The sequence below is a fragment of the Echiichthys vipera genome (assembly GCF_963691815.1).
Source record: "Echiichthys vipera genome assembly, chromosome: 6".
NCBI lineage: Eukaryota > Metazoa > Chordata > Actinopteri > Perciformes > Trachinidae > Echiichthys > Echiichthys vipera.
In genome coordinates this window covers 13,285,419-13,355,328 of record NC_139831.1, presented here as the reverse complement: position 1 = coordinate 13,355,328, position 69,910 = coordinate 13,285,419, and the positions used below count along the sequence as shown (strand labels likewise).

Here is a 69,910-nt window from a genome sequence, read left to right as displayed (position 1 = left end):
GGACTGCAGTTCGATACAAGGTTCTAGTAGGGATATTGTCACATAATTTCTATCTAACATTCACCTCTTAAATGCTTAATGATTTACTTTTTGAAAGTGGCTTCATCATGTGTCAGTTTTTTTACCTGAAGAACAATATGTGGGCGCCGATGCTGAGCACCATAGTGAGTACGCAGTAGCCCACCAGGCGGAAGTTCCTCCTCCTCCTCTTCTGCCACTCCTCTGCTGTCATCTCCTGTGCTTGAGCCTGACGAAACTGTTCCCAGTAACGAATATTCTCCTGGGTATGTGTGCTAAAAAACATGAGGTGGACATGGTACAAATGTTAAAAACAGTCTTAACTGAAGCGTTAATTTGTCAAGTCTGAAGGACTATTAAGGAGTCAATTTTCAGTAAATTGTGATGAGCAAGAAACTTTTTATGATTCTGATTCTTCCATTCGGCTGTTGGAAGACAGTAAACGCACTGATTTACTGCCTTTTCTGTAAAACTAAGAAAACTATCAGGATTTAAAATAACTAACAAGTTACAAAACAAACAACCCAAAAACATGTATTTAATGTAATATTATACTTTGCACAAAAGTAACGTTGAAAGCACAGTTTCTAGACTTGTGCACAATGGTGAAGTTTTAATTTCTTCCCAATAATTTCAGGTGTCATTGTCCTTCTGTGGGAAAGTAGAGATTAACGCTTCAGTCAACATTGCTGCAGTGCTTGAGATTTCAGTTGTTCAGTCTTCACAAGAATAGCATGTCCATTGAGAGTGTTCCCACAAGGCCATAGTTTTACAATTATCTTGTCTTTTTGTCGCAGAAGAACATTGTCTTTGTTTCCCCCCACATGAAAAGTGTTAAAGAGTGAGGGGGGGGAGGTCAGGGTATGCGAGCACAGACAGATTGTGTGTATATCACCTGGCTCTGTAGCTGGTGTGATTGGAGGCAGATCTGAAGGCTTGGTCCCTCCTGTATGGATGTCTGATTTTGAAGTCATATTCCTTCCTGCTCGGCTCTTTGCTCAGCACTCGGTAGGCCTCGTTCAGCTCTACGAACTGGCTGTGCAGCGCCGGGTTGGATGGGTTGCTGTCTGGGTGCATCTGCATGATGAATGGGGCAGTTACAGTAATGAGGTTGAAACCAAGCCAACAAATAAACTAGGAGATATATTTTGATGCAGACATGTACTAATCTGGACAAAAAGGTTTCTCTTTCAAACAAATGCATTCAAATGTATAGTTTGCCCTTACAACCTCGTTTTTTTTTCTACATGGTGAGTTGTCTCACCCCTAAATTATGCCAGAACCACAAGGTAAATACACACGCACATCCTTATTTACACTGGGAGATGCAATGTGAAAACAAACAATCAGGAAGCCAACTGTGGGAACAGTTCATAAGTAGAAACTAGTCTGTGAAATGCTGCCCTCATGTGGCGAGACATCATCTCTAAATACACAGCTTATAAACAAATGATGACACTACCTTCTTAGATTTGTCGAAAAATGCATTTTTAATTTCCTCCACGGACGCATCAGATTTGACTCCCAGCAGATCGTAGTAGTTCACAGCTTTGCTGTGGTGACAAAGTGACAAAAAAACAATACTGACAAGCACCAAAACACAAGTTGATTTCAGTAATAATGACTCAATTCAACACACACAAACATATATACAGGGTGTCCCAAATATATATATATATACACAGTATATATATTTAATAATTGTTTCGTAGGTGTTTATTAAAATGCATTTAATTTTCAAAATGTAATAGAATTTACAAACATTTTATTGTTTTGTTACCGCCTGTTCTCAAACTGGTGCAGACACTGCTGAAAACGCGAAGCAATGGAATCAAACACATCATGAAACAATTCACTTGGTGTTAACAGCTGCCCCCAATTCAGTGACTGTTGCAGGTATCATAGCGTACACTTTGTCTTTTGGGTATACTATATATAAATTGAGTTTTCAGCTGCTAAAGTGTGTGTAAATGTTTTGGGACACCCTGTATATAAACACAAAGTTTACCTGTGTGCAGAGCTCCGGGAGAGCAGACGAAGCCCGCTCTTGCAGCACCAAAGACAATTCCGACATAGACGCAGCTGAGCCTCCACCTGCATGATGGAAAATGTCTGAGGTTCCACACAGAGGACCTGTCCAAAGAGGGCAGATGTCGACAACATCAATAATAAAAACTACATTACAGGAGAAGCAGAGAGATATTTTAAACCGATATAATAACTACTAAATGGGCAGACCCGCGCCTCACAGCATTTTAAATGTCTATGCTGCACTTTGAGTATTCAAGTCTCATAAATCAAGCCTCCATCTGAAGGCGTTTGACTTCACTTCAAAAGAAATCTGTTAAAAACCACTGTGGTTGCTAGAAACATAACCACGACACAGAAATGGCTGCGGGCATATCACTAACCATGGACAACCAGATTTAAATTATTAATTAAACAAAATGTATCTGGCCTTTCCCTTAAGACTACCATACAAGCAATATATTAAATTATAGTAAAAATGCACTATTTAGTGTGCACATAAGATATCATCTAAAGCAGTGGTTCTCAAACTTTGTACATGACGCACCACCTCAGAAAATATCAGGCTCTCTCAAGTACCACCACTGTGACCAATGTTAAAATACAGCAGCAAAGGCGTACACTAGTCAGCTACGGACAGGAAGGTTTATTCCTAATCAGAAGAGTATTTATTGTTGGCGGTCTTCATCCACAGCCACGCTGTAGGAAGGGTAGCATCAGAACTGACACGTCGGTGACCAATCATTTTACCTCTGCTTATTATCCTACCATCACAGTTAAGCTCGTAAATCATTACCATGACCATGTAACAGGCTGATAAAACATTACAGGACATGCTAAACTTAATTTAAATTACATTTCACAGATCTTCAAAGTTCAAGTATTTTCTTAGCATTATATTCATTGAGCAATTAATGTTTCCTTCTTTATTATTTTGGAGATTCCTTCGCGTACCACCACAGAGAGCTTGAGTACCACAGTTTGATAACCAGTGATCTATTGCCCTGTGTCCCTTTCCGCACCCTTGTATCCTCGGATGCATCATTGTTGGTTGTTCAAAGGTCCAGGTTCATATTGAAAGGTGGTCGAGCATTTGCAGTAAGGGCACCAAGACTTGGGAATGACCTGCTCGAGGAGATCATGGTTGCAAACTCTGTCTCGTCTTTTAAAAACCTAGTTTTTTAAAATGGCCTTTCTGTGATTTATTGATTTCATATGACATTTATTCTGTGTGTTATTCTGTCTTATGTCTACTTTTAATTTTGTTTTTTAATGTTTCTAAAACACTTTGTAACTGTTTTTTGAAAGGTGCTATATAAATAAAGTTTGTTATCATTATTATATGTCAGAGAAAGACCCTGATCCTGTATAATAATTGTGTTGTGCATGTCAACAGATTAAAAAGTTTAAAATAAAATGATAAACTGCTGCTGTAAAAAAAGAAAAGTGGTTGACGTAGGTTTTAGATAGTTTCCTGACTTAATCTCTCAGTTTCTGTTGAAAATGCTGCTGTCAGCACTTTTTGTCTCATCTGCTGACACGAGGACAACAACAACAGAGGACGAGGTGAGTGTAAGGACTTTCATCAAACATCCCCAGCAGCTCTCCTATTATTAATATTATTATTATTATTATTATTATTATTCTGCAGAAACTTAAAACGTGTCATTTACTTTGCCACCGTGCAGCTTCGTTGACTCAAAACACTGTCATCTTAAATTGGTGCAACTGTGTAAACCGTTACACACTTTGAATTAAAAATGACAACTCACTTTCATTAGCGACACATTGCTGCTTGTGAGTCATTGTATGAAATAAAGTGTTTAGTAAAAAGCAAACTGGGGTCAGGGAGTTCCCAGTGGAGACACTTTGTTCTGAGCTGCAGATGCTAACGTTAGCCGGGGTTAGCTTTGAGGACCTGGCAGCTTTTCTGTGCTAATGACTAATAACTGCTCTAATTTATCAAGCACGTGCTGTGAAACAATCAGGAGAACAAATGTTGAATAATAAGACAAAACTGGAGCAAGTTTAAAGTCAGAACTTAACAAAGAAAAGCGACATACCTGCAGGACTCAGTTTCATAACAGTTATTGTCCTGATGTTAGCGGCAGTTAAACCGGAACAAGGGAGATGTACCCTTCAAAATAAAGCGCCCAATTTTTCCCTTCCTCACAACTATAATAATAATAATAATAAACTTTATTTATAGAGCACCCTTCATACAAAAAAATGCAGCTCAAAGTGCTTTACATTAAAAGCATATAAGTTAGAAAACCATGAAGAACAGCGCTTATAGCATTAAAAAGTAAAATAATAGTTAAATGATAATATCCCTGATAACTGTATTAAGTGCAATGAATTGAGAGGGATCGACTGATTTCTTTTTACATCAGCCCAAGCCATTGACCGATACGGACTGCCGGTTTTCTTGAGGCTGATACGACTTTTGCTTCCTCAATTTACATCATAAAAATTACACAATGATGATAACAAATGTTACAAGTCTCCATTTTTTTTTTAAAAAAGGAACATTTATTGAACTTAAAAAAGGTGTCTACAGCAACACAGAGCTGCCCGTGGACGCCTGTCCGTAAATAATGCTGAGAAAAAACGAAGGCAGCAGCCTGCATTGGCCGATACCAATACACCTAAAAAACACAGATTATATCATCTGGCCGATGTATCGGTCTATAGAACGTTGTACCACTGCATATGGGGAATGTGTGGAAGTGAAACCCTTCTGGCAAGATATTATTAATTTGATTTACCAGTTGTAACTTATATTATATTATAAGTTACAACTGGACCCCAACCTTTTTCTTCTGGGTATATATCCAACTATCCCACAATTAAAAAGTAAATAATCTACATTTGTAGACGTGTGTATACTGCAATATAAAAGTATCATTTCCTTTAACTGGAAAAAAGTTGATGGATCAAGAACTTGAAGGTGGATTCAAGAGATCGCATCAAACATGAGAACAGAAAAAATAACACACATTATTAGATGGAAGCAACATGTTTTTGATGACATTTGGAGACCTTTTTTTTATCTTTTTAAAAACATGACACCAATGTTGGTAACGTGCTACAGCAGGAGGAAGCTCTGAGAGAGGAGAAAGTCCATGTGGGCATATATATGAGAAACGCCCTCAAAATGCATCAGTGTTATATATATTTTCAATACTTGTTTGTTTAATCAATATGCAATGTGCATTTATATGTGTACATGTATGTGTATCTGTGTCCATGTGGGCATATATGTACTGTATAGACCTTCTCAGCAGAATTACAGTACATTGCTAGGCAACAGCCTTGGTCCTTCTTAACTTCCGTCATTCACATGAACTGCAACAGGAAATACACTAGGACACATTAAGAATGTTTATGTCAGCATCTTTGATAAGGTATATACCATATCCAGGGTTCTATTGTTATCAACATTATTTTTAATTAATTAATTTACTTTTTGTTCAGTTTTTATTTTATTTTGTTTTTATTGCTTTAACACAGTTTTCTTATTCTTCTTTTGTGAGGGGAGGAGGCGATGGGAGGGAGAACAGGGAGAAAAGTTTGCTTTGTTGCATGAAATAGTGACTTGTTTGATTTCTCGACAAAAAACGAATAAATACATTAATAAAAAAGTAAAAGTAAAATAATTAAAACAGAAGAACGAACAAGTTAATAGTTAAAAAAAAATAAAAAGGGATAAAGGTGAGCGACCAACGGTAGAGGCAGAACTTCTACATTTTAATTTGCAAAAAGACATTTCTTACACACAATATTTACTTTGTAGTCTCATTGTCCGGGAGTTTTATTTTGGTTATGATCGGAAGTTGTTGATTCCAGGCACGACACAAACACGCCCCCTGCTGCACGTGTCACCAGGAAATTAACCCTGTTGTTGCCGTGCTCACATCCAGAGGTGAAATACATGTTGTTTTATTCCACCAGTATAACCTGGATATAATATAACATGTCCCGTTGTTAAGAATACGTGCAATAATTTGGATTTCACACAGCTGTCAGTAAAACCTCTCTGATGATGTGAATATATAATAATCAAATATCTCCAGAGAGCTGCAGTTCGGACTCTTGGTCACTGGATGGTGATAATGAACACATGTTGCCTCTGTCTAAAAAAAGAGGAAGAAACTACACTTCTGTTCATGTGCACACGCTTCCTCCTTGGAAGGTAAGAGAAAGGAGACTATTATGGGTTCCCAGGCTACTTTAGTAGCATCATGCTTTATAAAATACAGGAGGCAGTATCGTGTTACATGAGAACTTGTGGTTGGTCTTTGTCCTTGTGTCTGAAATTGTCAGTTATCAGTCTGAACAGTTTACAACATTGAGACTAACTGATGTAAATCTAACAAATAGAAAAAGCACAGTCACATCTGTGTGATCCGTGGGGAGCTGGACACTTGCTCACAAACAAATAAAAATGTGATGTTTCGTCTATTTGCCTGTTTTTTTTTAAGGGGTGAACACTTCCAGTTTACATTTAGTAAAAAAACAACAACCAAAAAAAAACAGCTTAAATGAAGGAAAAGGGTCAAATAAACTGCTGCTGTATGTGTTAACACCACGAACAGGCCGCTGCAGTTACAACTTATTATAAAGAGAGGAGCAGCAGAACCAGTTTTCTGCCCCTTGTGAGAAAAGTGTTCACTGTATTATTTAACTAATTCACTTAATTAGAGCAGCAGTAGCTCAGTGCGTGGGGATTTACTTGGCTTGGATATTTTAGGGTCACAGCTGGAAAGGTACAAGCCTACCTCCTGGACTCTGCAGAGGTGCAGATCATGCTGTGCAGAAATAAACAAACAGATTTCTTATAAATGAATCAACAAAGGGACGTGTGCTGCCCAGCTCTCATCTCAGAATGTGTCAACGTGTGAATGTGTGTGTTTGTTCTTGGTGTGTCTGTTTGTGCACCGAGGAGTGCAGGGAGACACGTCTACTTCCTGATACTGCTATTAACTGCAGATTTAATCTTTACAATACGTTTACATCGTCTGTTTCCTTGCTGTGCTTTTTGTTCCCTCAACAGAAACATTAACCGTTAAAACGCTGACAGAGCTGCAGCGGCGTGAGTGAAGCCTTCAGTGATAATCCACACTGAGAGGTGATGGACCCGGAGGTGTCTGTGCTGCTGCACTGTGCAGCCTGGAGGGGCCTGAACGAGTCTCAAGTACAAGTGGAGCTCTCTGACAGGTAGGAACTAAATAACATCAGGCATTTTGAAATGTTTGGAAAACCACACAGTTGTATATTTGTAAAGTAGTTTTACTTAACAACGGAATGGCTCAAACGTCAGGACATTGGATTAATTTTTTAAAGAATCAAGTTTTCAGCTCCAGGGGGTCAAAGACATGGAAGTAATGTGTTTTTATGGGATTTGTTGACAATAAGAAAGATCTGGAATAACACCAACCCTCTCCTTGAAAGGTCCCATATTGTAAGAAGTAAGATTTCCATGTCTCTATTATTATAAAACAGGTTCAGGTGCTTTATAAATACTGTGAAAGTATCAAAACACTCAGAGCACAGAGAAACTCACACAACCAGTATTCAGCAACTGTGTCTTTAAACGAGCCAACAGGACTTCTGTACGGTTGTGATGTCACAACTACAGTATAGGTATAAAGTGCTGTTACAGTCATCCCCCGGCTGCAATGACGACGCAGAGACTCAGAGGGCACAGATGCATAAGACCCAGAAATGTTGTCAGAGCACACTGGGCTCTTTCAGGAGGGGGTCTTAAAGAGACAGGAGCTAAATCAGAATCATAAATACTTTTATAATAATAATCCGAGGGGGAAATTATTTTCGTTGCAAACTCCAGTTATACAAACATTAATATTATACAAAAAACATATCTGTAAAAACAGAAATATGATAGATAACTTAATTTATCCCAGAGGGGAAATTAGGTAGGTAGGTAAGTATAAAACATATATATAAAACAGTTTATATATATATATATATAAAAGAAAATATCAAATTTACAATATAAATATATTCAGATCAAAAGTACTGTAATAATGTGCAAATGTAAAATGGAGTGTTATATGAGGAATCCAGGTATATTCAGACAAAGTAAGACACAAATTATGTGTTTTTTTTTAACATTAAATCATACAAATGTGTTCTAGTAGAAACCCAAAATAGAGTATGATAATGTCCCATTTTAATATAGTAGTTGCATAATGGGCAGAATGTTACTGTGGTAACCTGAAGAGTTTGTTTTGCTTCCTCTCCCCAGATTCAACAGGCAGACGGATCCAGCTCTAGAGCGTCAAATAGACGAGGTGTGGACAGGGCGGGTGTCCACGGAGCCTTGGCTTTTCAACGGGTCCAAATTCAGACTTCACTCTTTCTGCTTGGCTGACCCACCCCAACAGGAAGGGGAATTACAACAAAGACGACACAGGATGGAGGAGAATTTGCGTATTACTGATTCCCTGCACGCTGATCAGAGCAGTTTGGACAAAAGAAACAGTCCTGTGAATCAGAGAGAGAGCTGCGATAGTGTCGGGGCGTCGTCACAAGCGTCAACCACTTACAGTGAATCTACGAGCACAGATGATCAAGAGCCCGGGCCCCGCCTCACTCTGAGACTTGGCCTCACCTGCTACAAAGATTACCTGGGAACAAACTGGTCGTGCAGAGTGACAGAGCTGCGTCGTCGCGGAGAGGCGGAGTACGGCGATCCTCTGGCGCTGCTGGCTCAGCCTCTGGGCGTGGGTGGCGTCTTGTGCACAGATGACGGTCAAGTGGTGTTGATCAGGAGGAGCCAGAGGGTGGCAGAGGCAGGGGGGCTCCTGGACATCCCTGGAGGTCACCCAGAGCCAAAGGTGGATTGAGACCTTTATTTAAACAGGGAGGGCCATTCAGAATTTCACAGTACATATAAAACAAAACAAGAGCACGAAAGTTACAATATGCATGAGCCAGTTAAACACAATTATAACAGAATAATTCAAAGAAAGCATATGCGTCCTTCAGAAGGAATTTAAATTGATAAAAAGGGATAAGCTTGTCTAATTTTACAAACTTCTGCAGATTTTTCCAGTGTTTGATCTAATATGCTTGATGTGCTAAATGTCCCATCATGCACCTCCTCAGGCGGTGTGCGAGCGTCTGGGCCAGGCAGTGAGCGAGGAGCAGATCAGAGTGGACATGATGCAGCAGAGGCCCGTCGTCTCAGAGCTGTTCTCGTCTGTGTGCGCCGAAATCAGAGACGAGGTGGGAAAAAAGTCCACTGTAAACTTCTTATTTCATCAAGATGATTATTAGTTGCAGTTATTACATTGATATGATTTAAAAGGATCTCTGATGAAGGGCTGGGGCCCGAAACGTTGCATGTTGCGGACTCACCGTCTGTTCATGATTTATTGGATAAAAACAAAAGGCGGCAATTTAATATCGGCATACAAAATAAGTGCAGAGCTTTATATTCTTTTATTTCCTGATGGTTTGTCAGTGAATAAATTAGTCTCTGTTTTTCAATCCCATTCTAAACTATTGCTGATATAAATTATACTTTTTGTAATCATGTTATATTGCTGATTTGATCTTTAATAATTTAGTCAGAAAATAGTGAAAACGCATGGGGGACGGCAAGAGTCACCGACACCAAATAAAGCATTTAATTAATAAATGAATATGATGGAATAGCAGCAGTGAAGTGCAAATGGGAAAGGAAACAACCTAAAATATTCAGTTTATTATCACGTAAGACAAAGACAAGTGTCAAATCCTTACATTTGTGAAGCTGGAAACAGCAAATATTTAGATTTTTTGGTGGATTAGACGATTTGTTTATTATCTGAATTGTTTTTGATGATGGATGAACTGTTACGTCAGCAGTGTGAGCAGGTCAAAGGTCAGAAAACTTCTGTCTTTCAGTGATGAACGAAGACAAAGACCAGCTCAAAAGACTCATGAAAAGATCAATGAAACAACAAAGAATAACGACTGATTTGAAAAAGATTTTCAAAGATGAGCTGTGTGGAATATAAAGTGATTTATAAAATCTTTCAAATTAATCAGGAAGCGTTTTGAGTCTTTCCTGGTGAAAACTGACTTAATTGTTGATATTTTTATTGATGGTTGAACCATTTAAAAATAATAATTCAAAATATAAAATAAAAATCAGTAACCATTTGAACATTAAGAGAAAATCTCCGATATTGAGTTTAGAAATTCCTTGGAAACTAAAAGTATGTTGATATTTCATCTCGTACTTCCTTCATCCCGTCTTCCGTCCGTCCGTCCGCAGGTGAATATTCCTCTGAGCTCCCTTGGAGAGCCGGTCCTGATGGGGGTCGCTTTGAATCGCACCAGCGCCGACAGACCAAGTGCTGAGTTCTTTGTCAGGTACTCATTTCTTCAGTTTCAATTTGATATGATGGAAGTTGGCTTTACAAAGATATACAAAGTCTGTGTCATTGGTGTGACCTCAGTTGCTCGTTGACATCTGATGAAGTCAGAAAATTGTACTGGAAAGGAGGAGCAGAGGCCCATGAGTCCATAGATATAATCTTCCTCAGCAGAACGGTGAGTAATCTCTAGTTACAGATGTGTAATTGTCTGAACAGCAGCTCAAGAGTGAGTGTTCTTGTTTTGGCGGTTGCGTTAGAAGGAAAGTACGGTGTAAAAACAAGGTGTAAATTCGCACAACTGCTTTTCGTTGTCCCCGAAATGTTGTAGGAGGTTCTGCAGCTGGACAGAAGCAGCCCTCTGTGGTCGGAGCTGTGTCCTTCAGCTAAAGGAGCCGTGCTGCTTTATCAGACAGTGAAGCCAGACGGCGAGCGGGGCCAGAGCAGACATGACGCTCAGCTGATCGCATCAGAAAATGGATCCAGATGATCAAATGTACATTCAAAAACCTTTCCATTAAAGTTCAGGGATTGATTACTCTTCGACTTTAAGCACTTATGACCAATACTGGTGTTAAGCCTAATATTTGGTTTGTGTGCTCCACCAACTATTGGTCCAGGAACAGCCAGAAATGGCTCATTAACACACAATATTTTAACTTGTTTAAACCAACCTTTTGATGTCCGTAAACGTCTCACCGTGCCTATAAATTCAGCTGAGTCCTTGTTCACATTGTGTTAAAAAAACAGCATCAAAGTAAACTGTAGTTTGTACATCCTCGATTCCTTTCCTTGCCTCCTCTCCTTGCTACTTATAGAGGAGGTGAAGAGAAGACACGAGGAGAGAGGATTCAGGGCAACAGGCGCTTAACAAAATGAGACAGTCGGGTCTCTGTAGCCTTCATTTTAAAGCAACGTCAGTTAAATGACGTGTGCGTGTGTATTGTAGGAGAGAGATTTGAGAAAAGCAGCAGTTTGCATGAAAATTTCGGTTCAATGTGGTGCCCTGGTTGTGTTAAAAATCGTACTACGCCTGGTGTTGAAACATGATTTTATCCATTTGTCTCTCCTGCCCACTATAGTACCGTAACTTATAACAGTGGACACTAAATAATAACTAAATGTGTCGTGCTGTGCTGCCTTATCATGCCGTTAAGCCTGACAGCATTGAGGCCAGAGCATCAGAAAATGGATCCAGTTAGTCACATGTAGCCACATTCACAAAGAGAAATCGTTAAAGTTCAGGGATTAATTATATTTTTTACTTGAAGTACTCTCTGATCAATGCTAGTGTTAAAACTGCAAAAATACAGTACTGTTTCATAATTTGTACACTGTACAATAAAAAATTTAGAAAAGTCCTAAAAGTGACCTGGTTGTCTCTGGTACAATTATTAAATGCACTGCACACTGATAATTAGTTAATGGTCAAAGCAGTGCAACATACTGTAGTCTGTTGTTCTCTGTATAATATAAATTCCTGATGTAGTTGGCTCTTTTATCGTAGAATAATTGTCCTTGTGAACACAGAGAGTGCAGCAGCAGTTCGCTCCTCTTTCTCCAGGTTTCTTCAACAGTAATCTTCATAGCTGCTGTAACCAACATCTCTGTAGTAGCCCTGGCCCTGATAAGGCACACCCCACTGAAACGTTACAAAAAACAACATTAAAGGACAATGAGATTTGGTTTACTTTGTGAAATCAAGTTAAAGTGGCTGTTGGCTGCGTGTCTAAGCATATTTTAAAAGCAGTTACGTGTTAAATTAGAGCTCAGTTTCAGCTGAACCACAAGAAGAAGGGACAATAACCCCAAATTATGTGACACTGACTACGTTTACATGCCCAAAATATTCCGCTTTCTAACCATTCCTTCAACCACCTTCTCGAAAAGGTCGGCATTGTGATGTTTGCGTGCATCCATAAACCTACTGATATCCAAGTCTTTCATAATCTTCAAAAGTAGGCGTTTCTCTTTCTGATCAGAAGTGTGAGCTTTTCTTTTGGGCATGCATCTCTACCAAAGCCCTGGAAAATGTCAGCTAGTTGGTTTGTGTACAACAGCCATAGCAACGCACAGAGCTGTGAACAGGCAAGAAGCTATAAACTGTTGCAAAGTGTGGTAAAAACCCAAAATGCATACTCCGAACTGCTACATTTGGAATAAGGCCTGCTTTTGTATCAAGTATCAGAATATTGTCCTATTGGGAATAACAGTGGAAAATTAGTGTCCATGTGAACGTAGTCACTGAGGTTTGTAATGTAGGATTTCACAGCTGCGTAACACTCACATATCTTGGCTTCTGCCTCCACGGCTGCGTGTAAGGTCTTGTGTCGTTCCATCCTACAAAGATCGCAAAGAAATCAATTTAACATCTAAAAATATCAAGTCTCCCAACACGCTGCCCATCATTTCTCATGCTGACCGTTATTTCCACTCCACTGGAACCTATGCGAGGGTGGAGGGCCATGAGGGTGGGGTCTTTTGTTTTGAAATCGGGGTTTCTTCTTCTCCTGTTTGGAGATGGGGGGCAGCAGTCTGCGAGCCTCATCTTTGTACTCCTGCAGGAGCGTCTGTGCTTGTTCCTGAGGCAGCTCGACGTACTGCAGCTCCTCCAGCAGGTCGCTCTGCTGCTCTGGAAGACTACAGCTCACTGGAGACGACAAGGAAAGTTAAGTCATAGAAGCATGAAGGAAATGACGTGCATGTGATGCGTCACTATTGATATGACTATTCATTATCAGCAGCTCCAGTGTGTAGAGTAATTCCATACCCTTCCAACACCACTTAACAGCTGCCCGCATCTCTTATGTTAAGCTTCTAATAAAATGTGCACAAGTTGGACCTTGGAGTTTGAGCAGGGCGGTCTCGGGGATCTGCTCCCTGTTGCTCGTCTGGTGCTGGAACAGTCGTCTTTTCCACTCGTCTGCTGAGGGGAAGACCACCACAACTTGGCGCCTGAAGCCAGTGAACAGCTGCAGCTTGTAACGGCGTGCAGAGAAGAGGACGTTGCTCTGGGAACAGAGATGACACAAGATAGCTGAGGAGGTGTACTACAACGTCCAAGTACTGTAACGCTCAAGCATCTAATTAATTCCATATGCTTATGACTAAAATGTTCACTAATGTCGAGCATAATGAACCCTTTACAATATCAGTCTCTTGGTTGTTTTAACAAAATTTTCAAACACTACCAAACTGGAAAAAAAGTATATGAGAATATGTTAATGTGAGTGTAAAGTGAAGAGTTACCTGGTCGAGGATATAGTTGCCAGGAGTCTGAGCAGCCATCTTAATCAGCTCAGTTAGACACTGAGAGGCCTGCTGCAGCCTGCTGTCGCTCTGTCCACCACTCTGCGCACACAGGTCGAACATTTATTGGATCAGTTGGTCAGTAATTGAACATCATCTTTGAATGTGAATACAAAACATGAGAGTGAAGACTGGAGGTCTGACTGACAATCATACATGCGAGCAGCTCCTCTGTGCCCAGCAGCTTGTACTGTTTCTCGGGGTGCTGCTTCATGTGAGTCCTGGCCCAGTGGCTCTTCCCAGAACCAGGGAGACCGACCATCAACAACACCTGGAGGGACAGAGCGCAAGATTTCAAATGTAACAACTTGTAATGTCTATATTTATATCCCATCTGAAAATAACCAACAGATGTTCTTTTTAGCTGCACTGGCAGGATGGCTCCAGGGGATGGAAATGGCAGTCTGTCAATTGGTCCATCACTTTGATCCATCATCAACACGAGACAACTATCCTTTTAAACACTGATCTAAAAAAATGAGTGACTCGACTGACGAATTGACTGCAGTTTAGTACAGTTTTTCTTCTAACCGTAACATTACATTTGGCAACAGCCCATAAGTAATAGTTCATAGACACTTCTTCTGATTTGATGTAATCTATTAAAAGAAGAAGTAAAAAGTGAATTACGTGGACAATTAACATCAATGTTAATCTGTTTTTTGGGCTTTTTCGAACCTTTATTAGATAGCAGACAGACGTGAGAGAGGATGACATGTAACAAAGAGGCAACAATCAAGGACTCTACATGGGGCGTACGGGCTACCAGTTGAGCTATAGGTAGCTCCAAGTTTGAACATTAAATAGGCTGTAGACCTCTTTAAATGCTACAGTTTTTATACAGCAATTATTTTGGCCAGGATAATTTTGACATGAAATGTCCACATCGTCCCATGCCAAGTGAGGAAAAACTAAAAACACCATGTGATAATGTGCATTCAACCTCTCCATTATACACAGAGTTTGGATGGAAACGCACCTCACACTGTGCTCTGAAGGTGCGAGGCAATGCGGCGCGCACCCTCTGTCCAGCGGAAACAGCTGCCAGCGGTGTGAACCCTGCAGGGCCGGGGTACCAGGGAGGAGCTGCGGGGTCCAGGAGGAATCTGACCGAACAACTCTTACAGAGGACGTGAGGGAACAGCGGACGACCAAGCAGCACGGAGGCGTCCAGGAAAAAGGCAGCCCCCATGAAACGTCCGTTGTTATGGAAAGAGAGCTCAACAGCACCGTCTGTGGAGAAAGACTGTGTAAACATGACACACACAGTTGGGATTAGAATAAAGAAATATCCTCTAACTCTACCAAAACACATCTTGGAGTGACAAGACAACAGCAAGACAGTAAAGTCTCAGAGAATGTGAAAAGAGGAAGACTTGATGAAAAACACGTCACTCACAGCATAACAGCCAATGATATCCCCCTCTGAGAAGCGTTCTCCAAACTCCTCCTCCTTCCCACTTGACACCTTTTTACCGCGCCCGTCATAAGCAAAAGATAATTCCTCTTCTCCTGGTATGAGACAGATAGAAAAGCCAGATGAAGAACTACAATAAACATCCACAGAAAAAGTGCCTCAGTTCAAATGAATGAACCTAGTCCTCACCCAGCAGTAGAGAGGTGTGTGCCACAGACCAGCCTATTCTCAGGCCGCAAGGATCCACGCCTGCTTGCTCCTCCTGTTGTGCGGTCAGCAACTTTTTCTCTAGCCTCACCTCAAAGCCCACCCTGCCCTGCAACACCCCATGGGTGAGCCTGCAGCCTGACCACAGCGAGGGGAATCGATCCCAGAACCGCGGCTGGCCACATGCACCATCAGGACCCGCCTCAAAGTGGAGGTGACCGTCATCTGTGCAGACAACAAGGAGAGTTAGGGATTCAGAATGACTCGGCTCTGCTCTCGTGACTTGTAACAACATTCACAAATTATAGTTTTAAACATAAATGAGGTGAAATTCACTTACATGGATCTAGTCTGACTTTATCCTCATCTTCTTCCTCTGTCTCCTCTCTGTCCACTGGAGGTTGTAGTGACTTGGCTCTGGTTGAGAAGAGACGGAGACGCATGCTGCTTTATAACACGCTTTCCATAAAAGAAATCCAGAAATAGATTTATAAAGACCAAGTTTAGGACAGTTTTGCTATATATTCATCCCCAACACTGTAGAATTGTTGTTTCCCATCATGCCTTGTGGCATATTCAGACAGGCCTGCCTTTTGAGGCAACTGAAAGATATAAAGTCAATGAAACCTAAGAGGAAGTGTGGTTTGCAACCTGCAGTCAGTGAATAATAAGAAAATTCTTTCCTACCACACCTGCACAAAATCAACATTTATGACAATAGTATAAAATAGAAGTACTCATGTCCTAGTACTTCAGAAATCAAAACTTAAAGAATTGTACAACCTCTGACCCTCACAGAGCTCTTTTTTCTTAGCCCCCTTACTGACAAACTAGCATAGTTGGTACCAATTGATGCCTCAAGTCTTTTTAGTTACATATGATAGCTTTAACTGGAACCCCCCACAGACAGTGCCCGGTAACATTAAGCCTGGACCCCCCTCTGGTCCCCTTATTAGACTCGATGCTTTAAGAGGCTCTATGCAGGTTTTTGTCAAACAACATTATTATAAATGTGCTATTTTAGCCTATTATACAATGGTGTATTTGATTATTTCTGCAGACTGGGGTCCCTAAATTGGGTCTGACTGGAAAAACCTGGGACTCTTGTGGATTCAATGAGCACAGCTTAATTCATATGCGATGATGTTAGTCCCCATATCTGATACCCTGACAATGCCCTGCAGCTTTTAAATGCTTCTTTGCCAAACGTTACCTTTTGTATCGTATCTCCTCTTTGAACTCGTAGAAAGCTCTTCCTCTGCCCATCTCCTCTGCTGACAGAGCTCCCTCCTCTCTGTTCACCGGCACACTCTCTGAAACACACCCGGGGGGCTGCTGCAGTGACAGCAGACCTTCACCGGTGTCTGCATCTGTCTGTGCGGAGGTGTCCGTGTACTCTCGGGTGTAGTCCGGTTTACATCGCGCAGTAACACCAGCTCCTGTCGGGGGTGATGAGTCCAGTGTCTCCGCCGGTGCTGGAGGCGTCTGTGAGCGGTCGATTAGCAGTTTTCCCCCTTCTTCATCGCCGTCTTTCCCACCGTGTCCTGCCTCTAACGCGGACCACAGCCTGCCCAGCAGCTCCGCCTTCAGTCCCTTACTGTCCAGCCCGAGGTCTTTGAGTCTGGACCGCAGCTCGGCCACCTTCAGCTTCTTCATGTCCGTTAACGTGAGCGCCATGGTTACCGTGTGAGTTATTAATTTCACTTGTGGCAAAAAAATAAAAAACAAAAACAGGACTCAAAGTAAAGTTATGAGCAGCAGTTTGGATCAAAACATCGGTTCAATATGGTGCCCTGGTTTGTGATTGGCGCTTTACTTCTTCTTCTTTCTAATTTTTGGCAGATTAGACTCGTTTCTGACACCAACTGGTTAGATACGGTACTACACCTGGTGTTGACACGTGATCCAGATGGCTTTAGCAGAGAGGGCTTCAACAGGGGGTCCTCAGAGTTACTGCAGGGGGTCATCTTTCTAACGTTTTTAAATATATATATATATATATGTCAGAATATATACATTAAAGGTTGAATATGGAGAATGAGCAGAACAACAACATCTAGTGTCTCAAGATCGTACTCGCAACAACAAAAATAATTCGAGCACTCAGGTTGCCAGGTTGGTTTAGACTCGGCCCAGTAGCTTACAAGAGACCGGAGTCTGTTTGAGCCCGTTTTAACCCGTCCCCTCCGGCAAATTGCACCATAAAAACAAGTATTAAAGGAGTTTAACTGACATTTACTGTTAGTAAACATGAAAGCTTACCGCTCAAGGAGGAAAATAGCCATTTCGGCGTGCCTTTTTTTTTTTTAAAGATTATTTTTAAAGGTTTTTCAAGCCTTTATTATATAGGACAGACAGGAAATGTGCTGATAGAGGGGGAGACATGCAGACATGACATGCAGCAAAGGGCCGCACCCTTCGCTGCATGTCGGAGTCAAACCCTCGTCCGCTGCCTCAAGGACCTTCAGCCACATTACATGGGGCGACAGCTCTACTGTGCCACCGGCCGCCCTTTCGGCGTGCTTTTTAATGCCGTTGAACTCCTTTATCTCAGTCCATGGAGTGAATGCGTGGCCTATATTGACTCTATTTTTTTGCCCCTCTCAGGTCACTCAGCTGCTGGATTGGCAAACTCCATTTCACCCAGTGCCAGCCTACAGTAGCTGCACCAAACAACAGACAATCCCGGAAACCCGCAATTCTGGCCGCCCTTTGGCTGGTACAATGTAAACAGAACTTGACAGAAAGTCATTGTCAAACCCGTCAAAAAAAATTAAAAATATGAATTCAGACTAAATATATATTTTAATTTTTTTAAATGTATTTATACTTTTATTCTGTACCCCTCAAACGCCTGTGGATGTATTAATGAAGATTCTACATATTCAACCTTTAACATAAATGCAACGTATTTTAAGCAAAGATAAAACTGTGAAAAAATAAATAAATACATTCACACAACCTTGATGATAGGCTTACAGGCTTAGAGGAAAGGTAGCCATGCAGATACAATTGAGCTGAAGGATTCAATGTGTCTTCCAAATGTATGTTTAACGTTAACAAATGATGTTTAAATATATGAATAGGTTAATAATGATCACTGTAATATCTTAGTATTTTATGCACCATATAAAGATGTGTATACAGGCTTTAGGCCGCCCTAGATTTTTAGGACACATTAATATGCAACTCAGCGTAATAATATAATTGTAGTAGGGGGTCCTTCTCTTTCAGCTAAGGGGTCCTTGGCCTAAAACACGTTGAAGACCCCTGTTTTAGCCTTTTTTACCTTTTTTTTTGCTATCCATTGTAGGACATGGTGCATAGACTTAGTAAATCTAATTTACAGGCCCAGAAGGGGACAATGTCACGGTAGGTTTAGCTTCAATATAACATATGAAAATGTAGCCCAGAGAAAAAGGATAATATAGGATCCAAGTACTTCGTTATAAATAAATTCAAACTTCACTGTTTCGTGTCGTGTCTCACATGATATTGAATGTATGATCAATGCTGACTGCTGTTCCTGTAACTTGTTGGTTATATTAAATATTTCTTATGTCTTTTACTGAGAAATGTCAGACAACTATAATTCTCCTCAGGTGCAGTGCAATATTTGTCTCCAATGGGCACATCATGTATCATATATATATATATATATATATATATACTACCTGACAGAATGAGCTACTTTATTTCTACCACATTTATAGAAGGGTTTCAAAAAGATAATCTGCATCTGTGACCAACATTTCACAGCAGGAATATGGCAATAACTGTCAAAGTAAACACTTTTAAAGTGTAACGATCTAAGTAGCTCACAGCTGCTGCTGACACTTACGTTAGCGAGCAGATTTTTATATGAGATCAGTAATTCTACTCCACGCAAAGTGCTGCCTTAAAGCTCAGTGCACTGCTTCCGCTGGAAACATTAATGTGTGGTAATGTCCTATTAATGACATGTTATTATCTATTCATAATTGTTTATATCTCAGTAATATCCTATTTTTAAAGGCAATGGAAATAAAGTGTCAAAGCTTGCCTCTAATTCAATTACATTCTCAACTCATAAGTCAGTATTGATGTACACAGATGTAATTTTTTTCAGTATGCACGAGTTGAGACAACATTCTTTCATAATGGGACGCTTTTTATTCCACAAACAAGACAAATGCAAAAAAAGACAGGAATGTGAATGAGCACAAACAGGTATAAGAGGTTAAAGGAAGACCGTTACCAATTAAAATACACAAAACAGCTCATATATTACAATTCATTTCATGTGACATTACTGTCTCATCTCTCTCTACTTCAGATTTCTGGCTCCGCTGTCTGTGTGTCATTATAGCCGCTTGGGTCGATGATAACAGGAGAGAAGTTTAGAAAACGACCTTGAATCATTTGTTTTATAAACTCAGAAAGGTTAGTAACTTCTTTCCTCTTCACTGACCCTTCTGGGCTCCGCAGACATCTCTCAATATGAAAACTGTCACATAATTTCTAGTCTCATTCGAGAAGATTTGACTGCTTCATTAACGCCCTGAGAGCGGCTGCATCCAGACAAACAGCATCATGGCAAACATCGTCACAAGAAGAGAGAAGGCCAGCGGGATTTTTCCGTTACACAACAGAACATTCGGGTCATGCTCACACAGTGAGCCTGGTACTCTGTGGCTCAGTCACACTCTCACCACATGCTTCACAATAAAAGCGCCTCAGTGCTACATCTGAATATTACACTCAGAACTGTCAACAACATGTATTCTCCCTGATGAGGACACAACTGTGCAAAAATGTCAGACTCCAGCAGAAATGTAAACAACCATGCATATTAAATATATTCGAAACAGACTGTAGGAGAAACACAATTTGGTTGCGTGTTGCGACATCAGTAACGTGAATAAATAGAAAGCATTAATTCACAAAGTCACAGTGACGAGGATACTTATCTTCTAAACAACACTGAGGTTATTAGATCACTGAATTTATCTGCTTCAACTTTCCTGATGAGTGTCTTCTTTAATTCTGTTAAATCCCTTTTGTCTCTATAAAGAGCTGAGGTCAGTACCCGTTAGTGGCTCTCTTGTATCGAGCTTAAAATAAATCCCTTCACAGCAGCTCATTTAACAACACTACGACCATTTCCAGAATGATTTAAGACTCGTTTAACCGTATAGATTAAAACATATTCAGTCTGCTGCATGATTTAAAAAAGAAAAGTTTTCTCAGTTTAAACTCTTTCCTAATCCGTCCATACAGACTGATATTTTTCTCATGTCATAAAAAACAAAAAATGAATGCGTCGTTCAAGTAATGTCGGCAGGATGGGAAGAACGGGAAAAGCTCCCGTTATTTAAGAGTTCACACATTATTCACACATTATATATGAGATAAAATGCCTGAATAAGCTTCTTTTGTAGTGTTTTTTCTGAGCAGTTTGTTAAAAAGTGAAACAAGATATAAAAACAACTTTTAAATCTGCTGAATTGATTGAATTAGTCAGCGACGGTGGCTTTGTATCCATTTTGCCAACATTTTGTTGACACTAATTATTTTTGCTAAATGAGAAAGAACGTCAGCGACAGAATTTCCCGATATCTCAAACTCAGTATAACAACCCAGAGGCTGACGTGGAGGTTTTTCCCCCATTTGGTAGCTTATTAGAATTTAATATTTTCCAGCTATCTAGACTGGTAATTAGGTTAAAAATGGTTTATATCGTGCAGCAAACTGAATATTTAAAGCTTTTGGATCAACTGGTATTGATCATTCAGAAATATAGATGCTTACAAGAGCTTTTTGTCATTGCATTTACGCTTCAAAAATCCTCAAAGTGTTGTTCATTTGAAATTATCTTGCTGAACAAAACATAAGTACATGAATTTTTGTTTGCCACAGAGCTGATTTTCTGCAAGAATCCAAAATCCAATAGAAAATCATGTTGCCTTCTTGTCGAGGGAACCAGGGTGATGCTGACGTCCAAGTTGGCCAACAAAAATACATCATGCCTTCAGCACTCTATACAACAGGATGTATTCAGGATGAGGATGCGGGCCCTGCTCAACCCTCATATCATTACATAATACAGCCTAATACACTCTGTGGAGGACAAACTATATAATGGAGACACTGTTTCAAACCTGAAACAAATCTTTGGCATTTCTATACTGACATTTTTTCTTAGTTATCAACTGCCACATACAGCCATAGCATTTATCAGTCAGGCTCTTATTATATAAGAAGGTTAATTATGTATGCTGTGAAAATAATGACAGAGATTGAATAATATGTCCTAAACCACGCTGTCATACCCATATTCTACATGCCGTGGTGAGAACTATCCAGTGGACATTATTGATAGTTATGAGGAAAAAACATGAGGTTTAAAACTAAATTTAGTCTGCACAGTTAAATGTATCCTCTTGCATCACTACCTCGTACTCTCAGTTAGACAAAGATGGTTGGTGTTGCAGGAGGATGTGGAGGTGTGGGGGAGCAGCTGTCAGACGGACTGTGTCCCAGCAGCAGCTCCTTCTCTCGGGGACGACACGGCCCGCTGATGTGCTGGCTGTGAGAGTGGTAGAGCCGCAGGAAAGCCAGGATGGACTGAGCCAGCCACAGAGCCGTCACTCCCCACAGAGACGCCTGAGGACACAAGGTGTCATCAATTAAAGCAATTCTTACCTTTCTGGCATTTTTACACTTTTCTTTTGTAATCTTAAAATGCGCCTAATAAGTGTATGGCGTGGTGTTTGAACTCAAAAATATTTAATTCTCATATATTTCTGCTAAAAGTCTGACCAATCATTTTTTTCGGTCAGAATAAAATAACTTGCAGAGCTTCCTGCCTGTCATCCATCGCTCTGCTTCCTTTGCACTGCTCATGCTGCATTAAAGTGCCATGGGAAGTCCGAAGTATTGGCCCTCCAACTAGGCAAAGTGCACTTGAATGCCTGTCAAAGTGGAACCTCCCACTACAGAATTTGGGGTAGTTTCGATCCACCCTGAATTCGTTAGGAGGTTCCACTTAGTTGGAGGTCCAAAACTTCGGACTTCCCACGAAACCTGAACACAGCATTTCTCTCTCACTGCAGGGGTCGGGGAGGAGGGAGCGTCAGAGGTCAGGAGGGTGGGACTTTGGAAGGATATTGAGTTGGTGGCGGTGCATGCTGGTGTGTTTATATGTGGAGGCTACCAATAACTTTTCCCCCAGTTTGTGAAAAACTAAAGAGCTAATCAGACCTTTGTAAAAGGGATGAGGAGGGATGTTATCTTTCTTTGCAACAGGCAGAAAAGAAATCTACATCCATTAAAATAAAAATAAAAAAATACAAAAAGTCTTTTATTTTGGTATGTCTTTGATCGCTGTGAAAAACCTTAAGTTAATTTTCCTGGCTGCCTCTACAACAGTTTCTGCATTGACTGAAAATGACTTTGGGAGCAAAAAATGAATTTTAGTAGCCATATTATCAACTTTATAACTCAATATTGATGTACTCTATATGAATGTGCTTTTTAGTATTGATAAGTTAAAACAACAGCATTCCATAACAAACAACAAACAAGAAGAATACAAAAAATCTGTTGTAAACAATGTGTGTGTGTGTGTGTGTGTGTGTGTGTGTGTGTGTGTGTGTTTATTTGCGTGTACTTGTGAGCGCTCCTACCTGTGCCAAGTTGAGCTGTGTGTAGAAAGAGGAGGTGTCCACATCCAGGTAAAGTGGAACAGACTGGGACTCTGCACAGCTGAACACAAACATGAAGGGGTGAGAATGATCAGGAGCCTCCTCTAGTTCGAACTTTTGACTGAAAGATCGTCGTTTAAAACCAAACATCAACACGCAGGATGTCCCGCTATCAGACAGCAACGTACCTGTACGGCCGTGTGTTGTGATTAGTCACGGTGTCACACCAGGAGACGAGCCCCAGAGACAAGATGACGCTGGCCCCTCCGGACAGGAATAGCACACACACACTCAGCAGCACCGTCAGGAAGGACGAAAACAGGGTGCTGAGCAGAGACACACACGCAGACAGCCATCAGACAAATGGGGATATGAATGTAGATAAAAGGCTGCGTGTTGGGTATGTGAGTAAACACCAGTTGAAATGATTAGTCAGTTAATGGTATCTATTTTTTATAATTAATGGTTCATTTGTGAGAGGTTCTGCTTCTCAAATATGATGATTTGCAGCTTTTCTTTGACATATCTGACAGTTAAGTGAATGCCGTTTGGTTTTTGGACTGTTGCTCAGACAAAACAAAGCAATAAAACAGCATCTTGGGCTCTAACATGGACTTTACTACCTTTTTTTATTTATTTCATAGACAAAACGATTAATCATCGGAGCTTGAATACCAACCTATATCTGACTTAAACCGAAGAAATGCCTATAATTTGTATTTTCAGCTTCTTTGTTTGTATTTTTGTATTGTATTTTTTTAATTCGTCTAAATTCAAGCATTTCTATAAACAATAAACATTATGCATGTATGTACATTCATCAGGACCGAAATATATTAGGACATAGCAAAGTACTTGCATACAAGTGTTGCTATTACAGCAAAGAAAAAAAAGTTAGTTCTAGTCTTTAAAATATATTTTAAATAGTACTTTATACCTCTAATTTACAACTACCACTACTACAGCAGCTGCTCTGGGTCTACTACTATATTATAACCAGTGGTGGAAGAAGTACTGGGATATTTTAAAAGTAGAAATACTACAGTGTAAAATACTCTGTTACAAGTAAAAGATCTTCTTACGGTAAAAGTATTTCAGCACATGCATTATTTAACTGGATTATAATTATTGATATATTAATGTGTAGCTGCATCACTTTAATGTTGCAGCTGGTGGAGATAACTTCAATGACTTTACTGCTGGGTAACATGAGCTTTTCTATAACTTTGAACAGGGGTCTTCAACGTTTTTTAGGCCAAGGACCCTCAGCTGAAACCCCTACAAATATATTATATAACTGAGTTGCATATTAAATTGGGCCTAACATATAGGGCAGCCTAAAGCGTTTACACACAGCTTTTTATGGTGCATACAATACTAAGTTACTGGAATGATCATTAATAACATATTCATACAGCTGGGCATCATATGTTAATGTTAAACATACATTTGGAAGACACATTGAATCCTTAAGCTCAATTGTATCTGTGCAAGCCTTTCCTATAAGCCTGTAAGACTATCATAAAGGTTGTGTAATTGTATTAACTTATTTATTTACAAATTTTTATTTTCTAACAACACGTTGCATTCATGTTAATGTATATTTTCAGACATTGAAGAGAGAGAAGGTTGGAAAGATTATGACAAAACTATTTTAGTGGACCCCCCAGTAGTAACTCTGTTGCATTAAAATAAACGTAGCGGAGTGTAAAGTAAACGTACAACACTCAAAATGTAGTAGAGTAAGTTATAACTATAAAGCAAATAAAGCACATTAATGAGGCAGAGCCACAGCAGAGGGGCGTGCAGGCGGATGTAGGTCAGGTTTCTGTGTCACTCACTCATCATGTCGTCCGTGCAGATAGAAGAGGCTCCTCCAGCCCTGCGCTGCCCCGTACAGCACCGTGAAGATACCGACAAACGTGGCGAACTGGCAGGCAGCCGGTGGACCCCACTGCTGCACCACCAGGTGGGAGGCGTCCCCCGGCTCCCCCGTCGGCAGCTCTCCCCGGTCCTCCGTCCTCCAGTAGCCGATGGAGAAGACGGCGCAGCGGCCTTTGAAGGCGGATCCGTTGAGAGCCATGGGCACGACCACCAGCAAGCCCGCCACCACCGACAGGCCGTGAGCCGCGCAGTGGGCCAGCAGCAGCCGCCGGTCCAGCTCCATGTTACAAGTAAAAACAAAAACGACACGGTGAAAGATGTACGTTATAAACAACAATGCGTCCCCGTGGGTGTTTCCCGGTGTAACGGTTCACGCTGCGGTGGTATTTAAAGTGACCAGGGCGGGGCAGCCGTTACACAACAGAGGCAGGAGGCGGAGACAGAGGCTCACTCCGCCGGAAGAACACGCGACGGCCGATCACCAGGACCAACCTTTACTGATAAGTGTGTTTCAGATGACTTTCTAGGACAGGGAGCCGGTGTTTGTACTTGGGGGTGCAGGAGATACAGAAATATACATAAATATACACATAGACTGCACAAAATGTAAAGTTTAACACAAGAAATGAGTGTACTACTGGTGTATTACTGCATAAAAAGCTCTCCTTGTAGAACTCATATCTACATTAGCATAGGCCAGCCTGTGCTACTTCTTTATTTTATTTTATTTTATTTAGGATCCCCATTTTAGTTACCGTAGTAACAGCTATTCTTCCTGTGGTCCAGACAAAAGATAAAACAAAACAGTCAACATTTCATAAACGCTTCCACATTGTACATACAATAAATAAATACTATAGGCTATAGTAAATAATTCAACAACGTATATACAATAAATAAATACTATAGGCTATAGTAAATTATTCAACATTGTATATACAATAAATAAATACTAAATGCTATAGTAAATAATTCAACATTGTATATACAATGAATACATAAATACTATAGTCTATAGTAAATAATTCAACAATGTATATACAATTAATACATACATACATAAATACTATAGCCTATAGTAAATTATTCCACATTTTACAATAAATAAATAAATAATAAATACTATAGGCTAAAGTAAATAATTCAACATTGTATATGCAATAAATAAATAAATACTATAGCCTATAGTAAATAATTCCACACTTTACATATAATAAGTAAATACATATATTATATAGGCTATAGTAAATAATTCCATATTGGCAATAAAAGATAGTTTATGATTGACATTTCATCACATTCACATTTCATCTTAACAAACGTTTGAAACCAGCAAACAATGGACTGGTACCAGTGTGTACTGGTGTCCATACTTATAAAACAAATAGTCTTGAAAGAAGGAACCCAGGTAAAAAAGAAAAATAAGCAAAACAAACAAGATAAGAATAAAATAAGCTTTAATCGATCTCACAGTGGGGAAATGTACATGTTAAGGCAACTCAAGAGTTTAGAAAGGCAAAGGAAAAATGTGACTCACCAATTTAAAAAAAATAAACCGGGTAGAAATAACCCGGTATAACTTAAAACTACATATGGTCAAGGTTATGATACAGCTTTTGTGTTTTAGCCTTAAGTTTTTCAGAAATCAAATCAAATCAAACTATTTTGCTATTGTTTTGTTTTCTTGTTTTAATTACGGAGCCACGTCTTTTCATTATTGCGTTGAGTGAAACATCGTTACAACAAACGATCTTTGGTAAATTCCTCCAGCAAGTGACGTAGTCGCAGTGATGTGACGTCAGTTTTATCAGCTGGTGCCAAAGGGACTTCAGCTGCAGACACTGATGAAGTGGACGATCATTGATGAAAGGGATGATTAATGGCAGCGGATATTTCAGGCTCCTCTAAAAAAAATAATAATAAATAACCTACACAATGAGACAATAAACAACCCCAAGGACATAAAGATGATTAGGTGTTACAAGAGTAATGTTTCCTGCTGGTTTTACTCCAAATCTGTGAGTCCAGTTTCCTGTAGTCGTATAAGATTCAAGATGCTTTATTCATCCCGAGGGAAATTATTGTGCAACAGTTTCAATACAAAGATGGGAAAGGATAAAGTGCTGGGCTGGAGAAACCAGGACCAGGACTGATCATTCACACTGTGCATTTTAAAGTGTCATCTCATGGTCTTTTTTGGCACTTACACAAATCAAATAAGCCATCGAGACAGTTTTTCTTTCGTGTATGAATTATTAACAGAGAAATCCAGGAGAGCCGCTGACAGTCGGACGTGGCTAACACTGATTAGCTCGGGGCAGTACGGTGAAGACATTACAACGGCTTTTTAACCACTAATACTGCTCAAAACAACACCCAACCTCTGCAGTAGCATGAGAAGAGTCCCTACACATAAAACGAAGCACCAACACCGTAGTTAGCGAACCCAGAGTTTATTAGGAGTGTTTTGAAAGACTTACCTACTGGCCCCTGTACCAGCTCCTCTCATGGTAAAGTCCATTCAAGTCTTTAACCAAAGTCAATCCAAAAGAAAGGAGCCCATTGCTTCTTCATTTTATGTGTAGGGACTCTTATCATGCTACTGCAGAGGTTTGTTGGTATTTTGAGCAGTATTATTGGTTAAAAAGCTGTTTTCTGTGCTGCCCCGATCTAATCAGTGTTAGCCACGTCTGGCTGTTAGCGACTCTCTCGGATTTCTCCGTTAATAGTTCATACACGAAAAAAAGGGTCTCAATGGTTTATTTGATGTATGTAAGTGCCAAAAAAAGACCATGGGATGATTTAGCGCTGGAATTACACTTTAAGCAAATCTTTTAAATTACCACAGAGGAGTCCTGACCTTTCATATACTAACTATGAACTAGACTGGATGCCGCAGTTTATGAGAGAGGAATGTGGGTGGAGCTGGGCTGAAATTCTTCTCTGTGGCCAGACAAAGGCATCCAGCTGCCTACTGAACCACACTGCTGCTGATAAACCAAAGTCCATCAGTGAAGCTGTGGCAAGGGAGAAAAAACACACACTGTGCACAGAGAGGCTGAAAAACACAGATTGTTTTCATCTGTTTGAAGTCATAAACTAAAGCTAATGCCACAAACAAACTGGAACTAATACATCTGTCATTCAGTAACAAATAAACAATATCTCTGTGTATTTGTATATGTCTTTTTATCATACACAATACAGGGGGTGCATTAAAAGGGGACATGACAAGTGGGTTTGCATGGGTTACAAATCACATGTACAACAGCATTAATTCTGCAGGGATGATTCAAATTAGTGCCAGGATTTAAACCTCTTAGGTCTGAACAGTAACCTCAACCTCAACCAGAGATAAATGCAATAGTTTAAAGCTGCATATGCTCATGCTATGATATGTTTTCTCTCTTTTTTTGCTGTTTAACTTGAGTTTTCCAGTCAGAACAAACGATTTTGCCGACTGTGGCTCTGATGTAAAGCGGGTTGTCCTCCCATCGGGAGATCAATCCGCATGTCAAAGTGTCCCCGGGCGACACACTGAACCCCAAATTGCTCCCTGTGCTGTGCAAAGGGTGTGTGAATGTGGTGTGAACGATTGAATGATGACTGTGAATGTCTGTGTGAATGTGAATTAAGCGGTCAAACAACTACAAGTCCATTAAGCATTTAGATCAAGTAAAAAATACAACCTCTGAATTTAAACTGAACAAAAATACAGAATCATTTACAGATGGAAAAGCAATGTCTTCATAAAGTTAGATGGTATTCATGCACTATAACATGCTATAACACCGCCCTCTGGTGGCTGGCATGCTCCATTACTACAAAGTAAAAGAATACTTGTAAATATAAGAAAAGGCGCGTTAAGATGTTTAAACTGCTGAGTTGTGTGTGAAATATCATTAAAGCAACACTGAATGTCACTTCTTCTTCTTATAGGCAGCCACTGTAGGTGTCGCCTCGTCCGGCCACAGGCTGATTACAGTACGGATGCTAAAAAAAAGAAGAGAAGAACAAAGTGTTAACTGATAACTGAAATCTCACCAGATCCAATTGATGGATTGTTTTGAGTCAGTAACGTTTCTCTGGTTCAAGATTCTCCAATGTGAATATTTGCAGGTTTGAATATAGAAACAAAACGTCACCGTGGAAAATTTTATAGATAGATTAATCAATAATGAAAATAATAGGTAGTTGCAACCGACAGATACAATATATAGAACAATATATACAGTTCATTTATATCATTATATACATCATTCATATTCCTGAAGAATTAGGGGTTTGTAAAATTCTTGATAATTTCCAAATAATTAATCAAATTCCAAGATTTTCCAGTTTGTAATACCACAGTAAATGTCCTTTCTATTGCGGACGTTCGATGATGTGGGGGAGCGCTGTTTAAAAGATTTAAAAAAAGGAGCAAAGAAGGCCGCTGCAGCAGTTTGACAAACCGCTGTCGAAGTCTAGCAGCCACAGATGCATCAGTTCTTACCTTTTCTCACTTTTCATATATTCAAAGGCCATGTTGATTTGGTCCAGCGGGAGGTTGTGGGTGATAAACTCGTCCAGCTTCAGCTTTTGGTTCATGTAGTCGTCCACCAGTTTAGGCACAGCATCCACACTCTTCCACCCTTTAAAGAAGACAACCTCATGAACCACAACGCAGTGGACGCTAATGAGCCGCTAAGAAAGGTGCATTTCCTCATCATCTGTTCGTGTAATCTCACTTTTAGTGACTAATAGGAATTACCTTGGTTTGAATACACTTATGATGTTAGATAATATAAATCCCTCATGTTCAGTGAAGATCAGATATTAGTTTGTGGTGTGTTTATTTTTAGCTGGTGGACCCTCTTTCCCCTCCGCCGTTCTCATTTTCGACTTCATTTAGAATCCAGTTAATGGGTGCAGACTTGTTACTTTAAATCTGAAGTGAACGTATAGTTTCATCATTTATCGACCAAAGTGTGAAACATTCACTGGCTCTTCATTTTGTCTGGTTTATGCAATTGTGAATTCTGTTGATATATAAAACAATTTTAAGATAACATGATGTTTCAGTTCACTTTCTCAAAGTCTTACATCAAATTGGGCCCAGAAATGCTGAATTTACACAGTGTTTTATATTTTATTGTGGATGTTAGATGCACTGAGTTTTACTTTTCACTTGTCACATAATACCATTCTAGTCACTGTAAATGTTGCTGCAGCCTCACGAAAGGCCTGTTTTCCTGTGGACTAACAGGCCTGCTAACTTGTTTTGAGTTCACCTCCAAAATAAGTCCCCTTCAAGGTGCGTCCCATCAGGATCTTTTCAACCAAGACGCTCATTGCTTCTGTCTCCGTCCACCCAACAATGACGCAGGTGCCCCAGGCGTCTGTCGTAGACTCCAGTGCAGAGCTCTAGGACAACACAAACCACCAGCTGTCTTAAAGCTATTCTTACCTTTCTTGCATGTCGCACAGCACTCCCCTCTCTGCCTGACCTCTGATGCTCCCTCCTCCTCTGACACATGCGGTAAGAGAGAAATGCTGCGTTCCAGTGCTGTTCCTTTCAGACCTCCAACTGGGTAAAGTGCACTGTAATACCTGTCAAAGAGGAACCTCCTTCTAGTGAATTTGGGGGAGATCGACCAACTCAAATTCTGTAGTAGGAGGTTCCACTTTGCCTAGTTGGAGGTCCGAAACTTCGGACTTCCCATGGACGAATGACAGGCAGGAAGCTCTGCAAATATTTTTGTTCGGACCGTTTAAAATGATTGGTCAGACTTTTATCAGAAATATATGAGAATAGAATATTTTTGAGTTTTAACACCTGGTGGATTTATTTTACATTTTAGTGCGCCATACGCTTATTAGGAGCTTTACGATAAGATTACAAAAGAAAAGTGTAAAAATGCCACTAAGGTAAGAATTGCTTTAATTAATACTGCTTTTAAATCATTAAATTCAAAGAATGTGATGAAACTAGAATGTGCAAAAAATGACAACTGCACAATCACAAATTGTGCCACATTTTATTTCTGATGATGTGCACACAGACCTGCTCTATGCAACACTGTGCAGACTCCTAGAGGATTCCTTCTCCTTCATAAGGGCGGCTAAATAACGCTCCAAAGTTAGGCTACATTTTGCTGAGGGAAAAACTTGCGTGGCCATTTTCAGGATGTAGTGACTTTAAGTAAATACCCTCTCTGCACTGAAGAAAGCACTATTGTTTTTTTTTCCTGCTGACTCATTACTCACTGACTGTAGAGTGTGTAGAGTTGTACTTAATTGTGTTGACTTTAAATAAAAAGTATATTAATGCAATGTAATGCTTTGGGGTCAATTAATGTAAACATTAATATTTTTAATAATTCACCAGGTGGAGTACCCTGGTAGTGACACTGCAGAGAAAGTGCCCCATGTATAGGGGTTGAGTCCTTGCTGGAGCAGCCCACGACTCCGACCCATGGCCCTTTGCTGCATGTCGTTCCCTCGTTCCCTTTGCAATCTTGATAAAAATAAGTTAGAGTGTTCCTTGTACAATTTAGTGCAATTGTTCTCTCAAAATGGGTATTGGACCTGAAATATCTCGAATCAAATTGATTTGAATAGAATCAGAATCAAATCAGTGGGGAAACGCAGCCCTACTGTTGTCCTGAATCAAACACTCACCATAATAACGGGACTGCCGACACACTCCAGAGCGTAGTCCACCCCTCCGTCCGTCATCTCCACCAGAACCTCCTGGATGGGCTTGCTGTGGTCGTTGGGGTTCACACACTCAGTGGCTCCGAACATCCTGGCTTTCTCAAACTTTGCGGGGTTGATGTCCACGCCGATGATCCTCGTCGCCCCGGCAGCCTGGCAGCCCATGACGGCGGCCAGACCGACAGCTCCGAGCCCAAACACGGCGCACGAGGAATCTTTTTCAACCTGGATGAACACGCTTTAGGAGTAAGTCAACCAAAAGCTGTTTGAGAGACATCGGATTAAATCACTTCATCATGTTTAAAGATAACTCTTGCTCCTGACTGCATTTAATTCACTGTTTGTCAAGGATTTATCAAGCCCCATTAAAAAAAACAGACAACACAGATCAGAAATATAAATTGAACTTCACTTTTCACGCACTTCCCTTTCAATGTTAGCCGGAGTATTTTTAAAGAACAGATTCTTCTCCTTATTCTTTTTTTATTCACACTTTCACTACTATTGAGCAATCCGAAGTCTGCACAATGGCGGTTTGATCATTTTCTAGATATTGCGTTCAAGGGGACACTCTACACATCCTTATCTTTTCTACGGACCTTTCATCTCTTCCACAAAACTGTCTTCCTTTGGTTTCATATCCATTTTATTTTAAAATGCAAAAAACCCCATGGTAAAACAGAAAGGGCAATATACGGTACTCCTCCGTTTTTTCACCATTTAGTACCCTTATGTGGTGCTCCTGTTATCTACCGACATCAAGTGGGGAAAAATAAATAACTAGTCCTGCTACATACTTTTAACCTCATTGTGCAGCAACTTGCGAAAAATACAAATTACAGCTAAGATGTTTTCCATCACATGGTAAATTAATGTTGTAATAATAAGTTCAACTGTTTACAATCGGTTATCATGCAAATAAATCTTTGTAAATGTGCTGTATCTTCTACAGAGTTGGTGAGAATTAAAAAGTTATGATTTGAATGCAAGTATCCGTCAGATCTGCATCATCTCACCTTCGCTGCATTAACAGCGGCACCGTAGCCAGTGGAGACGCCACAGCCCAGTAGACACACTTTGTCCAGCGGTGCATCACTTCTTATCTTAGCAAGTGACTTATCGGGAACCACAGTGTACTGGGAGAAAGAACTGACGCCGAGGAACTGGTACACCTGCTGCCCCTTGCAGGAAATCCTGCTTGTGCCATCAGCCAATACACCCACTTGTGTATTTGCCCTAAAAGCCACAAAATAGTTAAAACAATAAGTAGTTAAAAACCATGACAGCAACAGTGATGTATCTGTGTAATTGTAGTATTAATAATCACCAGTTCTTCCTGCAATGATTTGTTTTAGGACTCTGACATCGGTCACATTCCCCACACTGTGGCAGAAAAAGAGGAATAACTTTGTCGCCTGGAAAAACAACAAAAAGAATTTAGACACAGTCACATGTCATGTCACAACAGCTTGTTTTTTTGTGTGCGAGCTGTACAGTTCACCCGGTGAGAATCCGGTGACCTCAGGACCAACGCTCTCCACTATCCCCGCTGCTTCATGGCCGAGAACTAACGGGAATGGTCTGAACTTCATCCCTTTTCCAGCCTGATGCAGGTATTCCCAATCCGTGCGGCACACGCCTGTGGCAACAATCTGCATAAACAGGTAGGGAGCGGATTCAAATGACGTGGTGGATGTGTTTGTTGTGCAATATGTTGTTCATGCCACCACAAACAAACGGAAACAGAGGAAGTCAAACTGCTTTAAGTTTTTTCCGGTAATAGTCGCCTCTATGAACCAACCAAGCAGAAACTAGAAGTAAGCCTTATCTCGGTTCATTTATGAGAAATTATTAGTTAGTTAATTTTATTCTGATTTAATTTTGTTGCTGAAAAACATCACCAATTAACACTGGGAGGTTTGATGTGTAACTGCACGTATTTACAAGTTGGAGATCATAATCTTGCATCACAGACAGCTTGTGAGAGAAGCTGACCTTGATGCGGACTTCATGGATTTTAGGTGGGGCCACCTCCACATCTTCAATGGTGAGAGGTTTCCCAGGCTCCCTTGCAACAGCTGCTTTGCATTTGATCACCTGTGGGAGACAAATACATGTGTTCATTGTTTGGTTGTGTGTCGCACTGAAAAAAAAAGGCTTTTAACAGGGCGTGGTCGCTGCTTTTACTCACGTATCCCAAAATTGAATAAGCACAAAATAAGTTTAACACACTAAAATAGTTGTCAGAACAGACAGACTGGTCAACAATAAGCCCAGTTTATATTTGAAAATAAAACAAACCGTGAATATGTCTTAGGTTAAGTTTTTTCTTACCTGAGCTGCTGTTGACATTGTTGTGTGATGCCAATTAAGTTAATTTCCTGCATTTCAGTAAAAAAAAACATATTGTTGGAATATTCACAGATTTCATGTCACACAGAAATAACTGTGTGTCATATTATATCACTACTGAAGTCTGTAAAGTTACACTGACCGGGTCTCTTTAACTTTGTCTTGATGCTTCAGTCAACTCCACCAACAGACCGTCTGCAGCGGTTAGATGTGTGTCATGGTTAGAGCGGTGGCTTTACGACACTTCCCGACACTGGTGAGTGCTTTGCGGCAGCGCTTGGTTCACACGTGTTGTCATCGCATGGACGTCGCTCGGGAGTAAATAGCTCCGAAGAAGTCGATCAAATTTGTGAGTAATCTCCTTCAACTGTGCATATATGGTGTTGCAGACTGTTGACGTTTATATTTCGAAGTGAATACCCACAATGTTTGGTTTGTTGGTAAATGAAGGGTGAGTTTTGTAGTCTAAATGACAGAATGAAGCTAACGTTAGCATGTTAGCTCCAACTTCTGCAGTGCTGCTCAATCCACGATGTTAGCATTTAACCAACCATGAGTTCACATGTTTTTAATGCTCGTACGGGTGCTGGAAATCCTTGAAAACACTTGGATTTTACTGTGGTGTTTTCAAGGTTTGAATAAAGTGCTTCAAATGTTATGTTTATGGGATTGTATATATGATATAACACTAAATAAGATCTGCACATTTGAGAGACTGAAAACGGCATTTTCTGACATTTCTGCATTAAAAAAATGTTTTTATTTGTTGATTAACAGATTATAAAAGTAGTTGATTGTATTTCTGTTGATCTGTTAGTCGAGTTCATTTGTCGTCCTTCTGTAGAAAGATGTCTTAAAACATCATGGCAGTTGTTTATAAGACAATAGCATATCATTTATTGTGATGAACAAGTGCAATAATAAGTATTATACTGTATACAAATATGTAGTTTACCACAGCTGTTAGGTGCTTGAATTTAACTTTGAAAGGGTGTAGGAGTCCTGCAGTTCTGCTCTGACTTATTTCCCTTTTTTCCTGTTTCTCATAGGATTTGAAGAAAAATGTCTTTCAGAGGAGGTGGAGGAAGAGGAGGCAGAGGAGGTGGAGGTTTTAACCGAGGTGGAGGAGGCAGAGGTGGTGGGTTTGGAGGAGGCAGAGGGGGTGGATTTGGAGGCGGCAGAGGAGGTGGATTTGGACGTGGCGGCGGCAGAGGTGGTTTTAATAGACAACAAGACTATGGCCCTCCAGAATATGTCGTCGGTAAGATCATGAAACCATATGCTGCAGAAGTTAACAGCTTGTAGAAATTGGGCCCATTGGGCCCAGCTCCAGTATCCATGTTCAGCCCTGAACGCTTCAAATGACAGCACCTGCATGACGAGTGCTGATGATGTCACAGGAAAGTTACAATATAATTCATATCAACATCCAAGTTGGAATCACAACTACGAAACTCTTTTGTGCTGAAAAATATGGAAGTGCCTGAAAAGCACAAAGCTCACATCAGCCTGCAGTCTTTCAACCATCTTGGATTTCTGAACACATCAATACCAGATACCAGAATTTTAAACTTTGATGAAATACTCGTATTGACAAATGCTTTTCATACCAGGTATAAAAAAAAGTCAAGGCAAAAAGTCTGAAACACACAGTAAAAAATAATTAAACTGGCCACTGTGCTGGTAAAGAAGAAGTGACTGAACACATACCAACATAGCTGGTTTTCTTCTCTGTTGTCATGAATGAATTTTCGGCATTTTTAAAAAGAAATCACATTGTGGGGGAAATTGGAGTGCGGGAGTGTTCAGGATAAACAGAAATCTAGTTATTTTCTAACAGGGATTACTTTTACACTTAGCTCATTATTTGAAGTTTTGTCCACATTTTATATTATATAAGGCAATATTTTATAAATAAAAATGTTTGGCATACCCGTTCAATGTCAAAATGGCATGAATTGTGGGCTCTATCTCTAAACAAAGGCAACCATGTGTCAAGGGCTCACAAAGTCATCCAGAGGCAGATATTTGAACCGGGCCTGTGTCTTGATGCCTAGAACACCTTACACCCAACTAACTGTCATTCATGTGTTTTACTTTGCAGCACTGGGAGAGTTCGTACATCCGTGTGAAGACGACATTGTGTGCAAGTGTACAACAGAGGAAAACAAAGTGCCCTACTTCAACGCCCCAGTGTACTTGGAAAACAAGGAGCAGATCGGGAAGGTGGATGAGATATTCGGCCAGCTCCGGGACTTTGTATCCTTTCTGTTGACCTTATTTCAGTCACTTGACCTCTGAAAACAACCCTTGGTGTTAAAAAGTAAAGTTCTACCTCTGGTGATTAAATATAGGTCTTGCTTCTAACGATATTGTTAATTCCTTGACCTCTCCTGCAGTATTTTTCAGTCAAACTTTCTGACAATATGAAGGCGTCTTCGTTTAAGAAAATGCAGAAGGTATGAAAGTATAACATTTAACGGTGCATTTGCGTAGTTTGAAGTATTCCAGTGTCTCTGTGTGTCACACTGTGTGATTTGCGTCGTCTCTTTCAGTTCTATATAGATCCAATGAAGCTCCTCCCGCTGCAGAGGTTCCTCCCCAGGCCGCCAGGAGAGAAGGGTCCGCCTAGAGGGGGCCGAGGGGGTCGCGGTGGAGGAAGAGGCGGTGAGGCGTCTTAACTTTCTCATTTTAATTAATCATGTCTCCTAACGTTGATGAATGTGGAGCTCATGACACTTAACACAACCAGAGTGGTTTCCTCGCCTGGGCACTGAAATTATTGTCAGTGTAGCGTTCCAGTCGAAATGAGTAAAGCCAGGAATGATGGTCTTATGTCCTTTTATTTTTGCCCTTCTAACCGTTCACAGACCAAAGAGCTGAATATAAAACTTCCGGTAAAATATAAACAATTAACAAAATAAAAATAAAATTACAACGAACGTGACACAAAACAACGTGATATTCTGGGGTCCTTTCCAGGCAGTTTTAGTTGGTGTGGATTTAAAGTGCGATTCTTTTGAGTCTTTCTAGAGCACGGCTTGTAAGAGTGGTTCGATTAATTTTTTTCTTGTTTCAGGTGGTTTTCGAGGCGGCCGCGGTGGAGGATTTGGAGGGGGCCGCGGCGGCGGAGGATTTGGAGGCGGACGAGGTGGACGAGGTGGTGGAGGAGGCTTCAGAGGAAGAGGAGGTGGAGGAGGAGGACGTGGATTCAGAGGTTTGCGCTTTTTCCACATGTTAAAGATTGTATTTTGTTTTCCTGGTGTTAAGATAACGGTTGTTTTTTTGTTGTTCACTTGTAGGCGGGAGATGATCTGACGGCTATGGTCTGGTGTGACGGTCTCATCCATGTCTTGTGCTACACAAGCAAAGCGGCTGCGTTCTTTGACAGTGCCTTGCCTGTCGGACTCAGAATATGGACATTGCCTCTGTAGAACTTGAATGGATTTCTCTATTTTGTTTTTATTTTTCTACCAGTTTTGAATATGTGATGGATCTTTGTGATTTTTATCTAAAGGTTCATATGTATGCTTGTGTGTATCGCAACGGGGATCTTTCAGTTTGTTAAGGAGCGTTTCCTGTGTGAAGATGCTTATTATCCCATACTGATTGTGTTCAAGAGTTTGGTCATGACACGCCGGTTGTACTTTGATTTAAGATGTCAAGAGATCCAGAGAAAAAAAAGACATTCACAAGCCTCCATGTATTAATTTCCTCCGATATGGGAAAATGTGTTGGAAATCTTGATATACTGTTAGTTGAAAGCATTTTAATACCCTAATTTGTAGAATCGCAAACAGATTTGACACATTTTTTTCAAAGGCTGTGATTAAAAGGTGCTTTATAACCGTGTCTTTAATTATCATTCTCAGGTCTAAGTGGTAGAATGACGAGCCATCTTAAAGTGCCCTGATCAAAAATGTGTTTTTGTTTGTTGTTGCTTCCCTTTGAGTTTGGTACTTTAATGTGGGGAACAAAACACTGACACTTCAAGTTTAGAGGTGCTGTACTGAAAAAACTGACAAAAACAGTCGGCTGGGATACCCTCCACACGACTCATGGTTTCCCAATTTGTCTAATTTGTAAAATAAATTCCCCCCGGGGATTATTAAAGCATTTCTGATTCTGAGAATACCGTTTTGTCATCGCCCTCGGCCCCTTAAACTGGAGTGTTCCCCTTGGAAGACAATTGTCCAACCGTAGACTATAAAACCATGCAGAAATGTGACGTAGAACCGTAGGCTTAGACTTTTCTTTATTGGTACCTTTGGGATGACTCCTGCAAGGAAATTGAGTTTACAGCATCTTACAAAAACACACGGGAGGTATAAAAAAAAATACAGTATAAGATAACTAATAAACTCTTAGCTAAATAAATACAGAAAGTATCAAAAAACAAGCAGTAAACTCTTAAATATATATGAAGACGATGTAAGAATACAGGTAAAATAAAATCCACGGAAAAAGAAATCATTGGTTAAATGTAGAGGAAATCTATAAGATAAAAAATGTATGACTGAATATGACAGAAATGAGCGGTACAATTAAATCATTGCACTTAAGTGGTGGATTAAGATAGTGTTCAGGTATGTGAGAGTAGATTATTAACTGTTGTTAACCTGCAGTGGACTTCTATTGCGTTCAGTATTTACAACTTAAATAATTAAATATTTGCATTGTCATAGATTCTGGAAATGTCAATAAGGGAGAAGATACAAATACGTTTTTCTTTTGCTATAGATCTTTTTGTGAAATACAACAAAATAAATATACATTTGACAGTTATTGTGAGGTTTGAATGGAAATGTACAAAATTATGCACAGTTGACTTATTTTTCTGCAAATCATTACCCACATTCATATTCAGAAATTAAGAGTAAATACATTTGGTGCTGTTCCACTTATTGCATGGTCTTCACAGAGTTCCCTTAGTTTACATTTAATGTCACTTTCAACTGCTGGTTTTTCTCTCTCTGGCCTGGGTCTTCATATGAAATAGATAGAAATATAAAGATAAATATACAACATCATACAAAGAAAAGACTAAAATAAGCATTAAGAAGAAACAAAGAGAAAGCCCAATATTTAAAACACAAGATAAATCACCAAATAATTGGTTAAAATGATGTATGGTAGACAGAAAAAAAAAATCTATCTAGGAAGAAATATCATTTTCTCCGCCGCGCCTACGTCATGCTTACGCTGCGCGTCGTCGCTTCTCATTGGTCCAGGCGTTAACTCCTTCTCGCCCCTCCCTCTCCTGAGGCGCAAATCACACCAGCAAATAGAAACCGTACAGAAGGAACCAAAATGGAGACAGCTGGAAAAGTAAGTGCATTTCCCACAATATGCGCAAACCACACCTAAAAGCTTTATTCCCTTGTGTGTCGTAAAGGCTGCATCAATATTTCACATGCAGCACAAAAAAGTTTTCTCAACTAGCGCGCACACGGTCACGCTGAATGAACAACACCTCCAATATTTCACAGGGATCTTTGCTCAGTCACTGCAATGCAAAGCTGATATATTTGATTCTGATTCTCTCAGAAACCGCGAAAACTAGTTTCGCTCGATGATAAATCCATGTTTCACTCACGTAGCCTGGGAAACTGGAAGTATCTTTAAAAAACCTCTCTAATTAAAGGTATTACGGTAATTTAAAGCAGTAAGCCAGGCTGCTGGAGCTCTTTGCAAAAGCCTTGTATAGTTAAAAGTGCACTGTGCACCTGTTTACCCACGATGTGCCCCAACTGCTGCCTGCAGTCACTCAGTCACTTGCAGAACTAATGTCTGGACATGAAAAGGAAAACATGTACTGTCACTGTGCATTGCCTTCAGGTCATCAAGTGCAAGGCAGCCGTTGCCTGGGAAGCCGGGAAGCCTCTGTCCATTGAGGAGGTGGAGGTAGCACCACCCAAGGCCAATGAAGTCCGCATCAAGGTAAACCGAACCATTGCATTCTTTGTTTGCCACTGAAATTGCTTCTGAGATCCATATTGCACACTTTTTTGTTTTGCTTGTAGCATGTACTGAAGCTGCCCTTGCAACGTATGTACTATTGCATGCAGTATGCATACAATTTGGACAGAGAACTTCATGCTAATGTGTGCTACGCAAAGGAATGTGGGTCAGGATAGCCAGAAAAACACTGGTATTTTTAGGCCTGTGTAGGCCATGTTCTCATTCCTCCAGGTCATCGTTGTCCTCAAAGCAATTTCAGTCAAAAGCGACTGGACTGGTTATTTGTCAAGGAAACAAATAACCAGTCCAGTTGCTTTTGACTGAAATTGTTTTGAGGACTGGTATTTTTAGTATACTCCGTTTAACGTACTATGTGGGGTACTGTGGGTACTGGAACGCAGATTATTTTGTAGTGTTAAAATGACAACATCGGCAAAAACTTTCTCTTGTTTCTAAAATGCAGCACTTGAAACAGTTTTGCTTATTTGATGGATGTTATGTACTCTCATGATTCTTGCAATTTTTGGGTCGGTATCTTCATGGCTGAATACACTTACTCTTGTAAGTCACTTTGGATAAAAGCATCACCTGAATGAATGTGATGTAAGATGTAGGAAGTTGTCTCATCGGCAGGAAAATAACGTGACCCTGGAAGTCACACAGCCCAAAGTTTTTTAGGTCAGACTATGATTTTGATGTTTCATAACAGAGGAATGCCTGAACTTAGACATTAGGTAATTAAGATAATGTTAGCAGCATGCTTAGTTGCATCTAGCGGCAGTGTCTGACATGAACTTTAAATGACACCGTGCCTCTCAGATCTTTGCTACAGGGGTGTGTCATACGGATGCGTACACTCTGAGTGGCAGTGACCCTGAGGGACTTTTCCCTGTCATCTTGGGCCATGAAGGCGCTGGAACGGTTGAGAGTGTTGGTGAGGGTGTCACCAAATTCAAGCCAGGTATGAGCTGCCAGACATGTTATTGAAATTTGTTGTGAGTGAGTGTGTTTTGCATTAATTTAATTATTCACAATTCTCGTTTTTAAAGGTGATACTGTCGTCCCGCTGTATGTGCCACAGTGTGGAGAATGCAAATTCTGCAAACATCCCAAGACCAACCTTTGCCAGAAAATTAGGTGAGGCTTATTTATGCACTTTGAGTTGGTTAAGCCTGAATGCTTTTTTCCAAAAAAAACAAGAAGTACAGAGCCATTGAGTTTCATCATACCGTACTTACATGAAGTAAATCTCTTTTCCCTGTGCTTCCACCCTGCAGAGTAACCCAGGGCCAAGGCCTGCTCCCTGACAAGACCTCACGCTTCACTTGCAAGGGAAAGCAAGTGTTTCACTTCATGGGGACCAGCACGTTCTCGGAGTACACTGTAGTGGCCGACATCTCTCTGGCCAAGGTGAACGAAAAGGCTCCACTGGATAAAGTGTGCCTTCTGGGATGTGGCATTTCTACAGGTTACGGTGCTGCTCTTAATACTGCCAAGGTGGGTACCACAGGCTGCAGGCCATGCTACACTATTAAGACTGCCTGCTTCTGGGAGAGGAAGAAAAAAAGAACCATCTGAACATGATTTTTTTCTAAAGTGTTATTGTTCGAAGCTTGTTATGCAGAACAAGTTTGTTGCCCAAAGGACACAATGAAAAGAACTGAACATTTTGTCACGGTTTGCAGGCTTCATTCTGAAATGGGTCACTCTTATTAATCATGCAAATTTGATGTGAAAATGAGTTTTTGCCAATGGCGGCTGTTTACATTTTAAAGTTATTTCATACAGCACTTGGTGCTGTCTTTTTGCACAGCACTTTGGTCGGCTTAAGCTGTGTTTGAATGTGTTCTAGAAATAATCTTTACTTACTTGTAATTTCATTTTTTCTTAGTGACATGAGTTTGACTCCAAAAAGTCAGTATTTGATATGTTCACAAATAGCAATGTTGCAACATAAAAAAACATCTCGTATCTTTACAAAACACATGACATAGGAACCCACAGATATAACTTGACATTTAGACATTTCAATATAAGGCAATAATAAATGCAAGTGATATCTTTATTACATGTGACGAGTCTGCTTTACAGTACAGTTGTTATATGCACCATGATTCAGCAATACTTGAATTCTCAGTTTTCTTCCTCATGCACATTCAGGTTGAGCCTGGTTCCACCTGTGCTGTGTTTGGCCTTGGAGCTGTCGGCTTGGCTGTAATTATGGGCTGCAAGGTTGCCGGGGCAACCAGGATAATCGGTCTGGATATCATCCCTTCAAAGTTTGAGAAAGCCAAGGAGTTTGGAGCCACTGAGTGTGTGAATCCCAAGGACCACAGCAAGCCCATCCAGGAGGTTCTGGTGGAGATGACTGACGGGGGCGTGGACTACTCTTTTGAGTGCATTGGAAATGTGCAAATCATGGTGAGACACTTCATCATATAGTAATCACAGAACAAAACATGTAAAACATTTTCATAAATTAATCGTGCTCATTGGTCTTCGTGGTTGGCACATTGTAGAGCCCGTGCAGATTTACATAGTGTGTACTCAACAGCTGGTACAAGCAGCATATAAAACAGTTTTCATACAGTAATTTGGCCATTCATAGAAACCAAGAAAGTTACCATTTTATTTTTTCAGAGAGCTGCTTTGGAGGCATGCCACAAAGGATGGGGTGAAAGTGTCATCATCGGCGTAGCTGGAGCCGGACAGGAGATCTCGACCAGACCTTTCCAGCTGGTGACAGGAAGAGTGTGGAAGGGCACGGCCTTTGGAGGTGACTGACTGCATTAGACAATTACTTGTTGTACTGGATGTAATGTGGTCACGCTGCTGCGAGGTCAAAGCCTTTTTGCATATTGTAACTGGAAACCTTGGCTATTTAGAAAGAAGTTTATGACTTGAGCTGAGTTTAGAGCTAAACTTTCCTTTTGCTAATTGGACAGATAGCAAATTGCTTTCTAAGGAATATATCTATTTGTTGTGGTATTTAATTAGTCTTGCAACTGTAAAAGGCTAATGCTGTTTTTAATCCTCTTAAGTTCAGCATGTAAAACGATTTACTGGTTTATTATCATTTCTGTCTGTTTGCTCAAGCAGCTATTTATCTTTTAGTAGTTGGAGAATAAGTGCTTTGCCCAAAGCCTTTTGGTGAAACATTAGTTCTATTTAGTTTAGTTTTGGCTAAATGAAATTTTCAATCATTAAACTGTTTTTGATATCCACCCCCCCAGGGTGGAAGAGTGTGGAGAGCGTTCCTAAATTGGTGGAAGACTACATGAATAAGAAGCTGAAGGTGGATGAGTTTGTGACCCACACTCTGCCCTTTGAGAAGATCAATGAGGGATTTGACCTCATGCACTCTGGGAAGAGGTGAGAACTGTTCCTTTATGCAGTCAGAGAATCGTTTTCTTTCTTTGTGAAGCCATTTCACTTTTTTGTTCTGTTAATACACCCTCACCTAATAATAATGTTGTTGTTTAATTCATCCTCATTGCAGTATCCGCACAGTGCTGACCCTCTGAAGTGCCTACATTGACATCCTTCACACCCGGCCTTTGAACAAACTCCTTTATAGTTGGAGCACTTACAGTATTTCACTGCACTTGTTTTGATCACACAACGTTCAGTACTACAACATTTTAATTAACAGCAGAACACGTTTGAAGGAAATGTCATTAAATCTTTTGAAAGTGAACTTATTCTCTGATTTTACTTTTTGTTGCAAATTTACTGACTGATGTGATATAAGAAAACATTTTAACACTTTATAGTAGACAGAGGCATTTGGCTGTTGCTCTTGGTAAGAACAGTCAACAATGAGTCTCTTTCAGACCTATTTAATCACTTCTCCAAGAGTTAATTGTGTTAAAACAGCAGTTAATCATATTAATGAATACTCATTGTGTAACAATATTCAGAAAACATGTTGGACACTGATTTTCACAATAAAATATGGACAATAATATAAGAATGTTTTCCATAATGCAACATTTAAAAAGAAAATAAATATTCCTGTAAATATCTTGTATAATAGTTAAATTAGGTATATATTGTACTTTCAGTGAATTTTGTTAAGGTCATTACAGTCTCTGAGGGAGCATACCACATCCTACACACCATGTGTTACTTCATGACTATGTTTCAACCACAGGAACATGGTTTATCAGTGCACATTTCCCCCAAGCCTGCACAATGTAGAATATATCTCTGATATTTATATGCACAATTTACTAAGCCTATAACATACCTCAACAGACTGAGGAGAACTCTTGTGTTTACTGTGTTCTTGCAATATTACCCCACAGCGCTGTGCAGTAATCATCAAGCTCTCCATTGCAATTATTTCTTTACGCTGCCTGCACTCCTATCATAAACACAAGACAATTTACGTGCAGTCCGAGAACCTTTATCGTCTCATTTTTGTGTCTAATGAGCTTCATCATTTAAAGAAGTGACTATGGCTGTTTGAGGGGCAATTAGTGTCTGCTGCGATGACCTTTTAGATTGTGATTTTAAATAAAGGGCTATATGAATGATCCTGATCCCCTGCCACCCAGACAACATGTAACACATTGCCATCAGCAATAATTCCAAAAGACGAGGGATTCAGTTAGACTGCCAAAAAGTCAAACTGGCGTTGGAAACCCCTGCTGGATAAATGCTGTGATGTTTTACATTGAGGATTTGTTGTTTTAGATGTCTATGTGGTAGCATCTGTCCCTATCAAATAAGCATGTAATTAAACTAAATGATCCCATCCCCCTGGAAAGATCACTCAGTTTTGCTGTTCTTTATGGTTCTGTTTTCATTGATCATCTCATGATTGCAGGGTTTGCAAATCCGTTTGTAAACCACAAAAGAAGATTCAGGATCAAGATGAGGACCACCTATATACTAATTACTTGTACATCCATTGCTTTGCAGTATCCGATGAAATCCTGATCATGGTGCGATACATTAACGCAGTCGCCTGCACATATATACATATTTTATTTTATATATTTATACCTTTCTTAAATTCTTCTTGTATATTTGTAATTCCTAAATTCTGTGTGAATGTTTTTTTTTGATTTAGTGTATTCTCTGGTCAAATTCCTGGTATGTAATCTACATACTTGGCAATAAAGTTGATTCTGATTCTGCACAATTTTCTACTAATAAAGACCATTTTAATGGAATTCCGTTACTAGGCAACTGCCTTGGTCCTTGTTAACTTCCTGCCAGCTGTCAATGTTTATGTTTACATATTTGAAAAGTCTACTTTTTCAAAACTGTAGACATAAACATACTAAATGTGTCCAAGTTTGATTCCTGTTGCAGTGACTGTGAATGACATCAGCTGACAGGAAGTAAACAAGGACCAAGGCTGTTGCCTAGCAACCATTAGAAAAGATATATAGTTTATTGTATCAAGGACGAACTGAAAATGATACCCATGATGATATCAGTAACTGAAGGAGTATAATAACATTGTGTCCCACATCCTGGATCCAACATTCACTGGTGTCCATCTTTTTGCGCATGCGCAGTGTGGAGTACCAATTGAGTAACAGATGTTCCAATCAAGGTGTTTTAACACGCGCAGAAACACTGGTGTGATTTACGGAAGATGGCGACCGCTCTGTGGGTGAGTTTACTGCAGCATAAGTCACTTTCTCTGACACCGTTTTAACAGACAAAAAACAGGGTTTTAAACAGCCAGCCTCGGTCACGTTAACTCTTCAAACGTCCTCTTATCACCTTTGACAGGTTAGTCGTTTGTTAGCCGAGGTTTCCCGACGTTAACACTCCCATTAAGTGCTGTTTAAATGTCGCCAAGCTGCTCCCTGTTGAGACAGAGTAAAACCTCCGTCTGTCCCTGAATGAACTCTGGGGCTTGGATGAGTGAGAGGACGCACGTGTCGCTAAAGAAAAGAAAAAACGTGCTACAATGATTTCTGTTCACAGTTTGCCTTTGATGATGGTCGGTTGGTGAGTCATCTGAATGCAAACAGTGGCAGATGGTGTCCAGTCTACTCATTGGGGGAGGAAGAGCATCACCAAATGTTTATCAGAAATGCAAGCTGGATTTGTTCCAATTAAATAAAGTTTACGGTACATCTCAAACAATCTTGGTCTTTAAAATTTACAAGAATATTACCATTAATTACAATAACAAAATGCATAGTATAGGTAAGCTGACCTGGTAATCTAAAGCCCCGCTCCACTCAAAATGTTTGTCTTCTGTTTCTGTCCCCATAAAATGTCTAACATTGACTGTACTGACTTGTATTTGTGCAAATGTTGTCATTAGAGAGGTGTTTTCACATTCCTCTCCTGAAAGAAGAGATGCCCGTGCACATCTGTGGAATTTGGAGTCAAATGTACTCAGGTCAAGCTTTAATTGGTACTTCACTAATCCATAAACATCTGATACACAATTTGCTGGGGTAACAACTTTGACGCAAAGAAACCTTAAACCTCCAGTGCTGAGCTAACAAACAGAAACTAATAAAAAAACATACCGTTCTGACACTTATGCTAGTCGACGATTTTAGTACACAGCATATTCCTCATCTGAGTCTGACTGACGGCTGCTTCAGAACGCCAAAACTAGAACTCAGATGCAGATCGCTAACGTTAGCTCCATGTCCGTCCATCCACCTGCAGGGCTCCAGGAGTTGCACCTGGCACGTTCCTGTCTGAGGCCGGCTCAAACGTGTAAGCCTATGGCCGATCCTCTCCTATGGGTTTAGTCGCCTTGATGGGCCGTTTGCGTGCTGCTCTTTCACCTCGGGTAGAAGCTAGAACATAGTTAATGGGGTCAAGGCCCGATGCAAAAGTCCTCAATGAGGGAGAAATGGTAAATGTGCTTCCATCTGTTCTTTTTACTTTCTATGCGGAAAACCATGTTTACCAAAATATTAATCATAGCAGAGTAGTTTTTTTAATATCTTTAAACATGTCTGGAGTGGGACTTTAATGTTACCCAGTCAACCATCTGATGGGAACTTCGACAGCCGGCTAAACTTTACTACTGGGCACAATGAACAGGTTAGTTTAGGGTAACACCTTTGCCAAATAAACTCTGACATAGAATATATTTAACTCACAGGTGATCAGCTGTTTCCGATTTTTGGCATCTTCCCAGATATTCCCACAATGCGTCTTTTTTTCCCAGACAGCATGAAAGATGGCCAATACCAGCGGACGTGACGGAACAATTAAAACTTTCCGATTTGAAACACATTCCTAAAGACCTCTCCATTTTAATCTTGTTGATGCCAGTGTTAGATGCCGTTTGTTTTTTGTGGCAACATTTCAAAACTTGGCTTCAAATTCGCTGGTCAGTTAAATGGAAAGACACCCAGTGTTTTGCTCGAGGAACACCATGAACAACTCTCTCCCATATCCAGAAGCTAGAGCGCTCAAACAAAAATGTGTGTAAAAGTATAAAGTGCGGAGCTGCTCCATAGACAGTGAAATGTGAAAGATTGTTATAGATGACAAAGAGAGCGCTCAGGGAAATGTTTTGAGGATATGGGAACATTTTCTGTTTCACATGTGACAATGCTACAACAGAATAAAGCTCAGTTGTGTATAAAAATAAATCAAAACAAAATCAGTCTCCTGTTTGTTGTCTATGCAGCAGCTCCAAACTTTAAACTTAAGGACGTTTGAGAGTTACTTCTCAAGAGAGCAGCTTATGTTCCCACGTATTTATTGAGCTTTCCTAGCTAGCCTGGATATTATGAACCTTGGTCTGAGCAGCACTGGGCGTTGGATTCTAGGGATATGTGCTACGTTTGGTGGGACGAGGGCCATTGATGCAATTGCAGGCACGAGACGGGGTGAAAAAGTGTTAAGGCTATAAGAAGTCTCATGGACATGGGTGAACAAAATCAAATTTTACTTTATTGTCTAAAGAAGGAAGTTAATTGTCTGAAATGCCAAAACATGCACAAATACAGTAAAGAAATACAGAAGTTTTTATTTTCTTAATGAATGTTTGTATTCTTTTGTTTCTTAGGTGTCAGCTTCAGTCCCTGCTCATCCTGAAAAGGAAAAATGTGTAACAACCATTCCAAAGGTTATGATTCCTGCATTATACATCAAGCATCCCTTACAAAACAAGTAAGACCACAGCTGTGTTCATTTCCTTACTTCACAACACAGTCAAGCAGCTTTACTCATCTTAATATCAGGAAGTTTAGAGGTAAACGTGTTGATCTCTTCCAGTGAAACCATTTGTTAATGAGCAACAGGACTAATGATGGAAAATGTGTAAGTTGAAAGTCTTCTTTGATTTGCAGGTGGGCTCTTTGGTTTTTCAAGAATGACAAAAGCAAAACATGGCAAGCCAACCTTCGTCTAATATCAAAATTTGACACTGTGGAGGACTTCTGGGCGTAAGTATATTGCTGTATACGTGACATGACTAAATGCAGGCAAATTACACATGGTCATAAACATAATATAAATAAATATGTTTTTCATAATTAAAAAATGCAAATTTGTATTTGCTAATAAATTGCTTTTCGGTCGTGGAGAGACAGTTAACTAAATGTAATATTTTGGAAATTGAGTGTAAAATGGAATAAACTGTATTTCCTTTCTCCCAGTTGTGCATCTTAACATCTGTGCCAAAATGGGATACATTTGATGGATGATAAAATGTCAGTTGCTGGTGATTTTGAAGTTGAAATTCAACCCAAACCATGTTGCCATGTTTTTTCAGCCAGGCTGCAAAAAGACTTTCTGTTGTACACTGTTGAACATAAAATATCCTCCTTCCTCCCAGATTATACAATCACATTCAGCTATCAAGTAACTTGATGTCTGGCTGTGACTACTCACTGTTTAAGGTAAGCATCACTTATTATAGCATCTTTAAACTGTGCATTGTCTCCCACTGAGTAGATATTCACATTAATTCATGGGGATTTGAACAGGGTTACAGAAAAGAAACATTGTGGTGCATTGTGGTCCCTTTTTTAAAAATCTTATAACAAAGGAACGAAGAGTATTAAACAAGAAGTCACGTGGCCTGAAGAGTAATTGATTCATTCAGTTTTGCTTACCTGTGACCCTCCATCATCAGTGCCGCAGTACCCATTTGGGGGGCGGGGGGGTCAAAACACAGTTTATTTCATATACCGACTGCACTTCACTTCACTGCGCTTCACTTTATCTTCTCTGGTGGCCACAAACGGCTCTTGAGGGTAGAGTTGGTTACGAACATCACTCAAGACTGAAACTGGAACTCATCTGTCATAAATAATGATGGATCGTTAGAAGCAGGGGACGGAAAGGTTTTTTTTTTTTACTTAATGAGGAATTGCAACAATGCAGTGAACGAGAATCCTTGTGTTTACACACTGACCTGGTTACCCATGTATATCTAACTAAACAAGATGTTTCCTGACAGTTGCCATGATTGGCTGATAAATTGTGAAATCGCTTTAGTTCGGCTTTTGAATTTACAATTGTAGACTTACAATTGTAAAGTCCAAGCTTTTCTGTTGCATTCTTGAAGAACTAAAGAAAACAAACACCTATTCTAGTGAGGCGAGGGCTCAAAAGTACATCAAAGGAGAGCTGAGAAAGCTGATTATTTTTATTTTAACAATAGGCATTCTGTTCATATCGCCTTCTTCAGGGTCTGTGCTACAAACTGTCCAAAGTAAGCCAGGACGTAGACTGATCCCACCTTGTCAGGTGAACAGTGTGGTTGTTTGACCCACACCACAGTTTTATTGGCAGCCTAATTGATAGTGTTTAGGCCTAACCTTTAAATGTTTTTTTTTTTTTTTTTACTTCTCTCATAGGACGCATGTAAGTTAGTCTTATTTACTGTTTCTATTGGCTGTTTCTTTTTTTTCTCAAGGTCGACTAATGTTGTTTACACCGGCTATGTTTCACGTAAATTGGCGATGCAAGAATGGGATTGGCACGACACGAAACACGGTGTGCTTATCTGGCTCAATAATGAGAACGTGGCCACAACAGACAGAACTGCATATCAAAATGTGGAAGTGAATCTAGAGTGTCTCGTCAAGTGCAATAGTCTATCAATATGTATCATTAATTGGTATTCAAGTTTTGTGAATTGTGCTTTTAAGAGGAACAACAATGAAATTGAACTACTTTTGGCACTCCTAAACTGATCTAAAGGTATTGTGATAAATGAAAGCCTTTGTTCATATGGATACACTGGGATATTTATTGTGTTGTGAGCTGTGACATTTGATGTGGGTACAGGATGGGATTGAGCCCATGTGGGAGGATGAACGGAATCGCCGAGGTGGCCGCTGGCTGATAACTCTGTCAAAGCAGCAGCGTAGAGCAGACCTGGATCGATTCTGGTTGGAGACGGTATGTTCAGTCCTGTGGGGTATTAATTATAGACATTTTGTCACATCACAGCCGGAAAAGCACAGGTGTAAACAATGGAAGTAATAACCATAGACTTTATGAAAAATGGACGTAGCCTCTCCGTCGAGTTCTGTTCTCCAAACTTGATCCAATCGTACTCGCCATCTTGTCAGACTCTGACTCCGCCTTGTTTCCTCTAATCAAAAAATGGCATTGATGTGACATTGGGGGGGGAGGGAGATGCGTCCATCTGGCTGACGTTTACCTCTGAGGTGAAGTAAGGGCCAGCAGCTAGCTGTCACTTAAGAGGCCTCGCCCCTAATTATTCCCAAACTTTAACCTCCAATAAAATAAAAAACTAGCCTGGTACAAAAAAATTCACACCCCTCAGTGTTATCATGGAGATATGACCTAAATGTACAGACTAGAATGTTTTTTGTACCAGCCTTAAATAGGTTTAATTATGCTGTGAAAACAGCCTGTTTAACATGGGGGTCAATGAGAAACTGGTCTATTAAGAAACCTGGCTCTAGTGGCCACTCGGCGAACTGCAATTTTAGTCACTTCCTTATTGGATCAACCAGGAGGTGGCTGTGGTTGGGCCTTGGTAATAATGCCTGTGCTTTTCCTCCTGCGACGAAGTCGAAAAGGGCACACCTGTCTCTAACTACTCCCCAGTCACGAGGCATTTGGAAATGACATCTGATTTTTCCCGCAGCTCTTGTGCCTTGTGGGCGAAGCTTTTGATGAACACAGCGACGATGTGTGTGGAGCCGTCATTAACGTCCGTGCCAAAGGAGATAAAATAGCAATATGGACCACAGACTACGAAAACAAAGACGCCATCACACACATAGGGTGACCTGACAATGCCACACTTATTGATGACAGATCTTAAAGAAAACACATTCATAGTAAAGGGAATATCCACTTGTACAGCCCAGGTTTACTTAGAGCCCTTTTATGCATGTATAGTTTGTGATGAAGATTTTACTTGGCAAATATTTTATCACCAATAGTCAAAATGAGCTGCTTGTATTCAGCAGTAAAACCCTAGTATTATGTTTCAGCATTATAGGCCTGTGGGAAAATCCCTCTTGGGCAAAATGTTGATGATACAGCTTCATTGGACGGCCTCAGCAAACTAGTTTTCTACATCAGGATACATTAATAGAGAACACTGGTCAAGGAATATGTATCTTATATAGTCTGAAATATTTTTGTGTGTTTGCTGAAATGCAATGTCTCTATTTGCCTTTTTCCTTTTTTAGACGTGTGTATAAAGAGAGATTAGGCGTTTCGCCAAAAGCGATCATCGGTTACCAGTCGCATGCAGACACAGCCACAAAGAGCAGCTCCTCAACCAAGAACGTTTGTTGCCTGAGGACAGGAGCCATCAACCGTGCCTCCTTCTGAAAGGGAAGAGAACTGATCCAACAAACCGCAAGTTTTGACATCTTCGTGCAGTTTTTCAGTTTGACAAATTATTGAAAACTTAATGCCGGCGTTGCAAATAGGTCTTTTTGTTTGAACTGTTTACTCTCTTGTCAAACAGCTTGTGCAAAATGTGATTAGAGTGGAAATTGAGATGTTAACGATTTTTGAAGAGCAGGGGATATATTTAAAGAGTGTTTACCACTCAGAGTAAACAACAGATTTCACACCAAAATGGATCATGAATAAATCTGTAGTAACTATGTGATATACTTTTCTCTTATTCACAAATCTCTAGAGTTTTGAGTTTCAGAGCACAGAAAGATGTCGATGAAAACATAATTTTGTATCGCAGTATTTATTTACTAAGGATATTTTCTAAATATTCATGGTGAGTGTATTTGTTTTGTTCTTGTGTAAGTGCATATTATAGTGTACAATGTTCAGTCAAAACGTTTAGTTGTTCATTTGATATGAGTTTTGTTCACTTACTGTTTTGATGAAGTTCACATAATATAATTAATTCCACTCCGGATTTTGTTTTTTGTGGCATAAGCAAAAATTAAGTAGTTTGAAGGGATTGACCTGTGTTTTGAATGTAACACCCTGCCCCATATTTCTCAGCAGTAAATGTACAAAGGAGTGATGTAAATAAAACATTGACAGTGAAGCTGGTTCTTTCATGAACTGATTTTAATTGTTACATCATAATTCTATCTTATCCCAGCGGTGGTTTTGAAGAAGAAAGCTTTCTAAATGCAATTTTGGTAAACTAATAAAAAAAACTGCAATCAAAATGTTGATAAATTGGCAAAGGAAGCTTTAAAAAAGAGACATGAGGTGAGCAGGTAAAGTTAACCAGAATGAGACACGGTATTCACCTTGGGGAAGCATCCAGCTGGGCTACAGTACAGTAAATACAGTATACATAATGCATGTAGTAGGTATGGGGAAAATTGGATTAACAGAAATCTCAGATTATTCCATAGAGTATGGAAGGAAAGTAAAATGGCTATTTGACCTCATGAGAGACTAGAAGTATTTAATATTAAAATGGTACAGTAATGGAAAAGTCCCAGAAGGTAGAAGCAATGCAACATTGCACATGCTGGTTGCTGTAAAACTCCAAAGATGAGAAGAAAAGAAAATCCTAAATCATATATGCCTGATATAGTAAAATGTATACTTATTGATTATTCATCCATTGTCGTGGCTTTTGAAACGAGCAGAATTTGTTTTACTTTTAAAGCTGAAAACTAAACACTCCCCATTAAAACACCATTTAACCTCATAAGGGCTTTAAAGCTGTATGTCTAATAGGCTGCTCACTGATTTATAATATCTCTCAGCATCTGTGAGCAGCTCTCTGTCACTCAACACTGAACTCATGTTGAGTGATGCAAGTTTGGCATCATGCTCTACATTAGTCATGTTTTCTTGAGGCTGTTGATCATAAAGTCACCCCTACGCTGTCTTCTCTCTTGTTATACTGGCCTTGTTAGGTTTCTAATCAGATTTTGTCTTTGCTCCCTAACTATTTAAGGTAGATAAAGGGATTTAGCTACAGTAATTTGTCTCAGCTGGTCTTCGCCTTTATTAGGCTATACAAATTGCAGCTGGACTTAAAGGGGCTTAAAGTAATCTATGACATCCATTGACCGCTTAGCAACACAGCCCCTACTGCTCGTTTGAAATAAGCCTCCCTGTAATTGACACAATCAATCAAGGCACATTTGCACACTAGAGACAACTGAGAGGAAATTAGAAGAGAGGTCCACAGAAGTGCTCCAAGAGGTTGAAAGGTAAAGGGTTTACATCACGAGGTAAAACACAACCACCTTTGTTGAAATCCTTTTTTAGTTGTGTTTTAGTCGCTGCGGTTTGAAATTTGCCCGTTGAACATTTAGTCAGCGTCTGACTGTGCGTCAAACTGTGACGTTGGACTTCGGTCGATGTTTTAAATGCGTAGAAAACATGTTGTAAATCGTTACGTATTGTTACTACAGTAATGCATGGGAAACACAGTGTATGATTTTCCTGCCATCACAGCAGTGGCTGCTGTATTGATACATTAGATTCTGCATCAATGTGTGTATCAGCCAGGAGTACCTCACAAAATACTGCTCCCTATCAGGACCCCCTCCAGTCTGATGCCTTTACATGTATTTATCATTAGTTCTGTATGTATGTTAATAATTAATTGGTATTGGACACCTTGTTAACAAATTACCAACCATAAAAACAATGCAATATAGTTTGGGTAAACCTTGGATGGCAGATTTTCTACTCTCCTCTGTTTAATGTGTAACACAAGCTCAAGTAAATTAACTTACTGCGAGTACAGTATATCCTTCAGGCTTCAGATGTTTTCAGATGCCCTCCTGGTACAGGTCAGTGAGATTATTTGTCCATTTATTGTGTGTGTGTTACATAAAGCAATTACAATATGTCAGTTTTATAGTCCCTCCAGATGAGTACAAAATGTGATAAATATGTTAATTTAATTAACTGTCTGATAATGTAATAACATCTTCTGATGGATAATTTCATTATTTCCGTCCACGGTGTAATAGCTCACACAAGCATATGGTATTTCCGTTATTACATCAAGTAGATGTAAAAACAGATACAAAATGTATAACATTCTCTCAAATTACTGCACAATCTTGTATTTCTTATTTCACCATTCACAAACTTGTATTTGCTTCTGCCTGTCATTTCAAATTCTTACATAAGACGATGATGAAAACTGATCACGATCATCTATTGGCAGCTCCATTAAGATTTGACTTATGCAAACATCTTTCTTTCCTTTCTCAGCCCTTTTTAAAATGATTAGCCCCTTTTAGTGCTAGCAGCTGACATCTGAGGTGCGTGGATTTGATGACCCTGATGTCCTGGCAGATGGAAGTGCTAACCCGTGCTGACACCTGTAATTGGCAGAGGCACCATGAATGTGTTCCTTCTCTTTAGCTTGCAGCAGAACATACAGTTCTCATGCAGCTGTTTTAAGGCCAATGCACTCTCCAGCTTACTCTACATTTGGGCTTTTACTTCTAGAGGTAGAAGTATTATTCAGATCCTTTCCTTAAGTAAAAAGCAGCATGTCACAGTAATATTGTGTGTATTAAGAGTCCCATTCAGATTCTTAAATTCTGAATACATTAATATGGAAGCAGCTTGTTAATGTAGCAGCTGGTCTGGGTGGGTATATGTAGAGTAGTAAAGTCTCTCAGAATTTGCGATATTCAGATCTCAGTACCTATCTATCTACAGTATCTCTCTCGTTGAAGATATGATTCCAAAACCATGGGTATAAATAATATGCTAGAAGTACCTCCACTTTTTTGGTTCAGCCTTTCCATTAGGAAACCTGGCAGTTAGTCAGCCTATATGTATTTGCTCCCATTCGGTCTAATTCAGCTGTAACATATTTTTTTCTGCAGTTTTAAGATTGTCGCTTGTTATCTATATTGAAGGCTACTTTGCTACATTTCAAGTCACATTCCTTAGAGTAAAAATAAAAGTCACACAGAAAAGTGATGATAAACTGTGAGAATGGAACAAAAATAAGGAGGTAATCCAGCAGCTGCAGAGAAAAGGCTGCTGGTTTGTTTGTTGTTTGTCTGTCTGAAGCTGCTGGCGTGACTGCGGCCTCACGAGGGCAGAACTCCGGATGCCTGACGCGTGAACCGTGTTATCGCGAGATTTCAGCTGCAGCGCCAGGTAAGGTGAAGAGTGCGGTCGCAATTGTGCAGCTTGTGAATAGTAATGGTACCACTGCATTCTGATAGCTATATTGATAGGGTAAGCTTAGCACTGCTGAAGGCTACCTCGGAACTTAAAAAAAAAAAACAGCTCCACGAGAGCAGTGTGACCCAAATGAAACACACCTGATGCCTCAACAGGTGCTGAGTCTAGCCAACATGATACAATGCACTCTTTTCTGGAAGGCTACAGTTTATAATCAGTTGATGCACAGGCTGTAAAGTGTTATCTTTAAAAAAAGATGTTGTTGGTTTGGACACAAGGGCTCTGTGGTGACCTATATATTAATATGTTAATGCACTTTATTTATGCCATGTCGCCTTGCATATATATATATATATATATATATATATATATATATATATATATATATATATATATATATGCATGCATTTGACATGCATACATGCATGTGTACATAAAAACATGCATGTATAACGTGAGAATCTGTTTATAATTATGAGCGTATATGAATGTGATCATGTATGTGTGTATCTTTGAGTGTCAGAATGTATGCATGTGTCAAGTAATTTTACTTCTACTATATTTTAGTACTCTTTCCATCCATGGCCACAAGAACATTACTAAAGTCTGGCACTGTTGTGGCTCACACTGTCTGCATCTTGAATTCATCCCAGAGGTGTTGCATTGTGGAGGTCAGGCCTCTATTGCCCATTCAGTTTCTTTCACAACAAACTAAAACCATTTATTTTTTGACGGTGCTTTGTGCATCTATCTATCTAAATATCTCCACTGGCCTTGGTTTCTATAGATAATAAATCATGAAACCGTCTGCATTCTGGTGTGATTGTGACAGCGATTTTCTTTTTCACACATCGTCCACAGGGAGGCAGTAAAGCTACACACCTGAATGCAGCCTCCAATCTTTCACAAACGGTTTGGTTCGGAAATTGGGATTCCACTGAGTGTGTCTGTTGCACACACTAGGGAAAGAAGATATCTGTAAATAGCAGCTGTGTGTTTTATTTATTTATATACCCATCCCCAACATCCTCACCCACTAAAAAAAAAAAAAAAAAGAAGAAAAATCCACATTACAATTCCTACCCTATCGCCTTAGGCAACTGTCAACCTCCTGCTCAGCAGCCCCTGTATGGCACACAAAAGGGGACAGAGAGTCAAGCCGTGCACCCTCCACTTGACTGATGTTTTTGTACCACCTCCTTTGCACAAATGCAGGAGTTATGAACCTAGTGACATGACACTACTCTGGACTAGGCTGTGGAGTGGAGGTTACTGATAGTTCTTTGCATCTACAGGAGCTGCTGATTCCCTCTGTGCTTCGTGACAGATGTGTCATTTAACTATTTCTCGTTTGCAGTACCTCACCAGCAGCTGCCTCCGAAGAGTCTTAAACTCAGCTCAGTAGGTGGGCTCTGTTGCAGCTACTGACGGTGTCTAGAGTCAATAATGATCTTGTCATCTGTCTGTCTGAACCAGAGGGAGGAATCCACTCATATAGTAGCAGGATATATAATAGAGCCTCATCGATATGGGATTTTCGAGACTGATTTAATATAATTGAGACGATATATTGGGTTGTTTTTTTTAGAGCTGCAATGGAAATTTACCTTTTCTATGTTGATTGAACACTGATTTTGGAGCAATATGACTCTGCAAAGGTACTCAGAAGGCTGCTTTCTTAAACAAATAACCTTATTTAAGAATATTTAACATTATAATCCATTATACATACAACACTGTCAATCAATTCTATCAAAGAACACTTTTAATATTCAGTACTGATGTTCATTATTTTATTTCTTCTTTATTTTCTATGACCATTTGAAATCTACTTCTAAACCCCAAGCATGGTTTTCTATAAATGTTCTCTAAAAAGATGTTCACATCATATCAGACAACATGAAGACCATTTCACAGTTGAAAACATAAACAAAATGTGGCCCAGTTTGTTTCCTGTTGCAGAGAATGTGGATGACATCAACTGACAGGAAGTTAACAAGGACCCAGGCTGTTGCCTAGCAATGGAATTTCATTTAAAAGGTCTATTTGCCATTAACATGGACTACTGATATTAATCAGTGCCAATAGCAGTATTTTGATTAGCCTACGTGCTTCATGGTTTGAGTATTAAATTACTCTTCTAAAAACGTTCACTGTAAATTAATCACTGGGCTCCTTGGCAGTCCAAAACAAAATCTGCATTACGTGCCAATAATAACAATGGTAACTTTATTAATCTTGCAAAGGGAAATTCGATTTTTTCACTCTGTTATTATTCATGTGCCACACAGGCTAGAAATACACACATGCACAAACAGGGCATATATATATGCAATTAATGGAGAGATGTCAGAGCGAGGGGGCTGCCAATGTTGCCAATTCCAGTTATTAGTTTGTATGTTAATATACTCATTATATCTCACATCCCTTACCTGAGAAAGTTTTTTGACATTTGTGACTCAGTGTCTGAGCAGCAGCAGCAGCATGGAGGATTGTCACGCATAATAAGAGAACAAAATGTCAGTTCAGTTTATTGGTATTCCTGGAGACATGTACATTTTTAAATTTGACATGGCATAACAAATAGCTGTGATAGTCATTGTTTCAAAACAGAATTTATGTGTTTAGTAAAATCTCTGCCTTTGTTTTCACTGTGGATTGATTTTGATAATTTGAAACGGTGCATACAAAGCCTGAAATGTGCTTGTTCTTGGTCCTGTTTGAATCTGTACTGATGTGCTTTGTTCTGTAAACCACTTTGTGACTGACTTGTTTCATAGAAAAGGCTTTACAAATAAATTGAACTTTTCTTGACTTATTGGAAATGGAAAGGCTGCAGGGCTAAAACCAGCCAGCACTGAAATGTGCAGCTCATATTTACACTCATAATTGCTTCAAACAGAGCTGTAAGTATGCAGAAGACAGAGCTGTAAGTATGCAGAAGACATTTAACTTCCCAAACAAGGCTCAGCTTCTGGTTCTGCTGCCGTGACTTGTTCCAATGCCCAATCCCATCTCCAGCCTGAACCCTCACTGATGTCAGCACGTGGTTGAGCGTGAGAGGCTGTTGGTTCTCAAAATTGGAATGGGAGAACACTTTGCGACACAGCGGTGTGGTGGTTAGCACTGTCGTCTCATAGCAAGAGGGCTCCTGGTTCGAATCCAGGCGGGGTCCCTTCTGTGTGGAGTTTGTATGTTCTCACTGTGTCTGCTTGGGTTTTCTCCGGGTTCTCCGGCTTCCTCATACAGTCCAGGCATGTCTTAGGTTAATTTACTACTCTAAATTGTCTGTAGCTGTGAATGTGAGTGTGAATGGTCACCTGTCTCTGTCTACCTCTGGGTATGTCCACAAGATTTCTCCATTGTTCTAAAAAAGTTTTCCGTCAACACACTCTGCTAAAGAAATATCTGCGTCCATGCGAAACCAGTGACACCGGCTAAAAACACTGTAATACACATGCCGGGGCTGGATGTGGCGCTGTAACTGCCACAGAAATACTCCAACAATGGGGAAAAAGAGAGAGAGAGGTATATATATATAAATATATGGTCGGCCTAATTCATTCACAAGCATGTTGCTGAGAGTACAGTTCAGTAAACAGTCCGTGTCTCTCTCCACGCAGCAGCACTGTTGTTGTTATGTGACGCAGCGGGGGTTAGAGGTCCAAGGTGGGGAGATGAGGGCAAAGTATGCGGTTCTGCCGTCTGGACGACAATGCCACGGGGGGCATTCTCAAATATTCCCACTCTGGGACCTGGTTACAAAAAAGACAGTTTTCAGGCTCCGATAACGCCTACTGCATGTGGATGGTCGGCCTAACTGATACTAAGAATGTGCGGTTACAGGAAAACGCGCCCTCGTGTGGACGGGCCCTCTATGTGCCCTGCGATAGACTGGCATCCTGTCCAGGTTATACTCCGCCTCACGCCCGATGTCAGCTGGGATTGGCTCCAGCCCCCTGTGACCCCATTAGGGACAAGCGGTTGAAGATGATGGATGACAAAATTTGGCATCGGCATATTACATTACCGTGTTAAGACAAAACATAATATGTAGAATTGTGGGTTTGAGACTTTTTTTATTCTTCCTTTTTTGCCGTCTTTACAGCCAGGGAAGATTGGAACGCCTTAGGCTCTTCTACACAGTGGAGGAGTCAAATGATCAGTTTACTTATTGTTCTCAAACGGCATCATTAAGCAAAATTAAAATAAATGGTTGATAAATAAACCATGTGTGCTTGCTATCATTTTATTCATGTGTTTTTATTCACCATCTTAAGTCGTTGTTAGTGTTTCTGTGTAAATCTAATATGCCAGGTTGGACAGCCATGAGCCACTTCCCCTTGTTTACCGTTTAAAAAAAAAAAAGCTTCAAGGCTTTCCCTGGTAACCCTGTGTTTTAACGCCATAACACATAAGTTGTGGGTAATTCCCTCAGGCAAAGTCTGCAGAAATGCGGACTTTCGGAAAGTGTCCAGAAAGGGCTCAAAATGTTTGCTTGAGAGCCTTCAAGCACTTGACGCTTTGACAGTGGGGCAGCCCTAAACCCTCACAGATTTACCGGGAACGTGCTTCAAAGTCAGTGAGTCTGAGAGTGTGGATTCTGGGATTGTGCCATACACTTCACATATCAGTGTCACACTTGACTGTTACTCTTCCCATTGAGATGTTGTCTACCACCATACTTTTTGTTCCTTTGTGTATCTGCAGTATATCAACAGTTAATCACAATCCCTGAATTTGTGAAATGGCGGTAACATCATCGTTTTCTCCCAGAAATCTCAGCCTCCTTTGTGAACAGACTGTAAAATGGCAAACACTAATAGGTCTTTAATCCAGAGACTGGCAGCAGTGTTAGTAAGATGCCTGGGCCTTTCACCGCAAAGACAGACTATGTGCATCTGTGCTTGCAAAATGACATTGCTCAATGAAGTGAACAACCACTGTAAGCTAATCTGTGCAGCAGTTCACTGAGTTGTAGTGTGAGGGTACAGTACACTTGTTCTCGATGGCCGCCTTTCTATGCTGATGTAATTTATACACGGACAGCTCCTTCTGTGCCTACACTGCTGTCACGGAACGAAAACTGCTGCTGCAATTAAATGGAATTAAGTTTGTTTTTTTGTGCTTCTATTTAGAGGCCGACCAATAGTGGATATTTAACGGGCGATATAACGATAGTTTTGAGCAGGAAAAGGCTGATTAATAACCCTAATAATTTATATTCCTCCTGTCCGTCCATCTTGTGGTAGAAAAAGAGCTGATAGTGTTGCATTATATATTCAAGGGTTTTTTTCATGGAGTGGAGAAATGCCTTCTTAAAAAAGTATCTTTGATGTAATCGACATAGTGAACTTATTGTGCATTAATGTCTGTGCCAGAGCTTCCACCTCTGCACAAATCTACAGAAAAAGGAAATTAATTAATAAGTGCATGACAAACTGAGGCGAGTGAGAATACAATGCATTATAATGTTGAGCTTCCTTTTTCCTCTGTTTGTTGAACTTGTAACAAAGTCCACTGGACTCAGAATAACGGCCGAATTCTTGTCTATAAGTACGGTTTGGTGGGAAAACTTATTTTTTTATTTATGTTTCCACTGTTCGTCCAGGCAGTTTTCATGCATTTGTCTAGGGAGCTGTCCAAGAAAGCAGCATCATGATCAGCAGGTTGCAGACAAACAACACGCTACAACCTACATGAGAAGAAACAAATGAATAAAATATTGTACTGGTGAAGTGCAAAGTGAAAAATACCATGAGCCACCTCTCACCTAAACAAAGAATATAAGGAGCGTCATTATTGAGCCCTGGGCATTAAGCTATTAATTGTAATTTTATCTAGATCACAGTTTAGACTTGTGCAACATCCACATTGCAAGAGGTATTGCATATTTGTTGAATTTGTTGAATATTTGTTTTAAAAAAAGTCAAAATACCATTCTGAATTAAGTATTGCGGTGCTGCAGGGGAGTCTCGGCCTACAAGTCGTATTTCCGACTTAAGAACAAAATCCTCGTTTGGTACAAATCCTCGCAAAAATTAACACCATGATCATTTTTATATATTTTTTCAATGAGAATTCAAGTGAGAATAATTAAATAAAAAACGAGCATACCCTACAGTATCATCAATCAGTATCGTGATTAAAAAATAATCGCAGTTGGATATTTTCCAAATTGGCCCTACTCTAAACCAAATAAGTCAAATAACCACAAATCTCATTTTAAATGTTAGAAATCTTTCATTTTCTTTTGTTCTTATACTACCTTAAGCACACAGTAAAATATGAATTATGGACTGTAATGAAATGTGATAGCACAGATTTTTGAAAAAGAGCCACTAGTAATAAGAACCTCCCTCAATATAACAGCCAGTAATTAACAGTAACACCATCTGATTAGTCTCTGAGGGAAAGAATGAGACTTTGTAAAATGGGTGAAAATGGTTAGAAAACAAACATCCTCAGGCGTTTATTATACAGGAAGAAAAAACACGGATTATTCTATATTCCAAACAATGTCTCCATCCATGCTGACTCGTCTTTGAGCAAGAGAATGAACTTTGCTCCTGGCAACGCCTTGCTCTGACCCATCTGGTGAAATGGAAATGTGTATGTGTGTAACATAGTGATTAAGTTGTTTTTTAAAAAAAACCTTGAAAAGCAGCTCATTCCCCTTCATCAGTTTTCGTACACGTTTTCAGTTCGGGCAGGAAAAAGATCCCCTGGCAGTTTCTAAGTCAAATGAGCTTTCCCTCCTGTCGGTTCAGCAGTAATCACTGGTGTCACAGCTCCAGAACTCCGGTCTATGTTAAATGTATTCCCCACAGCTTTGGGTATCATCCATCTCTGAGCCCACTTGCCTGGAAAAGTTTGGTTTTCTGACCCAGTTAAAAAAATCTGCAACACATTTACATCAGGTAATACTGGTGCAGAGTGATCTGCTGAAATATGCTTCTTATGCAGAGTTTGATCTTGACTCTGAGGTCCCCTCGTCCTGCGTAAGTGGTGTTTCCCTGGCAACATATTCCATATGAGAAATGCTGATGAGGAACGCGATGGAGTGAGTGGAGTGATCTCTATCTAGAAAACCATTCACTGGCTCCAAGAGCCTGTGATCTCGAAGGACAAATATTACAGGTCACAATTGACATGATGTATTGTAATTCAGGGCACACACACAGTAGCCTGCACATGTCAGTGTTTCCCTTACATAGACCAATGTGTGGCGCTGAACCACAGAATCAACACTGTGCGCCACACAATCAACACTATGCACCACAAATGGATTCTGGGTTTTTTTGTTTTTTTTCCCAGCAAAATTTTGAAATATAGATATTGTTCCGTTAATTCATCTCCACATAGCAGTCTTTCTACCTGTCATTCTCGTTCTCACGCACGCACGCACGCACGCACGCACGCACGCACGCACGCACACACACACACACAGGGAGAGGTTGGCTGTGAAATCTGAGCTGGGGATGTAACAATGCATCTTGGGACAGTTCAAAATTGAATAAAATGTGTGACTATTCAAATTGGTTAAGATGAAAAATAAATCAGATGCCGCTATCTAATTTTGACTTTGTTTGTTGACGTTCTCCGTCAGTCTCTCAAGATGGCGTAGCACAACGCGCTGGTCTGTTTTATCGGAGGTTCTCACTCAGTTTTTGTCTTTTGGAAGTGAAAGTAGTTGTGTATCTTCATCCACTGATTTCCTGTCAGTGACACAGGCAGCGATGCAGAGCAAGTTATTATTAATATCATTACGTAGCCCCATTCTGCTATAAACTTCAAATGGGATCGTGATTATTCAGTTCCAAGAAAAATTAAAAAAAAAGTTTAAAAAAAGACATATCTTTGCTTTACCCACAGACACATAGTTATGTATATTTGCATATTATGATTCAGATAAAACAGACACATATCTGTTGTCAGAGCCTCTACAGGGGAGAGGTCAGAGCCCCTACCCCTCAAAAGGTCTCTGTACGGCCCTGCACCACATATAGCTGCCTGTTCTGTGAGAAACACTACATCTAGACATTTTCATCAGAGGGGCAGTAGCAGAAACAAATGGGGAATCGCATTAAATAAAGAAGAAACAGAATAAAACATCCACTGGCTGCCCCTTGTCATATAATGGAGCAGGAGATGCATTATCCTGAAAGTTTAAGCTTTTTGTCATTCCTCTCCTGACAGGTTATGCAAAGCAGGAACGAAATACAGTGCCCCTGGGGCCAAAGTGCAATACATAGAGACAGGGAATTAAAACAAAACAATAAAAAAACAAGCATAGGACAACAGAACAAAAAAAAGCAATTTAAGCAATAACAAAAACATGGAATATTCAAAATATGGGGATGGACACATAATTAGAGAGAACATTGTTTGTACAGAAAGGTCTCTCAGACATCAACCTACTCTGCTGTTAGTATAAATGCATTGTAGTACTCGGATACACACAGTCACACCGCAGTGACTCTTTGCTCTAAATATTCAGGCCACGTCAGATATTGATATGCCATTACATTTTTGCAATTGCATTTCGGTGAAGGCACAACTCGCTCAGCCATCCTGTTCTTAAGGACGGAGGTTAATGCGACAAAATCCTGCATGTTCGACATTTGTAACTATACAAAACAGCTGCTAATCCAAGTCTCCAGTGTTTAGGGGAAAGTGTGTGTTTTTCTCTGTGAGCGCGTGCATCGATTTGTTGGCTGTGTAATCCTCGATTGTGACAATGGTCAGTGAGATTAGGGGCTAGAGCCACAGTGTCGGCCCTTTTAGGCAAGTAATGGGCAAAAAAGCGTGTTAATTGCCCTTGACTGTTGAAAGTAAATTAATTATTGATCGCTCTCTCGACTCCTTTTCTGTACTTACATACCCTTACAAATCCTTTTATCTTCGACTCGGAGTAAGAACATTTCCTCTTTCCCCATCATTATGCAGGCTGGTGAACAGGAGGACCATTGGCCAACCCTTGAACCAAAGCCTTCCTGCTTTTTTATTTTTGCTTGTACCTACGTAATGTGCTGAAAAGGTCTGTCAGAAAATCTCAACTCACAAGACGCCTTATCTTCGCCTGTGATATCTCGCTGCCTCTCTTTAACACCTCTCTCTTTTTCTTCTTCCTCCTCCTCTATAATTTTCTAATAGGTTTTTCTTCATGCCATCTTCCCCTTCATTCGCACATACTACACACACATGTTCTCTCTCCCACACACCTGCAGCTGTTACAAATAAATAAGAGAGCAGATGAATAAAAACCGAGGTTGAACTCTAAAGGCTGTGTCGTAAATTGATGACAGTGAATGTAAAGGCGTTGAAGCTGCACAGACAACAGCATCATTATTTTAGCTATTGATTTTTCTCCTGCTGCTGAAAGGAAAAAGCCACCTTGTATTTGAAACGAGATATAAACAAAATCCAACTGGATATAAGTGCATATATTTTTTTCTGCTGCTGCAGTTTTCAAAAACACTTCAGATTAAAGTATCAGGTTGAATAGAGGTGTTTGTCTGTGTGCACAATCTTATAGTGTTTTTGTGTTTGAGAGAGAATGACAGATGCCTTGTATTGGTAACTTGTTATTTGACGCTGTATGTTTCTCTCTCTCTATTATATTTTATCTTATACACTGCATCTCAAATCAAAACAAGAGGTGCTCTGATCTATCTGCGCTCAGCAAGTCAGTGAAGGTCTTTGCACACCGGAAAACCGGAAATTGAAAAACACGCAGATAACGTTGCTGTTCTTAGATCTTTACCCAGGTCCCCAGGAAGTGTGCCTTGAAGCCAATTTGACAGAGTGGCCAAACAGTGGAATTCCAACCACCAGGTCGGTCACGTGATGCTATAGGGCCCAAAAAGACCTTTTTCACATTGACTTACATGGTGAGAGACGTCTGTCACTCAGTGAATACATTTCTTTGAGCGTCACAACCTCCACGAAATTATTTGTTTCACTATCAGAATTCAAGTCATTCAAGTTAACCGAGCGCTGAACCTGAAGTAGCCGCCTTAGCCCAGTCTACTTTGATTGGTCAGCGTTTCTGGGTCTTTCGCATCTGCAATCTCGCCATCTCTGCACCGTCATTGCAGCCGAGGAATAACTCGGCTGATGAGAATCCTGACGGCTTGTTTAAAGGCACAGTTTTTGAATTTGTGTTCATTTGAATTGAGAATTTTGATACAGACAGTATTTGAGACAGTATTTATAGCACCTTGAAGTGCTTTATAATAGAAAAGAACATTGCAATATCAAGGGGCGGCACAGTGGTGTGGTGGTTAGCACTGTCTCCTCACAGTAAGAGGGTTGCTGGTTCGAGTCTGAACTGTGTAGAGTTTGCTTGTTGCATGTCTCTCACTTCCTCCCACAGTACATGCATGTGTAATTGATGACTCTAAATTGCAGTAGGTGGGAATGTGAGTGTCCGTCTCTATGTGCCCTGCAATAGACTGGCGTCCTGTCCAGGGTGTACCCCGCCTCACGCCCACTGTCAGATGGGATCGGCTCCAGCCCCCGCAACCCCCGTTAAGGACAAGCGGTTGCAGATAATGGATAGAAATTATGACATTTTTTTCCCCCACTCAATATTTGCTGATGCTGCCATTTTTCTGTCACTGGTCGCCGCTGGGCCCCCATCAAAAGAGACACTTGCCACTGGGCCTAACAATTTTTCTGGGGGTCTTTACTGGTTACTTTATATCAGGGGTGTCCAACATTGCTACTGGAGAGCAGCTTTTAGGTTTTAGGTAGGAGTCTAATGATCCGCTCTTTATCAAGCAGCTGAAGCTTGTCAAGGGTTTGATAATCATTAGACTCAGGTGTGTTAGAGAAGGGAGAAACCTACCTTCCTAGGAAGGACAGTAGCTCTCCTGGAGCAGGACTGGAAACCCCTGCTTCACATTAATGATTGAAGCAGATGTCAATCAAGCACAGTACACGACAGTCCTGGCAGGAGGTCTAATCAAGCACAAGTGCAAACACCTGTGTCTGGCGTGTGAAGTGTCGAGTGTAATCAGCATGATTTTTAACAGCTGTTGGATTTTTACATGCTGTCATTTAGCATGTTAACATGCTAACTAACAATACATTGATGTTAACATTCTGATGTTTAGCATATAACCTTTATCATATAAGCATGTTGATGTCCCATGCTTAAATTAATCATGAGCCAAATTTGACGTGCATTTCTGCGATAAGATTCTGATTTATGGCATCATGTCAAGTGATATAAAACTATCGACATGAACTTCTGTGTTTCCGCAGCATTTTAGATTTTCATAGTATTTTATTAAAGCCACTAGACGTAGGATTTGAAAATTCCTTACTTTGGCACCATCTGGCGGTAGTAACAAGAATAAAATTGTGGTAGAAAGTGAATGCAGCCATTTCACTTAAAAATTGCAGAATGGTGTGCTGTGGAAAGACGCTTTATAGTCTGAGGTTCTCAGACACCAAATATCTGTAGTTGCTGCTCAACAATCAGCAATATAGTTCAATGTGAAGAAACCACAACACAAACAATAAAATGGACCCGAAACTGCAGCAGCTGTTACTTAATGTGTGACTCTGTCTTCCAGCACTATAACTGAGGTTAGGGCTGCCCAATTATAGCAAAAACCATTGAGTTTGAAAACATCATGTATTTATTGCACATTTTTTAACAAAACTTTATTTTATTGTCTTGAACTTTAAATTCAACAAAAAGCAAAATAAATAAAAAATAATGTTTAAACATATACATTTAAATGCATGATAAAAAGAAAAACTTTAATCAAATTTTACGTAATAGAAAAATGATAAATAAAATACATTAGATAAAAAATGTATACGATCAGCTGTGTTGTTAGTGCACTTTCATAACCTACTGAAAACCACTAAACACACGTTCAATATATAAAAACAATAAATAGAAATAAATAACACCAAATATGTTGTAGTGCGCTGCCACGGCCTACTGAAAACCCCTCAACATATATTCAACATATTCCAGTCAACAACTAAGTGAAAACTGGCTGAACTAATTTATAACACAAGACAAAAGGAGAGCATCATTGTTTTATCTCAATCATCTTGTTAATATTCATGGAAGACAAAATCATAACTGAAAATGAAATGCGATTAACTGAGCTTGTATGGAACTTGAAGTTACACCTGCGTTTGTGTACTGTACATGTTCCAGCACCAATATCATGGATAAAATTAAATTCCCCTTCACTGATCTTTCTGTGACATCATTATCATCCAAGGACCTTGAGTCCTCCTGTAGCATTTTTCTATGATAATCGAGAGAGTGATTTAGACAGATTCCAAGTTTTTCTGTGTCCTCGCTGTTGGCAGGGAGGTGTTCATCTCTTTGAGACTGGGGTCTTTATGGTGATCTAATCTCTTGCATTTAGGCTTTTGGTCAGTTGAATTATATCCTTTCAGTTTCTGAACAAGAAAGCAATTTCTTTTTGGCTCAGGTTTATGCACTGAACCATTTCAGTAACTTGCCTTGAAGAAAGCTAGAGGCAGAGAGTTATCTATATAATACCCACATTACCTGTCCTTCACTTTTTCAAATCAGGATAAATTGATTTTAATAGCTGTAAGAAAATAGGTGCAGCAAAGCACAGAAAATGGAAAAAATATATAAAAGAATACACACAAACGTTAGACAACCCCCACCGGGAACGAATCCGACTTACTGCCGAGAATCCGGACACAGCTCTTTCGCTTTGGGTGTACAGAGATTGGATGGCCCACAGAAGTGACCCTCTCACCCCATACTCCCGTAGCACCTCCCACAGTATCTCCCGAGGGACCCGGTCATATGCCTTCTCTAGATCCCCAAAGCACATGTAGACTGGATGAGCATTCTCCCAGGCCCCCTCCAGGATCCTTGCGAGAGTGAAGAGCTGGTCCGTTGTTTCACGTCCAGGACTGAATCCGCATTGTTCCTCTTCAATCTGAGGTTCGACTTTAGGACAAACCCTCCTTTCCAGCATCTTGGAGTAGACTTTACCAGGGAGGCTGAGTAGTGTGATACCCCTGTAATTGGCATACACCCTCTGGTCCCCCTTTTCAAATAGGGGAACAACCGCCCTGGTCTGCAACTCCCAGGTACTGTCCCAGATTTCCACGCAATGTTGAAGAGACGTGTCAACCAAGAAAGCCCCTCCAAACCCAAAGCTTTTAGCATTTCTGGATGAATCTTATCAATCCCTTGGGCTTTGCCACTGTGGAGTTTTTTGACTACCTCAGTGACTTCCGCCAGAGATATTGACAATGATTCCCCATCAGCCTCCAGCTCTGCCTCTACAAAAGAGTTGGTTGGATAAAGGAGTTCCTCAAAGTGCTCCTTCCACCGCCCCATTTTAGTTTTAGTTTACTATAAAAACTCTGAATCGTGGGAGTCCTTTTTTGGATTTATATGAATCCTCCAAACAGCGGACTGTCCACAGCATCTGTTTGTGTTTCCTTGTTTGGACGTTAATGGACAGCGTAGGTAACACACAGCAGGACCTTGAGGAGTGACAGTACAAACCACCCTGACATTAATCATACACATTGGAAAGCACAATCCAATTACACAAAGGACATGATGTGACATGTTTTTTAATCATAATGGTGTACATCTCCAGTCAGTTTCAATCAGTATTGCCTCCACAGCAGGTCTAGTGTCAATCAAGGACGTTTTTTTTAATACTATACATTGCTGATAATCCTGTCTTCCATAAGCCTGCCAATAAACTGTACCTACAACATACCATAGAAATAAATATGTTGGTGGCCTTGCTGGGATTCCGTGACATTTGTCCCCGTAATCCTGTTGTTCCATGGAAGTTTGTTTTGGTAAAGGGTTTTTCTCTGTCATTCATCCCCTTTCCATTACATGACCCATGAATGATTCACAAGCCACTGTGTTTGTTGCAAATACTCATTCATTTTTTATAGCAGCTTTATCTTGAAAACCCTCTCCCGTCCTGAACCACCCTGCTGGATCACAGTTGGATTTTCATCACTGGTGGATGAAGTGCCACGCTGGCATTTTTTCCCCCTGACCTGCCCAGATGCATGAATTCATAAATTGTGAATGTGGTACTGATGGACTCCCTTGTTTTCTCTGATGACATTTCCGTACATGGCTCACTGTGCAAAATGTCTTTTTGGCTCACAAGCATCACACCATCGCCTCTTACGGTAAATATGATACTGTAAGTGTTTCAGAACATCACAAAAAGAGACATTTTCATAAATTCGCACTGTTTTGCATATCTTCTGCACCATGCCCACATGGTTTATTTTGCCCCAACCACACAGCAAATGCTTTTCAGTGGGAATACAAATGAATGCGTGTCACTAATTGGTTATGCGTGGTTATATGCTCTTAGGTGTTTGTTGAGTCAGCCTCGTTTGAAGCCCCTTCC

At 40.1% G+C, this 69,910-nt stretch overlaps 8 protein-coding genes across 8 annotated transcripts in view; 4 read left to right on the top strand and 4 right to left on the bottom strand.

Annotated features, from left to right (window-relative positions):
• dnajc4 (DnaJ (Hsp40) homolog, subfamily C, member 4) overlaps positions 1-4,151 on the bottom strand; it is a 6,150-nt gene extending 1,999 nt beyond the window's left edge. The window contains exons 1-5 of the mRNA XM_083915122.1: positions 4,110-4,151; positions 2,027-2,151; positions 1,481-1,571; positions 914-1,095; positions 126-293 (exon numbers count right to left, since the gene is read on the bottom strand). Coding sequence (XP_083771248.1) covers positions 126-293; positions 914-1,095; positions 1,481-1,571; positions 2,027-2,118 — 533 coding nt within the window. The 5' untranslated portion in view covers positions 2,119-2,151; positions 4,110-4,151. The remainder of the gene's footprint in view (positions 1-125; positions 294-913; positions 1,096-1,480; positions 1,572-2,026; positions 2,152-4,109) is intronic.
• Positions 4,152-7,119: 2,968 nt separating this feature from the next.
• On the top strand, positions 7,120-11,676 carry nudt22 (nudix (nucleoside diphosphate linked moiety X)-type motif 22). The gene is made up of 6 exons (XM_083915857.1): positions 7,120-7,266; positions 8,318-8,909; positions 9,181-9,300; positions 10,337-10,434; positions 10,521-10,614; positions 10,768-11,676. The coding sequence occupies exons 1-6, from the start codon at positions 7,181-7,183 to the stop codon at positions 10,924-10,926; spliced, it is 1,149 nt and encodes a 382-aa protein (XP_083771983.1). The 5' UTR covers positions 7,120-7,180; the 3' UTR covers positions 10,927-11,676.
• Positions 11,677-12,006: 330 nt separating this feature from the next.
• LOC310947966 (heterogeneous nuclear ribonucleoprotein U-like protein 2) lies at positions 12,007-17,025 on the bottom strand (the record flags this gene model as incomplete). The annotated part of the gene is made up of 11 exons (XM_083914956.1): positions 12,007-12,078; positions 12,724-12,776; positions 12,859-13,086; positions 13,279-13,447; positions 13,686-13,787; positions 13,894-14,016; positions 14,725-14,991; positions 15,145-15,257; positions 15,352-15,594; positions 15,710-15,786; positions 16,583-17,025. The coding sequence occupies 11 exons, from the start codon at positions 17,023-17,025 to the stop codon at positions 12,007-12,009; spliced, it is 1,890 nt and encodes a 629-aa protein (XP_083771082.1).
• Positions 17,026-20,363: 3,338 nt separating this feature from the next.
• LOC310948036 (transmembrane protein 179) lies at positions 20,364-25,300 on the bottom strand. Its single transcript, XM_083915036.1, has 4 exons — positions 24,896-25,300; positions 23,243-23,380; positions 23,037-23,115; positions 20,364-22,014 (listed from the first exon to the last, which is right to left on the bottom strand). Exons 1-4 carry the CDS (start codon positions 25,219-25,221, stop codon positions 21,817-21,819), a joined length of 741 nt encoding a protein of 246 aa, XP_083771162.1. The 5' UTR covers positions 25,222-25,300; the 3' UTR covers positions 20,364-21,816.
• A 3,081-nt stretch (positions 25,301-28,381) lies between these two features.
• LOC310947770 (alcohol dehydrogenase class-3-like) lies at positions 28,382-34,178 on the bottom strand. The gene is made up of 10 exons (XM_083914703.1): positions 34,132-34,178; positions 33,972-34,018; positions 33,633-33,734; positions 33,139-33,289; positions 32,965-33,052; positions 32,654-32,873; positions 31,602-31,862; positions 30,212-30,344; positions 29,434-29,572; positions 28,382-28,931 (listed from the first exon to the last, which is right to left on the bottom strand). Exons 2-10 carry the CDS (start codon positions 33,987-33,989, stop codon positions 28,859-28,861), a joined length of 1,185 nt encoding a protein of 394 aa, XP_083770829.1. The 5' UTR covers positions 33,990-34,018; positions 34,132-34,178; the 3' UTR covers positions 28,382-28,858.
• Positions 34,179-34,324: 146 nt separating this feature from the next.
• Positions 34,325-37,901, top strand: gar1 (GAR1 homolog, ribonucleoprotein). The gene is made up of 7 exons (XM_083915856.1): positions 34,325-34,338; positions 35,039-35,250; positions 36,094-36,248; positions 36,389-36,448; positions 36,545-36,656; positions 37,069-37,206; positions 37,292-37,901. The coding sequence occupies exons 2-7, from the start codon at positions 35,052-35,054 to the stop codon at positions 37,300-37,302; spliced, it is 675 nt and encodes a 224-aa protein (XP_083771982.1). The 5' UTR covers positions 34,325-34,338; positions 35,039-35,051; the 3' UTR covers positions 37,303-37,901.
• Positions 37,902-39,244: 1,343 nt separating this feature from the next.
• Positions 39,245-43,642, top strand: LOC310948676 (alcohol dehydrogenase class-3). The gene is made up of 9 exons (XM_083915874.1): positions 39,245-39,317; positions 39,828-39,929; positions 40,770-40,911; positions 41,000-41,087; positions 41,228-41,447; positions 42,111-42,371; positions 42,591-42,726; positions 43,184-43,322; positions 43,450-43,642. The coding sequence occupies exons 1-9, from the start codon at positions 39,300-39,302 to the stop codon at positions 43,472-43,474; spliced, it is 1,131 nt and encodes a 376-aa protein (XP_083772000.1). The 5' UTR covers positions 39,245-39,299; the 3' UTR covers positions 43,475-43,642.
• A 1,919-nt stretch (positions 43,643-45,561) lies between these two features.
• On the top strand, positions 45,562-51,722 carry LOC310947964 (eukaryotic translation initiation factor 4E-1A-like; the record flags this gene model as incomplete). Its single annotated transcript, XM_083914953.1, has 7 exons — positions 45,562-45,579; positions 47,962-48,065; positions 48,245-48,340; positions 48,733-48,796; positions 50,193-50,306; positions 51,025-51,164; positions 51,578-51,722. The coding sequence occupies 7 exons, from the start codon at positions 45,562-45,564 to the stop codon at positions 51,720-51,722; spliced, it is 681 nt and encodes a 226-aa protein (XP_083771079.1).
• Positions 51,723-69,910: the final 18,188 nt, after the last annotated feature.

What these genes read in the sequence shown, in the direction of transcription:
- nudt22 (XM_083915857.1), top strand. Translation starts at nt 7,181, where the DNA reads ATGGACCCGGAGGTGTCTGTGCTGCTGCACTGTGCAGCCTGGAGGGGC. An exon ending in AGTGCTGAGTTCTTTGTCAG is followed by an intron (nt 10,435 to 10,520) that starts GTACTCATTTCT and finishes GTGTGACCTCAG; the next exon opens with TTGCTCGTTGACATCTGATG. An exon ending in TAATCTTCCTCAGCAGAACG is followed by an intron (nt 10,615 to 10,767) that starts GTGAGTAATCTC and finishes GAAATGTTGTAG; the next exon opens with GAGGTTCTGCAGCTGGACAG.
- LOC310948036 (XM_083915036.1), bottom strand. Translation starts at nt 25,221, where the DNA reads ATGGAGCTGGACCGGCGGCTGCTGCTGGCCCACTGCGCGGCTCACGGC. An exon ending in CTGCACGGACGACATGATGA is followed by an intron (nt 23,381 to 24,895) that starts GTGAGTGACACA and finishes GTCTCTGCTCAG; the next exon opens with CACCCTGTTTTCGTCCTTCC. An exon ending in CACAACACACGGCCGTACAG is followed by an intron (nt 23,116 to 23,242) that starts GTACGTTGCTGT and finishes GTTTGTGTTCAG; the next exon opens with CTGTGCAGAGTCCCAGTCTG.
- LOC310947770 (XM_083914703.1), bottom strand. An exon ending in CCGCTGTTAATGCAGCGAAG is followed by an intron (nt 31,863 to 32,653) that starts GTGAGATGATGC and finishes GTGTTCATCCAG; the next exon opens with GTTGAAAAAGATTCCTCGTG. An exon ending in TCGGCAGTCCCGTTATTATG is followed by an intron (nt 30,345 to 31,601) that starts GTGAGTGTTTGA and finishes GTGTTGTCCTAG; the next exon opens with AGCTCTGCACTGGAGTCTAC.
- gar1 (XM_083915856.1), top strand. Translation starts at nt 35,052, where the DNA reads ATGTCTTTCAGAGGAGGTGGAGGAAGAGGAGGCAGAGGAGGTGGAGGT. An exon ending in TCGGCCAGCTCCGGGACTTT is followed by an intron (nt 36,249 to 36,388) that starts GTATCCTTTCTG and finishes CCTCTCCTGCAG; the next exon opens with TATTTTTCAGTCAAACTTTC. An exon ending in CGTTTAAGAAAATGCAGAAG is followed by an intron (nt 36,449 to 36,544) that starts GTATGAAAGTAT and finishes CGTCTCTTTCAG; the next exon opens with TTCTATATAGATCCAATGAA.
- LOC310948676 (XM_083915874.1), top strand. An exon ending in CTGCTCTTAATACTGCCAAG is followed by an intron (nt 41,448 to 42,110) that starts GTGGGTACCACA and finishes ATGCACATTCAG; the next exon opens with GTTGAGCCTGGTTCCACCTG. An exon ending in GAAGGGCACGGCCTTTGGAG is followed by an intron (nt 42,727 to 43,183) that starts GTGACTGACTGC and finishes CCACCCCCCCAG; the next exon opens with GGTGGAAGAGTGTGGAGAGC.